We start from the raw sequence: 72,089 nt of genomic DNA on the forward strand, positions 1-72,089 counted from the left end.
GACCGGGGTCCTCAAGGGTATCAGAAGTAGTTTTCCTTCGTAGCTGTTATCACAGTTGTTCATAATACATTTACTTGTGTGATCATGTTTTAATGGTTTTCCCATCCAGATTGGCCTGGCTCTCAGTAAATACTTGTCAAAGGAAGGGGTTAGGTTAGAGGGAGAGAGAAGGGGGAAGGCAAGGAGGAAGAAGAAAGGGGAATTTGAAATATGGATCATGCAGCTGGGAGCTGAAATGGCTTACCTGATGAATCTGTCCAGTTTCACACCTGCTTTTGGCCAAGAGGATTTGCCCACTTCTTCAGGTCACCGTAACCAGAAGGCCTCAAGGTCCTTTGAAGGAGACAAATAGACTGGTTATTCATAGTTCTGTTGACTCTGTGTGCGTGTGTGTGTGTGTGTGTGTGCACGTGTGCGTGTGTGTGTATGTGTGCGTGTGTGTGTGCATGTGCGTGCGTGTGTGCATGTGTGTGTGTGCGTGTGCGTGTGTGTGCGTGTGCTATTGTTTTAACCATCAGTTAACAACACAGTTTATTCCATAGCATCAACCAATTCTTACAGTGCCTATTGAAGTCCAGAGTTTGGAATAGAGTCAGGATTGTGATGGAGAAAGCTAGGACCATGGCCAGTGTTTACTTCTGAGAGTCTGCTGTCCATCCAAGTGTCACTGTTGAGCAAACATCTGCGGGGCCCACAAATGAAGTGGGAATGAACTGGTCTGAGTGCTCTGCTTGAGGGTCTTCAGTCCCTGAATGTTGAGTTTGCACCTCTCTCCACTGTGTTCTACTGGCCGGTGCTTCAAAAGCTCCCTGATGGCCTGTGTTTCTTTATATATCCTTGGAGCTGGGTCACTACACCCAAGATTCATCCATTCATTCATTTAACAAATAACTATTGACTCCGTGCTAAGTTTTAAGAATGCAGAGGGGGAAAAAATTTCACAGTCTTTATCCTCCCCAAACCTACACCATTAGCAGAAAAGGCAAGTAATTATAATGAAATGCATTGAATGTCACAGTGAAAGAAGTGAAAGATCCAAAGCTATTTTCTGAAAGGAAGGAAGGAAGGAAGGAAGAAAGAAAGAAGGAACACACAGGAGGGGAAGGAAGAAAGCTAGCCTCCTCCATGCTTGGGCTACTGTTAGGTATTTAGAGCTGGGATTAGTCATCCTTGCCATATTTGCCATGTAGCATTTACGTAATCTTGATGTTCTACCACTTCTTTTGATGCTGGATATTTCAAGGATGCTGTATCTCTCTGAGCAGCACGGGGACACTAAGAAATGAGAAACACCCTGGTCCAGCTTTCAAGTTCTGACTCTCCAAGTCCTGTGGAAATCACCAAATTCGATCCATGGCCGCAAACACCTCTGACCTGAAGAATGGATTATGCTGGCTCGTTTCCCTGGTGTCTCCTGCCAAGGTGCCATCGACCTATAAAGAGATGTGGGTTGTTTGGGTGATATTGGCAGGAAGTGGAGGGGAGGGAAGACGTTGCCATCTGGAGGGGACTTTGTTTCCGTGAGATTTTGTGACGGTTGGTACACTGGAGGGCAGCCAAGCCCACCTGGAGATGCATTGCCTCTGAGCATCATGAAGTCAAGAAAATACCCCAAGATCTTGAAAAGCAGACTGGTTTTCTGTCCTGTATTATGCTGGGATGCCCAGGAAGACCTCAAATAATAGAACAGGGAGTGGAAGATTGTGGAGGGTGACCCTGGGTCCAGGACTCCTATCACCTAACAGCAACTTATTCTAGGTCATGTGTTTTAAACTATCGGTGCCTAGTGGGTTTGTAAATCAAGCAAGTATTTTTTTAAGAAACTGAATGGAGGGCATTTGCTCGTGGTCCAGTGGTTAGGACTCTGTGTTTCCACTGCAGGGGGCACCGGTTCGATCCCTGGTCAGGGAACTAAGATCCTGCATGCCGCGTAGTGCGGCAAAAAGAAAAAAGAAATTGAATGGACGTATAAAAGGCAGTGAACAGGGCTTCCCTGGTGGCGCAGTGGTTGGGAGTCTGCCTGCCAATGCAGGGGGCACGGGTTCGAGCCCTGGTCTGGGAGGATCCCACATGCCGCGGAGCGGCTGGGCCCGTGAGCCACAGCTACTGAGCCTGCGCGTCTGGAGCCTGTGCTCCGCAACAGGGGAGGCCGCGATGGTGAGAGGCCCGCGCACCGCAATGAGGAGTGGCCCCCGCTTGCCACAACTGGAGAAAGCCCTCGTACGGAAACGAAGACCCAACACAGCCAAAAATAAATAAATAAATATATAATAAAAAAAATAAGAAAAAAAAAAGGCAGTGAACATAGCAAAGACAGCTATAATTTTATGAAACTTTTGTTTGAGTCACATATGCACATATATACAATGTGAGTATTACAGGATGACGATGTAATATCTATTTCTATCTGTGCATAGCAGTTTAGATTTTTTAAAACCAGTGCTTTAGGTTGTAGGATTATATATTTATGTCCTTCATTTTTTTCTTTACCAAGTTTTTAATGAAACTATAGAACTAACAAACTAAGAACTAACAAAGCATTGATCTAGCGTTGTATATTCTTAGACATGATCAATATTCTTCATTCCACGGGACCAGAAAAAAAGCTAAAAGTCAGTCCCACAGGCACAGAGATAGAGACTCTGGGTCAGTCCCCTCAAGTCACTGACTCTTTCCTTGTTAGTTCTTCCCAACAGCACCCCAACCATGTTCAAAGTCAAACACACAAAGAAAACAGTCCAGAATTTTTCATTGATTTTCATATATTTTCCAAATAGTTTGGACTCTGAATATGAATTTGTAGATCCTGAAGTATTTCAATTAACTTAACAACCATAAATCCCCTTGACAAGATTTTATCTTTCTATCCTTCCACACTTGATCAACCCCATCCAGGCTGCAGCCCATCAGCAGTGACTCTGGACCAGACAAAAGAAAAGCGATCCGTACCGCGGGCTCCTTTTCATGCAGGAGCACACTCTATTTCTTATGTTGCAAATACGGTGGGCAATTTTAAACCATCGACTCCACCATTATGTTATCTGTCGTTGTCTGTCGGAAAATCTCAGCAGAAAAATTTATTAACAACCACCAACAGGGAGGACAGAGTCAATCAATTCTTCCTACTCCAGGGCAGAGGGCCATTTTGATAGTTACCTGTGATGGAGAAAGTATTAGTGTAGCTAAGATTTACTAAGTGATTACTACTTGCCAAGTACTATGCTGATGCTTATGATGGAATCCCATCTCTCTGGATGTGTGTCTTCCTCATCCAGAAGATGCAGGACAGCGTCGCAGTCTGAGAGCTTACAGAGTGACTGAGTCAGTAACATAAAACCCGACAGAGCACCAGCATGGACCTGGGTTCCGCTTGACAGCATCAGCGGTAGATGACACATGCTTTACGTAACTTACTTCTGCTCCCTGAACTTGCTCAAGCCTGATCCCACTCTCACTTTGTGATGATTTTTCCTGGGCCTGCTCAACCTTATGACTGGATGGGTCTGGCAGAACCCAGTTCATGATAGGAAGCTCTGGCCACAGGATAGGGGGATAGAGAGGCACTGTACAATTTAACAAATAAAATAATTATCCATTGATATCACTACTGTCTATTTAGGAGAAAAAGCGACTGGCTGGGGAAATTTCAAGCGTTTGGGGGGGTAGGGCTGTTCATGTTATGAGTCACTAATCAAGGAATTGAAAAGAACAAAAGTTCTTATGTCTTAAGGAGGTTCTGCTTTTAAAATGGTGATTAGGGAAAACCTCTATAGTAAGACGATTTAGGCTGAGACCCAAAGGATAAGAAGGAGGGAATTAGAGAGGGAGCATTGCAGGTGCAGAAACAAGCTAAATGGAAACCAATATGGCTGGAGCTCAGTCAACAAAGAGGAGACAAGAGATGCATTTGAAGATGTGAGTACAAGACCATGCTCTGAAGTCCTAAGTAAGGAATGAGATTTCACCCCGTGTAATGGAAATCTGCTTTTGATGAAATGTCAACATCTGATTTTAAGAGAACCACTCTGGCTACCATATGGAGAAAGGCTTGGAGGGGAATAGAGTGGAAGCAGGAGACTGACTGGAAGGTTACTGCAATAGTCCGTGTGAGTATGAAGTTCATCTTTGTTACTTACCCTCATACCTCTCTCATATTAGAGCACACCAAACACCTAAAAAACCTGCAACGGCCCACCTGTTTCTAAATCCAGGGCAAGGGTATGCAAAAGAAAAGCCTCATAACCCAAGTGAGCTATTTCCTTCAACATCAAAACTTCTCTTTTCAAAGCCTTGGATAGTGACTAATAAAATGAATAAGTCCAACACGCCCCCCCACCCAAATACTCTAAATTAAGAACTTAACACTCCATTTTTAGTGTTCTTTACCTGGAATAATTAACACCAGATGCAGAAGAATGGCAGTGATTAGTAATTTTCTCCCATGAGAGCCATTTTTAGGAAGGACACAGAATGCGTTCGTATTCCGCCACCTCCATTCCACCCCCTCCCAGCTGTTTCCTCAAGCTGGGTTCCCACTCACCTGACTGACAGCAGTGCTCATGGGGACAGAGCATCTTGATAAAGAGAGGGAAGAAAACCAAAAACATCCAATATGCAAAATTGTAGCTAAACAAAAATAGTAATAATAGCATAATGGCAATCATTTGTTGAGAGCTGACTATGGGTCAGGCACTATATTAAGAACTTAATATGCCTCTTAAAAGTCCTGAGATGCCAAGTTATTATTTAGGATCACACTGGAACCTTAGCAGGTGTCCCCAGCACAGCAAAATGCTACAAGTCACATAGAGGAAAAACAATATGGTGGTTACTTGGTATTCACAAGAATCCAGACTTCGACCTATTCAAATGTCATCTTACCTAATTATCTAGTTTCCAACCCTGAGTCTGAATCTCTGGGTCCTCTCCTGCCCTGCTGTCTCAGCTTGCTGACTACTTAAAAGAGTTTCACATCTCCCAACTAGCCTGCACTAGTCCCCAGACTTCCATGAGCACCTGTGTCCTGGAGGCTAATCCCCTCATCACAGGCGTCCTGTAAAGTCCATCATGCAAGCTTGGGTGGGTGAAACCTGACTGTATGTCTCACTGTCCTTCCCAGATTGGTTCCAGGGAGTTAGAGAAGACTGTAGGAGAAGCATTGATAACACTTTCAGCAAATTAACTTTTATTTAATGAGGTGTTGTACAACCTTAATTTTTTTCAATTATCTAGCTTTTCTTCCTGCCCCATGTTCCCTACATAGACAGCCAACTTCAACCACACACATATGCATGAGTCATCGCAGTCAACTGCAAAAATAGCCACCCCAGTTCTTCACTCCTCCCTGAATCTGGCTACTTTCCGGCATCACTTTAAGGCTCTTCCCATCAAAAGAAGGGAATCTGTTTCACTGTGCTTTTTATCTGGACCAGCCTCATGACTTGCTCAGGCCAATGGCATGTGGTGAGAGCAATGGCTTACCAGTTCCGAGTCAAGACCTCAGGAGCCCTTGCACACCTGTGCTCTCCCTTGGGAAACCCGTGACTGCTATGTGAACAAGCCCAGGCTAGCCTGCTGGAGGATGGGAGACCATGTGGAAGAAAACCCAGGAACACCAGCCAACCTCTGCCTAGTGACCTTCAGCTGATTGCGGGCAGGTGAGGAAGACTGCTGAAACCAGAACTACCCAGCTGAAGCATAGAGTCGGGAGCAATAGTAATTGATGGCTACTTTAGGTCACAAAGTTTGGGGAAGTTTGTTATACATCAATGGATAACTGATACAGTCAGGAACCTGAACAGCTATTTGAGAAAATCCAAATCACCATCCTCTTCTACTTGCCCATCAATCTCAGCTCTTACTTGTTCTGAACTCTTATGTCTTACACCTCTGACTTCTCCATCTATATCCTGTATCTATGACTTGTAACTATGACTTCTACCTTAATAGCTCCTTGGCCCTGCTGAAATTAAAATTTGTTAACTCTGATGTTTGAAACTCAGCACTACCCAACAGACTTTGTTTTGGAATATGATATACCAAAGTCTTTCTTATTAAAAAAAAAAAAATGTAAACCTTAATCACGTATCTGTGTGGCAGACACACATTAAGGTGACCCTCAATTAGTCGTGTCTTAGTATAACCCCCTCTTCTTGAGTACAAGTGGAATCTGTGACCTGCATACAGCCAAGAGAATATGGCAAGGGTGATGGGATAGTCACTCCATGATCACATTACATTATATAAGACTCCATCTTAGCAGATTGGATCAAGAAGTTCCCCTGCTGGGTTTCAAGAAATGAGCTGCCATGTTGTGAGAGGGTCAGATGGCAAGAAATTGTAGTGGCTTCTAGGACTTGAGATCAGCCCCAGGCTGACAGACAGCAGGAAAGCAGGGACTTCAGTCCTACAACTTCAAGGAACTGGATTCAGCCAATAACCACATGATCTTGGGAGAGGATCCTGCAATGCCCCACCCACAAATTCACATGCTATAATCTTAATCCCCAATGGTATGGTATTGGTGGGGTGGAGCCTTTAGGAGGTAATTAGCTCATGAGGGTGGAGCCCTCATGAATGGGATTAGTGCCCTTATAAAAGAGACCCCGGAGAGCTCCCTCACCCCCTTTCACCATGTGAGGACACAGCGGTAATACAGCATCTATGAACCAGGAAGAGGGATCTCATGAGACACTGAATCTGCTGGCACCTTGATATTGGACTTCCAGCCTCCAGAACTGTGAGAAATCAATTTCTGTTGTTTATAAGCCACCCAGTCTATGGTATGCTGTTATAGCAGCCTGAATTGACTAAAATAAACCCCAAGCTCCAGAAAGGAATGTTAAGTGCAGCCTTGAGAGATTCTCATCAGGACCCAACTAAGCCATGGACTGGGCTGCCTTTATGAGCAGGGAGTTCTCATCCGAACAGCTGGCAACTTTCTGGCCAGCTTCCTTCACGGAACGGAGGTCTGAACTGAGGGTCCTTAATGTCCCTTCCACCCCAAGGATTCTAAGATTCTTTGATTTCTACCTTTCTTAGCGAGCACAGCTGCTGTGCTCCCAAGAGCACCAAAGAAAGAGGCTCTCTCTCAAATCACTGTCTCCGCTAGCCTGATTTCAGCACTGAGTCAGTTAAAACACCTCCAGCTTCTCTTCCTGGTGAGCCAACGTGGCTGTTGGAATGTGGAGGGTAGTGTCGAGGGCCAGACTTGAACAGAGTGTTTTCAGCACGGTGTATTTCACTGGGATCCATGTCCTGCTTCCAAAGCACCGCAAGTAACTCCAAGCAGAGAGAGGAGGATCTTCTGGCGGCTCATCTGAAAAAAACTAATAAGAGAACCCAGCCCAGTGAGAAGAACATGGCACAGGGAGGTCACAGGAAAACCATTTATTGAGGCTTAAAATAGACACAATGCGCTGCACACTTCTGTCATACGTTGTCCCAGCAGACCTCGGGGGTAGTCATCTTTGTCCTCCTTTTACTTGCTCAAGTTCCCAGAGCTAGTGTCAAGGCAGAGATTCAAATACTTACACAGAGAGAGCTGCCTGCTCTGCCTTGCAACACGCTGAGGTGACCTTTTAAATCATGTCCTGGCTTGTTTCTGAAGTTAGATTCTGGATGTTAGAAAGAGGCCCCAGAGGGGAAGTGTTTGTCTGTGTCCCCCCAGCATTGTCCTCAGAGAGAATGCTCTGCTTCCCGAGGAGAGTCCCAGGTCTTTAGAGAGAGATCACCAAAGCACAAATGCCAATGGTCATCCTATGGTATCACCCCAGGTGTTAATGGGGGGCACCTTTCTAGGGCGGGGTCCCCTCCTGTCTTCCTGAATGGGGTTCATACTTCCATCTCAGCACATGTCACATGCTAAGGTAAGAACCCCGTGTCCTCAATACTAAGATGCACATATTTTTCCATACTGAAATGTCTGTGAAATTGAGATGTGTCTTAAAAGCGCTTGTACATTTCAGTAAGCCCCCTACATACGAACCTTCCAAGTTGCAAACTTTCAAAGATGAGATCGTGCATTCTCATGTCCAATCACGTAAGTTAGTTCACGTATCTGGTGTACACTGTCACGTGCATGCATCCTCTACAAGTGGTTGTGCTTTTGTGTACTTTACTGTACAGTACTGTATAGAGTACAGTAGTACAGTATCTTTATTTCAAGCCCAGGATGTCTGGGATCAAGCATAAAAGCAGTGGTGATGTAGCTGGTACAGTGTAGCCAATTGTGTTAGTTGGGTACCTAGGCTAACTTTGTTGGACTTACGAACAAATTAGACTTATGAACGCACTCTTGGAATGGAACTTGTTCGTATGTAGGGGACTTACTGTAGAGTGTTTCTTTTGTCCTCATAAACTGTAACTCAGTTAACTGTGCATCTTAAGTTCAATAGCATCTTAGGATAAAGGTGATCCGAATGTGCTAGTTTTCTCTTTCTCCATCTTCTCCACTAAACTGAAACCCGCTTACGAACAGAGATGGAAATATATTCATTCCGGTATTCCCAGTTCCTAACACAGGGCAGGTTCAAGAGGCGTGGAATGAATAAATAAATGAACAAATGAACAAAAATGTCTCTAAATCAGGAAAGGAAATATATTTTCCAATGCCCCAGTGCACATAGCCTTTATAAAGAATCGCTCTATGTACAATTCTGTGCTCCCTAAACATCCTTCAGATCAGTGGTTTGCTCTCTGTAGGTGACATTTCTCCCAAGAGGAAGTGTTCTATGAACACTCGCTGTTCCGGTGCTCAAGTCATGTAAATGTCACAGAGGAAATTATTAATTTGGTATGTCAGTCCACTCATCAGGCTCTTGGCAGTTCAGGTGGCAGGCAGCAGGCCCTGCGACTGGTTCCACCTGGATGCGCTGACAGAATTGAGTTCTCAGGCTTACAAAGGTGCCACTGTGACCCTGGATAGCCAAGGACAATAGCTTCTGCTATTTCTTCCCCCTCCTCAGCTCTCTGACTAAACACACGAAATTAAAAATCAAAGGCCTCATCCCAGTGCTCTGATAGAGGTCTCTGGACGTGAGAGAATTTCAGAAAAAGAAAAAAAAAGTGATACCCCAAGACGACTGAAAAAGTTCATTTCTGGACATCCCTGCAAAATAAAGGTGTATAACTGCATCCTTTTGGATGGTTAATCGAGCATTTCTGAGCATCTACTCTGTGTGAGGTGTTATGATAGGTGCTATGAACTGGGCTTCATAGAACAATGATGCAGGAGGGAATTCAAAGGCACCAAGATTCGGTAGTTATGACTATGTGACATCTTTTGTATTCACTGCCTAACAGTAGCAATGATTAGTACAGAGAATTTGAGAGTTTACAACGTACTTGATTCAAAAATCAAAGCAATTCACATGAAAAGACGCTCAACATCACTAATCATTAGAGAAATGCAAATCAAAACTACAATGAGATATCATCTCACACCAGTCAGAATGGCCATCATCAAAAAATCTACAAACAATAAATGCTGGAGAGGGCGTGGAGGAAAGGGAACCCTCGTGCACTGATGGTGGGAATGTAAACTGGTGCAGCCACTACAGTAGACAGTATGGAGGTTCCTCAAAAAATTAAAAATAGAACTGCCATATGATCCAGCAATTTCACTACTGGCTATTTACCCAAAGAAAACAAAAACACTAATTTGAAAAGATACATGCACTCCAATGTTCACCACAGCATTATTTACAATAGCGAAGATACAGAAGCAACCTAAGTGTCCATCAATAGACGAATGGATAAAGAAGATGTGGTATATACAGACAATGGAATACTACTCAGCCATTAAAAAAAATCTTCCCATTGCTAACAACATGGATGGATCTAGAGGGTATTATGCTAAGTGAAATAAATCAGAGAAAACAACTCATGATCTCACTTATATGTGGAACCTAAAAAACAAAACAACACAAAAACAGACTCACAGGTACAAAGAATAAATGGGTGGTTGTCAGAAGGGAGGGGGCTGGGGATGGGTGAAATATGTGTAGGGGATTAAGAGGTACAAACATCCTGTTATATAATAAATAAGTCACAGGTATATAATATTCAGCATAAGAAATATGGTCAATAATATTGTAATAACTTTGTATGGAAATAGATGGTTACTAAACTTCTCATGATCATTTCATAATGTATGCAAATGTCAAATCATTATGTAGTACACCTGAAACTAACATAATAATATTGTATGTCAACTCTATTTCAATTAAAATTGAAGAACAAACCTGAAATAGATCAGCCCTAACAGCCCAAAACCCAGTCTCACATGGAACAAGGTGATGTGTTCATACTCGTCTGCCTACAGAAAATTAAATCCTATCTGGAGAAAGACCACTTCACCAAGAGCCTCTACATTTTTTTAGACACAATATCTGACATTCAATCAAAAACGTACAGGCACGCCAGGAAGTAGAAAAAAGTGAACAAAAACCAAGAGGGGGCAGAAATGACATAAGTGAATCTCCAGGTTATCTACATATTGGGCTTATCAGATGTAGAATTTACTATCATCAAGATTAAAGTTATCTATTCAAGGAAGTATATGGGAAGGTGGAATAGATTATCAGAAAATTGAAATCCCTTTTTAAAAGCATCAAATGGGAATTCTAGAAAGTTTTTAAAAGAGAAAAACGGAGGATACAGTAAATGTCTTTAACGGCACATTAGAAGCAGCTAAAGTGCAGATTTGTGACTCAGAGTCACAAAAATATTCAAATTAAAGAACATGCACACACACACAAAATTATGGTAGAAAAATACAGAAAAAATCATAAGAGGCATTTGGGACATACTGAAAACATCTAATATATGTGTAATTGAAATCCCAAAAATGAGAAGAGGAAAAGGCAAAATTTCAAATATTTATTTGAAGAGATACGGACTGAAAAGTTTCTAAAACTACTGGAAGATATCAAGCTACAGAACAAAGAAATTTTTAACCCACATATGGGATAAATATAAAGAAAACTACATCTAAGCATGTCATAGTAAAACTGCTAAAAATCAAAGGAAAAGTCTTAAAAGCATCCAGATAAAAAAAGATACCTTACGTTCAAAGTAATAGCAACAAGTCTGATAACTGACTTTTCAACAGAAATTATAGATGCAAGTCAATGGAATAAAATTTCTAAAGTGCTGGTCTTCCCTGGTGGCGCAGTGGTTGAGAGTCTGCCTGCCAATGCAGGGGACACGGGTTCGAGCCCTGGTCTGGGAGGATCCCACGTGCGGAGCGGCTGGGCCCGTGAGCCATGATTGCTGGGCCTGCGCGTCTGGAGCCTGTGCTCCGCAGCAAGGGAGGCCGCGATGGTGAGGGGCCCGCGCACCGCAGTGAGGAGTGGCCCCCGCTTGTCGCAACTGGAGGGGGCCCTCACACAGAAGCGGGGACCCAGCACAGCCATAAATAAATAAAAATAAATAAATTTTTTAAAAAAATTTCTAAAGTGCTGAAATAAAATAACAACCAATAAAAATTCTCATACCCAGTCCCTATCCCGCCCCCAAGATTCTTCATAAATGAAGGCAAATGACCAAATGGCATTTATGCCAAGAATGCAGTTGATTTCATAATAGGAATTACATTAATATAGCCCAAAAAATTAATAGATCAAATGAAAAATGTGATTATCTCCAGAGATGCCTGAAAAGCATCAAAATTCAATATGCATTTCCAACTTAACCACTTAAGAAAATAAGAACTGCTGAATACTTTCTGAACATCTCCCTTAGTGGGAAAACACTAGGGGCTTTTCCACTAAGATCAAGAACAAGGAAAGCATGTTCATTATCTCCTCTACTATCCAACACTGTACTGGAAGTAGTAGCCAATGCAATTTGATAAGGAAAATCAACTAAAGGCATGAGAATTTATAAAGAATATGTAAAGTCTCTATTTTCAGGTAATATAACTCAATGATAAAACTAACTCAAACAAGTAAAGGAATACAATACCGTAGCAGGTTATAAAAGTAACCTACAGAAATTAATAGCCTTCATGTGTACAAACAATAACTAGTTACAATGTAAAATGGTAGAGAAAACCACATATTTTGTTATAAAAGCAACAAAGAAGAATAAATATCTGAGAATAAACTTAAAAAGAATGTACAAAACCTATTGAGAAAAGCAGTAAAACACTCCTGATGAAAACATTTTGGCAGTTTCTTAAAAAGTTAAATGTGTACCTACCATATGATCATCTAGTTATTTACCCAAAAGAAATGAAAGTATGTCCATATAAAGACATGTATACAAGTGTTCTTGGCAGCTTTATTTGTAATAACAACAACAACAAAAAAATGGAGACAACCCAAAAGTCCATTAATAGGTTAATGGATTGAAAATCTTTGGTACATTCAAAGCAGCGGCATAGCACAGGGAGGTCAGCTCGGTGCTTTGTGACCACCTAGAGGGGTGGGATAGGGAGGGTGGGAGGGAGGCTCAAGGAGGGGATATGGGGATATATGTATACATATAGCCAATTCACTTTGTTATACAGCAGAAACTAACACAACATTGTTAGTATAAAGCAATTATACTTCAATAAAGATGTAAAAAAGAAAATCTTTGGTACATCCATACAAAGAAATACTAACCAGCAGTTCAAAGGAATAAACCATTGATATCATACAAGCAACAACATAGATGAATCTCAAAATCATGTATGCTAAATGAAAAAGCTGGAAAAAATTAGTACATACTGTATTATTCCACCCATATAAAATTCTAGAATATAAAAACATCTGTAGTGACCAGAAGGATATTAGTGGTTGCCTGGGGACATGAGGGAGGGGCTGGAAGGAGGGATTACAGAGGGGTATATGGAAACTTTTAGAGATGATGAATATGTTGAATATGTTGAATGATGAATATCATTATCTTGATTGTGGTGAGAGTTTCATGGGTATAAGAAAAAAATACTTCTGAGTGTAGCACTTTTCATGAAGGCTCAGGCAGCACCTTGAAATTAGCACCAAGCTCCAAATTCATGACCTCCTCTTTGCAAATTTTGGGGAAGAAAGAGTATGTGAAAGGTAAGAAGCTCACAGCCCGCTTCTTGGGCATCAGCAGACAGGTGGGTGTTCTCTGCCTAGAGCCTCTTCAACAACTTCCCACCCCAGATCCCAGGAACTTCCACTGTCTAACCTAGTGGTGTCACAAAGAGGCGATGCTTTAGATTAAACCCCTACACTTACGGTCTCCAATTCTCAGAACCACCTTGCAAGGAACATGTTATCTACAGTCCACTGCTGAGGGAATTGAGGCTCAGTCATTTTTAATCACGCAGCCAGTAAGAAAAGGGAAAGTCCTAAATGTGTACCCAGCTCTGCTGTCCCTGCAGCCTGGATCTCTGTTCCCCACTACGCAGTGGTTAAGAGCATGCGCTATGAGTCAGTCAGGCCTGAATTAGAAATCCTCACTTGTTAACTATTTGCTTGTGGGCAGCTTATTAACCTCTCCAAGCCCCAGTGTTCTTCTCTGCAAAATGAGGATAATAATGATACCTTCCACACAGTCTTATTCCAAGGATTAGAAGAGAGACTATACCTAAAATATTTCCTGAAACATGAAATAGCTCAAATAATGTTAGCTAGTATTACGTAACATTGGCCTCCACTCCAATACTGAAGCTACTCAGTGAGTCATCTAAGTTAAGAGTAGACCCTAGAGTCTAGTTTACAAACCTCCCCATCTCAAAGATCATATTTTTTCCTTTAAATCCAGTTATTTTGAAATTTTCCTTCAACAAGTTCTCCTAGGCAAGAACATTCCTTCTTTCCTGAAATTTTCTTGTATCACAAAATATATTGCTTTTAGATTCTGCAGACCGATCAGAATGGGAAATTATCATGCTGCCTTTTCTTCTCAAATACTGTCTGTGACCTCCTGCCTGGCTCACTAATGTCTGTTCCAGCCCAGGACTGGAAATAGCAGCCCTCAGTTAACAGCAGGAGCCAAAAATATCATATTCCCTCAGTGGAATAATTTAGTCACTTTAGACCAGCCCCTTCTCCTACTGTCCTTATTTTCAAAAGCAATGTTGAATGTAGGCTGTTTTAGTCCTTATACACAGATGAAGCATCCATGTACAGATAAAGGACGTATAACCCCTAATACCCATTTTTTCCATTCATATATTCAAATAATATGTATTCAATCCCTGCCTATCAGTGCCAGGGAAATACTAGGTGCTGGGAACAACAGTGAACAGCAGGGATATGGTTCCTGCCCCACAGACCTCTGGTCTAGCAGAGAGACAGATAGTAAATTAATATCTTTTTAAATAATTGTATAATTGCAACTGTGATAAGAGCTGAGAGGACAAATCAGGGAGGGCTCTGAGAGTGTTAGCAGCTTGCCGATGTCGTCCCTGAAAGATGCTGACTTCTCCCTCTTTCACTGAGCTGAATGCAGAGAAAAAGAGCCTGGAAGTGGGTAGGGACAGCTTCAAGGGAAGATACTGGTCCAACCAAAATCACCAAGCAAGGGAACTGGAAGGGAGCTTCACTAGGTCAGATATAGGGGGCAGATACAGTAACTCCAGCTGGCGCAACAACTGTGTCAACCTTCCAAGGTCTATCCTGTTAATGCAGAGGCTGAAGATCTGAAAACCACATTTCCCAGACTCCCTTGCAGTTAGGATTCTGGATGCAATTCAGGGCCCCCCTACTGGTTTTGCTCATGTAGGACACGAGTTCATAACTGAGTCAATGGGAAAGAAAGGAGGCAGTGGGCAAGCTGTCATTTTGCTGGAGTTGACCTAGAGGGACTGGCATAGCTCTGAGGCAACAGTTGCAGCAGCACCTTATCGATCCCCAGATCAAGGCCATAGTGTGAGTTTGGAACCAGTTGCTGGGAAGAGCTACTGAATCCCCAAAGCAGCAGATACTGCCCCATGCTACATCCCCCCTCAGCCCACCTGGTTTTTAGTGTAGCTGTGCAAGCTGCCCACATCCCATCTCAAGCCCCCCAAGCTTGAGCTTTCTGTTTCTCTGCATTGGGGCTTTCTCCAAAGTCATGGAAAGTTGTTCAGCCCTTAGAGATGCAACCCACAAGTTCTAAGGTGTTAACACCCCCAGGGCCAACCCTCAACCAACAGGGAACAGATGCCACGCATAAATGCCCCAGAGGGATCATACTGAGGTACATTCTACCTGGTTCCTTTCAGAGCCCCCAGAGGAATAGCCAGTGGGCCACAGTGGTAACCTGCCCATCAGTGCACACTCTACTGGCTTTCCCCTCTTCCCTGTTTCACTCTCCTCGGTCCCTTATCCTGGCTTTCTGGGATAACCTTCCAAGTGAACTCTCTCCAGTTCTGCTTTTGGGGGAAGCCAACATAAGACACCCAGCTTACAGACGGAATTGGATATAATTGTTCCTTCATCAGGCCACTTCTGCAGTATTTTTTCTGAGAGTTGCTCTGGAGGTCCAGCCTAAAGCTGGCTCCTCTAGCACCAGTGACACTTCTGTAAGCAGTAATTCCCTGCATCAAATCTCTTTCTAATCAAAATCACTAAAGTGATTTTGTAGCCTGCACTTGAACCCTGACTGCTACAACATGGTTTCCATATTCGGAAAGTCCTCCCTCTGCCTGGCACTTGGAGAGGCAGAGTGGAGAGCTTCTAGTCTGACTTGCTTGCTTCCACTGCCAATGGAGCCATTTCTTCCCAGCAGATCAAGAAAACTGCAGCTATGGCTTCACCCTTCTTCAGGTCTAACGTATATCACTATCATTCTAATTTGGGGTTTTTCTTTTGCCCAGATAGCACCCATTTACTTGTTAAAACATCCTTTAATTCTCTACTCTTGTCTTCTTTGGTCAGGATAAGACCTTTGGACAATATTTACCAACAGGATAATTTTTAAGACATGAGTATACAGTGGTGCATGAACACACCCAGTTTATGCTTTTCTCAAAGAGATGCAGGGATTCCAGTGGTTAAGACCAAATAATAGTAGTGGTGAGGCATATGGTAAATGGGGGTGAGGCGAGGATAGCTTTTTGCAAGTTAAAGTGTTGAAAATACATAAAAATACAATGACTATTATAATAAGCACCCAAAATTAACAAATGATATAATACTTCCTTCCAGTTTCAATTACTTTTGTAAAAAAAAAAAAGATACGAAAATGTACAAATAAGTTTGAAACCCGTTATGTCGCCCTCCCTACTCTAATTTATCTTCTTTCTCCAAAAGCACCCTCTGTCATGAACTTTATGTGGAACCTCCCAGCCTATATATACATAATTTTGTTATAAGATCAATGCATAAATAGATAAAATAGCTTGTTTTTCTAATTTATGTAAATGATACATTATATTAATTCCTCTGTAACTTTCTTATTTTTACTCAACATTAAAAGTTTTAAATCTATTCATATTGGAACAGATAGATATATTTTATTTTTTCTAACTGCTATGAATGATTATATTCATTTATCCATTGATGCGCAAGTAGACTGTTCTAGATGTACACTATCAAAAATTTTGCTTCAGTGACTACCCTTATATGACCCTCCCTTGAAAACATGTGTGAACATTTCATTAAGGAATATACTTATAATTGGATGTGCAAAGCATATTCTTTAGGGTCTGCACATATTCAGTTTTTCTAGATGTTGCCAACCTGTTTACAATCATACATTGTAGCAATGTAAAATCCCATCAACAAGATATGAAAGTTTTTGCTTCTGCCTACATTTGGGAACACTTGGTATTTTCAGAATTTTTAAATTTTGCCAAGCTTATGGGTATAAAATGGTATCTTATTTTGTTGTTTAATTTGCATCTCTGTGATTTACTGGTAAGGCTGAACATCTTGTCTTAATTTATATGTGAATATAAATTTTGGAATGCCTGTGCAACAATTACATGCGTGTTTCTATTGTGTTGCCTGTTTTCTCTCGACTCATAGAATGTGTGTGTATGTGTGTATCCTGCATACGGTTTATCATTATATATAGTATATCCATTATCCTTTTGCTATTTAACAAACTAGCTAAGAACTCAATAGCTTAAAAGAATAAGTATTTATTACTGTTCACAAGACTGTGGGTCAGCTGGGCAGTTTTGTTGATCTGGGCCAGGCTCTGCTAATCTCAGCGGGGTGTGCTCACGCATCTTGGTTGAATGGGGGATTGACTGGGAGATGGCTGCTCTAGGTGACTCAGTCACACACCAGGTTGTTGTGTGGCTATCAGCAGTGGCAACAGATGTAAATGGGCCACAGGTCTCGTCACCCAGTAGATTAACCCCCCTTGTTCACGTAGTACTGTCAGGCTTCCAGAATCACACAAGGCCTCTTAAGACCGATGCTCAAAGTTGGCGTAGTGTCACTTCCAGAACATTCTCTTGGTCAAAGAGTGTCACAAACTAGCTCCAATTCAAGGGGTAAGGACTCCTCTGATGGGAGGACAATGGGAGGGGTAAAGAATTGAGCACACTATTTAAATCAATCTGTCACATGCAATGTCCCTCTTTACCTCTAATAATGTTTAAATATTTAACACACTTGTTAATAGTGGCCTACCTATTTAATATTACTTAATATTTTCCCTACAAAGCTCAAATTTATTGAATATCTCTCTCTTCCAAATAGGACAAGAAAGTCGGCATGTTTTAAATCATTGGAACCGCCCCATGCCTATCTTTCATGGTATTACTGTCCAAAATTTTACTTCCATCATTTTAGTTAAACACAAAAAAGTGTGTGTATGTACATGTGGAGATTCTACTCTACATAATTAGTTATTTACATATTTCACCAGTTTCTCTGTTCACGGTTTCTTCTTGCACCTTACGTCTTCCTGCCATGTTCATTTTTCTTCTTGATGAATGTCATCATTTTGTAGCTCTTTCAGCACATATGTGAGTCATAACTTCCTTTAATCTTTGTATGCCTGAAAATATCTTTAACTTTGCTTTTACGCTTGAGCAACTGTTTGATTTTCTATATAATTCTGGGGTGATAGCTATTTTATCTCTGCATTTTGGCAGGGGATGAAACCCAAGTTTTATATATATATATATATATATATATATATATATATATATATATATATATATAATTTCAAACTACAATATATATTACTTCAAAGCCAGAACAAATATATTATTCTCATGAAAAGGGTAAGTTTAATAATGAATTGATTAAAGGAAAATAATCAGTAAGGCAAAAATTATATGACATTACTGGAAAAACTTAAGTATGAGAAACACCTTGTAAGCTATCCTAAATTCTCTCCTCCCTCACTCCCCCACGAGCCAGCTGCAGCCACAAATCCTCTGAGTGGATAAGCTAGCTGTACTCAAAATTATAAATCTGGGGACTTTCCTGGCGGTCCAGTGGTTAAGACTTTACCTCCCAATGCAGGGGGTGCGGGTTTGATCCCTGGTCAGGGAGCTAAGATCCCACATGCCTTGCAGCCAAAAAACCAAAACAGAAAACAGAAACAATATTGTAACAAATTCAATAAAGACTTTAAAAATGGTCCACATCACAAAAAAAAAAAATCTTAAATAAATAAATTACAAATCTGAAAAAGGCAAAAGTTTAGATCTTCTCTTTCTACAGCCTTTTGCAGAATTCCCTGACACTTTGCAAAAGTGCTACCTTTATCACTTTCAGTTTAGGGAAGTGGTAAATGCAGGATCCATTTTAAAAGGAAGAAACTAGAATAGTTGGGCATGGAGGCATGAGGAAACGTCTGAGATGTCTTCAAAATTCCTAAGGGGAGAATTCCCATTGGCAGGGACACCTGAACCTTTGCTCCATCGATTTCGATTTTTAGAACTCCATTCCTCTCCCTTGCATCTGCTCTTCCAAAGAGCCTGCAGTTCAGATGCAACTCACTAGCCCCTCCACCCTTAATGCTATTAAGTGAAGCAGTCAGTGAAAATCTAATACCACATCTCCCCTGACACAGCACTACGCTAAACTCGATACCCAAACTTAAGCATTTCCTGTCAAATGTCCATATGCTCCCATTACCAGACCGCATTTGTTTTGAGGCAAAGTCTAACTAATGCTCAGAACATTGTACAGAGTCAGCGTTCAGTGGGCAACTGTGCTGGGGAGTGAACTGGAGGCTCCATTCTTTCTGGGCTGGTTTTCCGGCTGTAAAGTCAGAAGGGAGGGGAATTTGTCTTCCAGTTCCCAGACCTTGGGACTCCAAGGGAATGATGACTTCTCTTTAACCTCATCAACAAACAGCAGGAGATTGGAAAACATTTTTTAAAACTAGAACATCCATTCTTAGGATAGAGGAAAATGGACGCATTCATACATTGCTGAAAGGTGTGTAAATTCCCTTTCTAGAAAATCGTCTGGTACTATTTAAAAATACCATGCTTTCTCTCCCAGCATTTGCAATATTTGAGAGAGTCCAGTGTATAAGTATAAATTTAGTTAAGGATATTTACAGTATAGTTATTTGTAATAGCAAAACACTGGAAACAACTTCATTCATCGATAGGGAATTGGTTGAAGAACGATGGTATCCATGCTATGAAATATTATGTAGCTGTTAAAGAGATGTGTATGTGTTGAACTGGACGAATGTCCATGATATGTTATTTACTGGAGAAAAAGTATTCAGTGGAAAAAAAGCAAGTTATAGAGTAGTGTGTAAAATATCCAATTTTCATTTAAAAAAGAAAAACTGCATATACAAATACATAAAGATTCACACACACCTATGAAGGGAGAAACACATATGCATATATGTAAAAATGCGGAAGAATACCTCCCCACACACAAAAACTATTAACGCTGGTTAGTCTGAAGGAAAGGGATTGTAGAGAGAATAAGGAAAATTATTAACTTTTAAAATATCTTTCTTGTTTTGTTTGCCTTGTAATGAGCATGCATTATTTTTACAATGTAAAAGTATAGCAAGGCTATTTTAGTTGAGCACAAAACATTCTGATCCTATAATATAAATAGCTTAAATAATACTATCAACACCATCATTCTTAAATTGAGATTAAATCTTCAATTTAGTCATTCACCACTTCACCTACTGGGCACTGCATCCAGTCAATCTATATACGGTAGCACCTGACTTGCACCAGGCACTATGCTACATTCTAGGATACAGCAGGGAACAAAACAGACAGACACTGCTTTCATGGACCTTACAGTCTACAAGGTGGAACAGACATTAGGCTAGTAAAGTATATAAACAAATTGTGACCAGGGCTACAAAATAAAAATATGGGATACCGTGAGAGAATCATAGGGTGGGTAAGGGGCTGCTTGGACTGTGTGACCAAGGAAAGTCACTCTGAGGACATACAGAGACTGAGAGCCAAAGGTTGGGATATAAACTAAAAGTTTGCCAAGAGCCGGGATGGGCATCCGACCAACTCCATGGCAGTGGGGTGGGAAAGGAGGTTGTTTGCGAGAAGTATCTGCAGCTGGAAGGGTTTGACATACAAGGAACCAGAAGACCAGAGGGTCTGGAGCCCCCTGAACAAGGGAAGGTGGAATGGCATGAGGTCGTAGAGAAGGGCTAGATACCACAGAGCTATACATGCCACGAGAAGGCATTTGACTTTTGTTGTAAAGTGCACAGGAAAAGTTCATGCAGAAGACTGCCATGATGGGATTTATGTTATGAGGCAGACACTGGAGAGCCAGTGATACAACCCCCAACTCTGAGGATCCCAGTCAAATGGTGGAGACATTTAAACAAGGAACTATGGTGTGTGGTGCTATGACAGAGGTCTATGGAAGCACAGGGGAGGGAAGAACTACCTCTGCCTGGGAGAACCCCGGAAGGCTCCACCAAAGAGGTGGCATTTGATATGGGTTTTAAAGAATGATTAAGAGTTCACCAGGCTGGGGCCAAGATGAATAGGGATGGGAGTCAGGCAGAATATTGCAGGCAGATAAAATAGTGCGCAAAGATATGGATGCTTACGTAAGAACTTTGGGGGAAAAGATCTACATTTCATATAGCTAGAGAATATGGTACAGAGGAAAAGGGAAACAGGAGGGAGGAGGCGGGCAGGGCCTTTGTATATAATCCTACTTTAGGGAATTTATCCTATAGGACACGTGGCTTTTGAAACACACATGTGTAATGATCGATTTTCATAACCACAAACTACGTTTCAATCCATCACTTTATGAACCTTTAATTGTGCCAAAAGAGAAGATGTCATAATTTTTGAATTGGATTTGCTGTCATATGGTAAATGTATGTTTAACTCTATGAGAAGCTGCCAAACAATTTTTCAGAGTATTTGTACCATTTTAAACTCCCACCAGCAAAGCAGGAGAGTTCCATTGACTCCACTTCCTTGCCAACACTTGATATTGTCACTCTTTGTAATTTTAGCCCTTCTCATGGTGTATAGACATATCTCATTATGATCAATATTGAGCATCATTTCATGCGCTTTTTGCCCACTCAGATATATTCTTTTGTAAAGTGCCTGTTCAAGACTTTTACCAATTTTTTTAACTAATTTTTTTTAATTTATTTTTTTTTGGCTGCATTGGGTCTTCACTGCTGCAGGCGGGCTTTCTCTAGTTGCGGTGAGCAGGGGCTACTCTTCATTGTGATGCGTGGGCTTCACATTGCGGTGGCTTCTCTTGTTGCGGAGCACAGGCTCTAGGCTCGAGGGCTTCAGTAGTTGCGGTGCGTGGGCTCAGCAGTTGTGGCTCGCAGGCTCTAGAGTGCAGGCTCAGTAGTTGTGGCGCACGGGCTTAGCTGCTCCACAGCATGTAGGATCTTCCCGGACCAGAGACTGAACCCGTACCCCCTGCATTGGCAGGCGAATTCTTAACCACTGCACCACCAGAGAAGTCCATTTTACCCATTTTTAATAGGAGTGTTTGTCTTTTTATTATTAACGTGTAGGAGTTCTTAATATATTCTGGATTCTTTTGTTTCACATCCAGTCTAATTCCATACAGAAGAATGAAAAGCAAAACGAAATTGACAGAAAATGGAGAAGTAAAAGAGAATGCAGGGAATTCCCTGGCAGTCCAGTGGTTAGGGCTCCACACTTCCACTGCAGGGGACATGGGTTCAATCCCTTGTCAGGGAACTAAGATCCCACAAGCCATGTGGTGTAGCCAAAAAAAAGAAAAAGAGAGAGAGAGAGAATGCATGTGTCTAGATTATCTAGCCTCTGTCTGCCAATTTGCTGGGTAGACTTCATGTGTTATTTAATTTTGTTCTCATAGTAGATCTTGTAAATTGGGTGTCATCGATCTCATTGAATAAATGGGGAAACTGGATCTCACAGGGGTTGAGAGACTGGGCCAAGATTACCCAGCTAGGATGTCGCAGAATCCAAGCCAACTAGAATCCATACATCGACCCTTCGGGTGTTAAGAGGCTGCATCTCCAGTTGAACCTCGGTTCTCTCAAGATCCTGGGGTCAACGGGGTTAACATAACCTCTTTGGGCCCCTCCCTAAAGAAAGCCATTTATTCCCAAGTCCCAGCTTTAACTAGGAGATATTAATCTACTAATGGCGCTTTCAAATGAGGCACATGTCCAGCATCTTTCACCAAGGGACCACATCTCTGTCTGTACGGGCTTTCAAGGAGCTGCAAATCAATGCCTGTTACTCCATCTGTGAATTCTCTACCCTGAGGCGGTGGTCTCCAGTAGAGAAACTAGTTTCTCCCCTTGCCATTAGCAGTAATAGGTGTCTGCAATCATATCCACGGAGGGAATCGGCCAGTCTTGTCCAACGCTTGAGCCTCCTGAGTGCTGTGTGGGAGCTGGAAGGGAAAGACTCCAACCAGATGAGGAACTGATGATAAAGTCCTTTTCTAAAGACACAAATCCAACAACCTTCATCCTCATGTTTACTGGCTGCTCATCAGCTACAGAATGATCATAATAACAACAACAGCAACATATATTGTATCTAATACAACCTGCCATCAATTAGAAATTGTACCATTACTTGTTTACCTCTAAGCAAGAAAAAATATCTGCCAATTAAATAATGGCACAAATTCCCTAGGATTAATTGGTCTCACCAGCATCTTGTTACTTTGAAATCTTTTTCATCTAGTTTGAGGAATTTGTCAATTTCCATTACCATCAGTTGCAATGTTTGGTGTTTGACAGGCAATCCTTTTGCATACATCATGGTAAAAAAATATAACACAGTATTATCTCTTGTAGGTGTCTCTCTTTTTAGAGACTGTAAAGGCACTTGGTCCTTGCTTTGCAAATAAGTATAGAATTGTTGTTATCCCGCCAATGAATATTTGCTTCACTAATTTAAAATCTACCTCCTAGGGTAAGCTGGGACAAAGTGAGAGAGTGGCATGAACATATATACACTACCAAACGTAAAATAGATAGCTAGTGGGAAGCAGCCGCATAGCACAGGGAGATCAGCTCGGTGCTTTGTGACCACCTAGAGGGGTGGGATAGGGAGGGTGGGAGGGAGGGAGACACAAGAGGGAAGAGATATGGGGATATGTGTATATGTATAACTGATTCACTTTGTTATAAAGCAGAAACTAATACACTATTGTGAAGCAATGATACTCCAAAAAAGATGTTTAAAAAAATAAATAAATAAAATAAAATCTACCTCCTACTGTTCTGTATCCATGCCTTTCTGTAGATATAACAACTTTTTAATCCAATACCAAATCTTAGTGTATTCTTTTAGTTATATTCTAAATGGCAACTAAATCCAACACCCATTATTTCAACAACGCATATCATGCAGTTGAAGTCAGAACAACATGGACATATACCCAAGTTCACACGTGCACAAAGATAACCCTGTCATGGACTCACAGATATAGAGAACAAACTAGTGGTTACTGGTAGGGAGAAGGAAAAGGGAGGGGCAAAATAAGAATAGAGAATTAAGAGGTACAAACTACTATGTGAAAAAAAACTAAGTAACAAGGATATACTGTACAACACAGGGAAATATAGCCATTATTTTATAAGAACTTTAATGGAGTATAACCTATAAAAATATTGAATCACTATGTTATACACCTGAAACTAATATACTTTAATAATAAAAAAAAGAAGATAACCCTGTCACATCTGCTGCCTGGTTGGCAGTGGTTGTAAAGTCACATCCACCATAAGTCACATCCAAAGTTTAGAGATGTGAGACTACAGAAGAAGAAAAATGTGCATCTTGGAATCAATGAAATATAAGAATAAGCGCCAGCATTTATTGAGCACTTACCTATGCCAGGCATTTTTCTAAGTCTTTTTCAAGTCTAATAAATTTAATCTTCACCATAACCCTAGAAGTAAGGTACTATATGCCCATTTTATAGATGAAGAACTAAAGCCCAGAGGGACTGACAAACTTTCCCAAGATCACATGGCTAGAAAATAGCAGCACTAGTCCTCAAACGCAAGCAGTATTGCTCTCAAGATCACCTAACCGTGTGCTATATTGACTCTCTAATCTAAATTTCATATCAGTCCAGTTCAAGGACCTGTGCACTTGGATCCTATCTATTCTCTGCAGCCTCATCTCACAGTTTCCATCCTTGAACTCTGCACTCCAGCAGCGCCTTGATCCCCCTCCCCACCCTATGTCTTACCCTTCTTGCCTTTGTTCACGATCTTTCTTCTCTGGACTCCTTCCCTTCTCTTACCTCCCCTGTCCAACCCTCTCGCATCCTTCAAGACTCAACTCAGATGTTCTCTCCCTCTAGAAGCTCGCCACGATGGCTCCTCTCAAAACTTGAGTTTGCTGCCTGCTCTGTGCTTCTAGGATACTTGAACTTCCCTCTGGAAGAGCATTTATCACATCGCCTTTTCAGTGTCCCTTCACTGGGCTGGCAGTCAATCAGCATGCACTGGTCCAGTGTCCTGGCCAGCAGCAGATCTGCCTGGATGGACCTTGGCACTGGTGAGTCAGGGCCTCATGGCTGCCACTCACCAAATGGCACGGAGGCCCCACTGCATGCCCGTCTCTGCTCCCTGGCAAACACTCTGCGTCCTCATCACAGAGCCCTGCAGCTGGCACATATGAGGCACTCAATAAATGATTAGAGAAGTAAATTCAGTTGAAATTTGCCCATGGTCCACGGCAAGAAATCACAGAATGGGTCTGTTCACCACCCATGCCTTGGGTGTTCGGGGAACAGTCTTTGGAGAATCCATCCCACGCCCGTTAGAGGGATTAGCATGAGGCAGGAAGAACAACGTCTGAGAATCAGTAGGCTTCACTGGTGTCAGCCACAGAGGGGAACCTGGGAGAGGCAATTGGCAGCCACGGCTCATTCAGTGCCAGAGCTGGGAGTGCCTTCAGAGACTTGACCTACCGATGTTAGGAGGGAGGAAACCAAGGTCCAGGGGAGGTAGTTCCCGGCCTAAGGCCCCTCAGGCAGTTGAGGCAGAGCTGGGACCACTAGATGCCATCACTTGCATCATCCACTCCACCCCACAGACCAAGAGGGCTGGTTGCTGAGCCTTTTCAGATTCAAAGATAAGAATAACAGCAGGTGGGTTCCTATAAGTAGACTAGGACTTATAAAAAGACCACTTTCCTCTTGGAAGACTGTTCCTTTGGCCAGGAGCTTACTTGCTACATTTAGGAAGAAGACAAATGAATCAGACAGAGTTAAAAATGACTTTGAGAGATGCGCATAAAGAAAGTTCTGATGGAGTCTCTCAGGACAAGGTCACCAGCTAATAACCATAAAATCTGGCAGAAATCAATCATCCTTGTCATGAAAGACAGGTGATAAACCTGTGCTCAAAAACGTAGAACATTGGGACTGGAGGCAGCACCAAGTATAATCAAAATGGCAGGCAGCAGGAGTTCACCCAAAGGCACCTAGATTTGTAATCAATTAATGAAAATAAAGGAAGAATCCTGGACCTAAAAGAAGATAGTCAAGAAATCTCTAAAGGCAGGAGGGGTAGGACAGACTATGAAAACAAAATACTAACATTACTGTGCCCCTACTTTGCGTTGGAAACTTTACATGCATTATTTGTTTACCCTTGGAGTGGTTCTATCAGTCATTATGCCCATTTCACAGATGAGGAAACTGAGGTTCAAAGAGGTAAAGCATCTTGCTCCAGGTCTCAAAGCAGGTCAGTGGTGATATCAGTCAGAGGTTGGTCAGGCAAACTGAAAACAGTCTAGGTGTTTTAAGCTGAAAAAGATTAGTCGTGTTAATCCTAATTAGACATCAGAAGCTTACAAAACTGTTGGAGGAAACCGAGAAGTGAAAGCCAGGAGAGTGGCGGATGGATCTGCCCATCATTAGCTTTCAGGTTTGCCATTGCAGCTGGGTATAAAGATTGCCACCCAAAGATGAGGATAACGCAGGAGGACACGGTCAAGGTCATGCCTCCGCCAAAGCTTCAAATTTGTTAGGGAAATACAGAAGTCACGGCAGAGAATTTCACATCTACCAAAACTGCTGCCAGCAAATGCAAAATGGTTTCTATTCCCTTCTTCCTTCGTCTCAGGGACACGCATTTCATTGGAAGAACCTAAGCCACATCTGGAACCATGCCAACAAGCAAATAAAGGAAATATAGCTCCCAGTTTTCCAACCCCTACAATACAGGGAAGAGCATGGAAAGGCGTGGGAATAGTGCTGGGGGCTCACAGATAAAATCCAGCACAGCACAGAAAGAGAAAAACAAATATCATATAGTATCGCTTATATGTGGAATCTGCGAAAATGGTACAGATGAACTTATTTGTAAAGCAGAAATAGAGACACAGATGTAGAGAACAAACATATGGATACCAAGGGGGGAAGGGAGGGTGGGATGAACTGGGAGATTGGGATTGACATATATACACTACTATGTATATAACAGAAAACTAATGAGAAACTACTGTATAGCACAGGGAACTCTACTCAGTGCTCTGTGGTGACCTAAATGGGAAGGAAATCCAAAAAAGAGTGGATATATGTATACGTATAGCTGATTCACTTTACTGTACAGCAGAAACTAACACAACACTGTAAAGCAACTATACTCCAATAAAAATTAATTTTAAAAATACCAAATACCAATCCATAACATCCAAAAATAAATAAATAAATAAATCCAGTACAGCAGAGGTGCTGGAAACCACTCCGGTCTGTCTGATTCCAAAACTTATACTTTTTCAACCAACTATCCTTCTAACTTGAGGAAGAACAAGTTTTTAAAAAGTTAAAGTTTATTACAGGATGATAAGCAGCATTTGCATATTGCTTTCAAAAGAACAAACAGGAGTAAAGAGTTAAGTACTTGCTTCAATATTTACAGTAAATCGTAGTAGAACTACTTATTGCCAAGACAGTTGATCTATACTCAAGCTGGCTGAAAAGAGTTTATGGATCATTACAATTTACTGACATATGTGCAGGTATCTGTTCAGAAATCACTGAATCCTGAACTCCTGTACGTGGAGAAACAACTAAAAAATATTCCAATCTACTAACAACAACAAACTTGAACGGCATCCAAGCTTATAAAGTGATTTTTTTTAGCTGAACTGAATGTATTAAAGTGCTAGAAAAGCAGGTATCAACAGTGCATGCAAAACTCAAGGCTCAAAACACATCATGTCTACGAGAAAAGAAGACAAGATCTATATGTTTTACTAGCCAACTTTTAAAAATACATAGCATTGCAGACCTACTAGAGAATGGACTTGAGGATATGGGGAGGGGGAAGGGTAAGCTGGGACGAAGTGAGAGAATGGCATGGACATATATACACTACCAAACGTAAAACAGCTAGCTAGTGGGAAGCAGCCGCATAGCACAGGGAGATCAGCTCGGTGCTTTGTGACCACCTAGAGGGGTGGGATAGGGAGGGTGGGAGGGAGGGAGACACAAGAGGGAAGAGATATGGGGATATATATATATGTATAACTGATTCACTTTGTTATAAAGCAGAAACTAACACACCATTGTAAAGCAATTATACTCTAATAAAGATGTTTAAAAAATAAAATACATAGCGTTGGGAATTCCCTGGTGGTCCAGTGGTTAGGACTCGGCACTTTCACCGCCAGGGCCCACGTTCAATAGCTGGTCAAGGTAATAAGATCCCACAGCCATGCAGTGCAACCAAAAAATAATAATAATAATAAATAAAAATATATAGCATTGACAAAAATGTATGCTTTTGAATTGCTGGTGAATTGGGGGAAATATTTAAGCAGGTTAAACCAAGGAAATAAATGGTGAAGAAGGTACAGTGTTTTATGAAACTAGAAATTTGATCGAGCTCCATGAAAGACAGGGGACTTGAGACTAGCCAGTGAGAGATTGCTGGGACGCTGACCTTGTGGTCTTTCTCTGTGACACAGACCACAGTTGGAAAATGTAGGTGTTATTTTGGAAAGTGGTTCCTGATCAAAGTTTAGGATGTGATTTTATGGGCATTATCCCATTTGAAATTCACGACCACCCTGCAAAGGATAAGACTACCTATTATCCCTGCTCCATGTCACAGGAGGTATGAGCGAGGAGTTTGGTCCTTGAGACAGTTGAACTGGCCCTTGGCACTACCGTGTGCTGATATCAGGCCCTCCGGAATCTCATCCCAGCTTTTCTACTTCCTTGCTGTGTGACCTTGGCCCAAAGTGTCACCTTTCTGGAACATTACCACTGACCTATTTATTTATCCGACAGAATTGTCGTGAGGACCATCCGTGTCAACCCACTAATGAATCATCTATTCTGCACTATATGCTGAATTACATTAAAATCATGCCTGTGAGGAATAAACTTGGATAAAGTGAAGACAGCTACACAAGGGCAAACTATTAGCATATCAACGTATTTTCTTGGTATTTGCCTCTTTTTAATAAAAGCCAAATGTAGAGGGAAATTTGGCTCCGTGTTCCAATTGACTTCATTCTTGTTGACTAAAACTATAGAAAAAGAGAGAAGGCTATGCCATGAAGAAACTTCAAATACGATGAGGACGAAACATGAGCAGACAGGTCACATCTGGCCCTCTTTCCTCTCAACCTTTCCAGGGCCTATCATGGATGTATTAGTCAGGGTTTTCCAGAGAAACAGAACCAATAATACACACACACACACACACACACACACACACACACACACAGAGAGAGAGAGAGAGAGAGAGAGGAAGATATTTATCATAAGGAATTGGCTCATGGATTATGAAAGCTGAGAAGTCCCCCGCATCTGCATCTGCAAGCTGGAGACCCAGGAAAGCCAGGGGTGTAATCAGTCCAAGTCTGAAGGCCTGAGAACCACGAACACCAAGGGCAGGAGAAGACTGATGTCCCAGTTCAAGCAATCAGGCAAAAAAGGCCAAACTCTTCCTTCCTCTGCTTTTTTGCTTTTGTCCAGCCCTCAACAGACTCAGGCCCTCAACAGATTGGATGATATCCACTCACATTGGGGAGGGCAACTTGCAATGAGTCCACCGATTCACATGCTAATCTCATCCAGAAACTCCCTCAAAGACACACCCAGAAATAATGTTTAATCAAATATCTGGGCACCAGTCAGGTTGATACTTAAAATTAACCATCACAGTGGCGTTCATGGAATGTAGAATATAATGAAATACTGTCTTATTTTTTTTTTTTGCTACTATTTCATGATAGCTAGACTGGTCTCTACAACTAGGCTGCAGACATCTTGAGGGCATAGACCTATGGAGGGCAATAGTTTTACCTTGAGCACCAACTCTTCTGATGGGAAGGCCTTACTACTCGAAGTGTGGTCCATGGGTGGGCATCAGCTGTGAGCATTTTAGAAATGCAGAAACTAGCACCCAACCCCATATCTGCTTATTGGAATCAGCATTGTAACATAATGCCCAGGTAACTAATGTGCCCTTTAAAATGTGATAAGTGCTGACCTTGAGAATGGTGTTAAGACTGTATGGTTCTCAGCTACAAAAAGTACTTCAATACTTTTGTGACATCTTTCATGGCAAAAGGGAGCAAGAAGCAATGGGGGTCCCAACCTTGGCAAACACCAGGTCTTATACTTCAGTATCTCCAACATCACCTAACATATTTATGGACAGAATCTAAGTACAGTAGATTCTTGATACTCATATAATAACTCCATCTGAACCCTTTACCAAATTTAGACATATCATTAAGTCACATAGATATCACAAAGGCATATGATTTCTTCTATAGTATAAATGTAAGGGAGTTGCTGTGGAATTCTTGGAGACAGAAAGTAGATTAAAGGTGATCAGGGGTTGCAGGGGAGGGAGAGGGTGAGAGTTATTGCTTAGTTGTAAAGGTTTTGCTTGAAGTCATGAAAAGGTTTTGGAAACAGTAGTGATGATTGAATAACATTGTGAATGTAATTTAATTATGCCACTGAATTGCAGACTTAAAATGCTTTACCTGGAAATTTATATATGCATAAATATAATAAAAGTTAATTTCAGAAAAGAGAGAAAGTTGCTCTGGGCCAGGGACATTGAAGGGAGGACAATATTAGGCTGGGATCTGTAGGCTGGTATTGAGTAAGGCTCAAAGGCTGCCTCCTACCCATTCCTGTGAGATGTCTAAGGCGAAGGGTGCAGAAAGGATAAGCAAGGCAAAGGAATATTTATTACCAGCCAATTGGATGCTTAGAATTCACAGAAGATTTTAAAAGTGTCATAGGTCTTCATAGGTCTCCCAAGGGAAGTGAAGAGTGACAACGTGGAGAGGAACCAGGAGGCTGGAGACTGATGGAGCCTGCCAAAAGCTGCAAAGAATAAGAGACACGATCTGGCCGAGGGCGGGGGATGCTCCAGGTGGACACAAGGGAACAGGGCCGAGGAAGCGCAAAGCACGCTGGGCTTGGCAAAGGTTGCAGAAGTTACATCACAGGGCAATCTCACAAAAGGATCTTATGGTCACGATAAGAAACAGAGTTCCCATATGATCCTGCAATCCCACTCCTGGACATATATCCAGAGAAAACCATAATTCAAAGAGATACATGCACCCCAATGTTCACCGCAGCACTATTTACCATAGCCAGGACATGGAAGCAACCTAAGCGTCCATCAACAGAGGAATGGATAAAGATGTGGCACATATATACAATGGAATATTACTCAGCCATAAAAAAGAATGAAATAATGCCATTTGCAGCAACATGGATGGACCTAGACATTATCACACTAAGTGAAGCAAGTCAGACAGAGGAAGACAACTATCATATGATATCATTTATATGTGGAATCTAAAAAAAAGGAATCATAATTTTTGACCATGATAAATCTCCATACATTGGCACTAGTCTAAAAATGATCTATTCCTTTCCCTTTTGCAGGTGAGAAACTTTAGTCATGGCCTCAAAGCCTCTAAAGTGAGGCTTCCCAAGTGGTTAGTGGTACAACCCGGACGAGATCTCTTGTCTCCTGATTCCAGTCCCTTGCCCTCCATTGTTCTGAGGCAAGAACCATGGCAAGGATGTCCACCTACTGCAAATTATTCATGAGAATCCCTCATTCCTGTGTCCCGGGATTTCTCGCAAGAGGCAATGACTTGCAGTTCGAAACCATCAATACAAGACACAGATTTTATTAAAGAGTAAATCTATTTACTAAATAGATTATTTATCACAAATAAATATTATTATTAAAGACCTTAAAAGAGTTTACTTTTATACTGCAGCCAACTATTTCTCTAGTCCTTTGAAAGCTAGCAATTATTATGGCCAAAGACCAAAGGGCCAGAACAAACAATTAGCCAATGCATGAATCTGGGCTCTGTTTAGTCTTCTTTTGTGAGGGATAATCATGTGTTCATTGAAGTGAGACCGTATGAGTCAATTATGTGTTGGCTGAGCAAAACCACTGTTTAGAAATTCAGAAGTTATAGTTAAAACATGTGTGGACCTTTTTTTTTTTTTTTTTTTTTCTAGTGGGAAGCAGCTGCACAGCACAGGGAGATCAGCTCTGTGCTTTGTGACCACCTAGAGGGGTGGGATAGGGAGGATGGGAGGGAGACGCAAGAGGGAGGACATATGGGGATATGTGTATATGTATAGCTGATTCACTTTGTTATAAAGCAGAAACTAACACACCACTGTAAAGCAATTATACTCCAATAAAGATGTTAAAAAAAAATATGTGGAAATTCTGACATGTTATCATTTACTTCTGAGGCTAATGATTACTATGGGGATAATCATTTCATACCAAGAAAATCACCATCTTACCTTCAGCAATAAATAATGGATTGTGTACATAGGGGTGACCCTCAGTTTGCCTGGTCTGCAAAGGACTGAGAGGTTCCCTGGACATGGGACTTTTGGTGGTAAAAGTCCCAACTAACTGGGACAAGTTGGTCACCCCTTGTGTGCACCATGAGAATGTGTAGAGAGAAGTGAAATATGATCCTTTTCCTTAAAAACATTAAAATAATGGCAGAGGTATTTTTAATCTTTTTTTTATATTGTTCTTTTTATTTTCCTTTTTTTTTTTTGGCCATACTGTGCAGCACGTGGGATCTTAGTTCCCCGAGCAGGGATCAAACCCATGCCCCTTGCAGTGGAAGCTCGGAGTCCTAACCACTGGACCGCCAGGGAATTCTCAGTATTTTTAACCTTAATGTATATGACCTTCTCTCTCATCATCCAAAGGCATCCATCTGCCTTGGCAAGGAAGTAGAGGGTTGTGTGTGATTAGGACTCTTACAGCAGAAATGCAAAGAAAGGGAAAGCACATTTGGTATTCAGTTTTTGAATACTAAAATAGAACTTCCAAGACAATATTTTTAAAGCCATACTTTATAAAGATATAGTATATATTCCTTAAGCGCCAATGAACATATCAAGAACCAGACCTGGCTGACGTGAACACTGGGCTTTTTTCTAAGCAAGGCACAGACAGTGCTCAGGATGTGACATGATGGATGTCCCACCTGACAGACGGGGAAGTTGGTCATCTTTCTGACCCAGTGGAGAAAGGAAACTGAAGCAGGGGAGCAAGCAATCAGAAACACAGGCAATGGACATTCAGGTTGTTTCCATGTCCTGGCTACTGTAAATAGTGCTGTAATGAACTTTGGGGTACATGTGTCCTTTTGAGTTATGGTTTTCTCAGGGTATATGCCCAGAGGTGGGATTGCTGGGTCATATGGTAATTCTATTACTAGTTTTTTAAAGAACCTCCATACTGTTCTCCACAGTGGCTGTGGAATCTAGAAAAATGATACAGATGAACCTACTTCCAGGGCAGGAATAGAGACGCAGATGCAGAGAACGGACATGTGAACACGGGGGGAAGGGGAGGGTGGCACGAATTGGGAGATCGGGACTGACATAAATACACTACCATGTGTAAAGCAGATAGCTAGTGGGAACCTGCTATAAAGCACAGGAAGCTCAGCTTGGTGCTCTGTGATGACCTAGATGGGTGGGATGGGGGAGGGGGTGGGAGGAGGGAGGTCCAAGAGGGAGGAGATATATGTATACATACAACTGATTCACTTCATTGTACAGCAGAAACTAACACAACATTGTAAAGCAATTATATTCCAATTAAAAATAATAAATAAATAATTTTAAAAGAAGAAAGAAACATATGCAATGGATTCCACATCTAGAATTTCAAAATGGAGGACTCAATAGTTTGAAGGCTTTGCCAGACACCCCTGGTGTCCCAGCCAGCCCCGCAAAGCGGAGCAATCGCATCGATTAGATTGGTGATTCAGCACAGTTAGGCAGAGAAAAAGCCAAAATTGGGATTCCTGAGCTTCCCTCAGCCCTGCCCCACCCTCAGTATGGAATGGACACAGGAGTCTCCGCATTCTTGGCAGGGACGTTGGAAGGTAACTGCACTGACAGCCCCAGGTGGCCTCACAAGGTCAAGAGGTAAAGTGGCAGAGCCGTATGGGCCACGGGGCTGGGCAGCCACACTGGGGGCAGGAAAGAGGGCACGCAGCACGAGAGGCAGAGAAAGACAGTAATCCCCAATTCAACCCCTGCACCTCAAGGTCACCAGTGCAAGTGACCTGGAAACCATTCCAAAACATTCAGAGGGAACCAAAGGTGACCTTTGCCCACAGAGCCAAGATCTCCTTTCCCATGGCCACAAAGACACAGGAGTCCCTGTTCCTTACTGGATGCCATCTTTGGGAGGGAAGGGGGTGCACAGTGAATAATTGAGCATTTACCAAAATGGACTGCTTGGAAGTGAAAGAGATTGTTTTAACCAGAGGAGACTTAGATACAGTTTACTGGCAAATAAAATTCTTTCTACCCCATCTCACCCTCTCCTCTCTCTCCCAACCTTCTATCCTATGCAGTAGGGGCTCACGAAGATTTCATCAATGATCGGAAACAAGGAAGCTCCTTTTCTTACACATGTAAGAAACGGTGTGAAATTTTTTCTGACCTCACCTCACAATGTATAGGTCAAAAAAGGATCACAAAGGGAATATGAACAAATCGCAAAGGAGGAATTATTTAAAGACAGATTATTTCATTCCCTGTTGGGTGTGCCTTGAAAATAAAGGTGCAGGACAGGGACGTTTTAAGTTGAGGAAGATTCCTGAAGACCTCATCGTATCACTTCAGAGGTTAGGTTGTGCTGCAGTGACAAACAACCCCAAAATTTCAGAACCACAGACGTTTATTTCTTGCTCTTGCCACTTGACTGTTGTGGGTTGGTGGGTCTGCGTTCACCATACTGCTTCAGGGACCCAGGATAATGCAACAGCCACCATCTGGAACTTTGACAGTCACCGCAAAGACAAAAAAAGCTCAAAGGGGTCTCAAGCTTGCAATTTAATGCTTCAGCCCCAAGTGCTAGTATCCACTTGCCCTCACAACTCATTGGTTGGTGCTAACCCCATGGGTCCATCCAACCCCAAGGGGGCCAGGAAGCTTAACACTACCACATGCCTGGGAATATCTGGCAAACCCAAGTAAGGTGAGACTTTGTTATTTCCTTATATGATGCTCTTTCAACATCACATGATTCAAAGTCAAACTGGCCGTGTGTATAAGCCTATTAATTGGCTAAAGTTTAATCAGCAGATTAAGTTTTAATCCGTAGTTTTAAGTTTTAATCAGTAGTCTTCCTCCTTCATTCTGTCTCTGCTTCCAGTAGAATGAGTTTATCCTCCAGGAAGCTCCTCGGGCAGTACCCACCCCCTCCCACCCCTGTCAGCCTGACCTGCCCAAACACGTCAGAATTCCCACCAGTGGACGCTGCTTAGGCTCAAGCTAGGATTCCCTTTATCTTAGTTCTTAGTAATTTGTATTGTTCCACTTGATAATAGTAATACAAATACATGCTTTTTTTTCTAAAGTACTATATAAATTGCATCATGCCCAGACAGGAAAAAGACACATAAAAACAACATTCCAGAAGATGCTTCTATGATTTTCCACAGCTGAACACAGGAATCTTCACTGAAAATTTCAGAGAAGGTCTATCCAGTCTGTAACTTGGAGGGTATCTGTAACTTAAGATGTTATTATTAACCCAGATAGTAGTTGGGTGCTCAGAGATTTATGTAAAATGAATTCAGATCCCCTCTCTAAGGTCTGTGGAGGCCCAGAGCCCTTTTTGTTATTTCTCTGCCTTCCCAGAACTTTCTCTCTTGAGCCCCTCTAGTCAGTGCCTATGTCTGCATTTGCTGTCACTGTATCAACCCATGTCACTCAGATTCAAGCCCTTGTCCGGTCTCCATAAGATACCTACTCCCAGCAGACACTTGTGAGTTTATTTAAATTATGTTAAATATCACTAACTTTTTCAAATTAATTTTTATTGGAGTATAGTTGATTTACAATGTTGTGTTAGTTTCTGCTATGCAGCAAAATGAATCCATTATACATATACATATATCCACTCTTTTTTAGATTCTACTCCCATATAGGTCATTACAGAGTATTGGGTAGAGTTAAATGTCATTAACTTTTAAATAAATTTGATATTAACTTCAATAGTAAATAAAGATTATTTAAACCCACTGAATATTTGTGAGTCACAGGATAAGACAGGATCAGAATACACTGTTATTAGTCTTCCTGGGCTGCCATAGCAAAATGCCACAGGCTGGATGGCTCAAACAACAGAAATGTATTACTCACAGTTTTGTTGGCTGGTTAAGTCCAAGGTCAGGGCGCCAGCATGGTCAGTTTCTGGTGAAAGCTCTCTTCCTGGCTTGCAGGCAACCACCTCCTTGCTGTGTCCTCATATGGCCTTTCCTCTGTGCACACATCAGGGGAAAACATGGGTTAATACAGACAGACAACCCACCTTCCCTGAAGCCCTGGTTATCATCCCACTTTGCCACAAGGTGGCAGTATTGGAGACCATTGGTGCTTCCTTTCGGCCCTTAAAGCAATAGTGGGAAAACAATGCAACATTGAAACACAGCTAGTACGTGATAACCAGCTTCCAGAGCGCAAACATAATAAATATCTTCTCAGAAAGCAGAACCTGCCAGGAGTACTTGATGTGCTTTATAGCCGGGTATTACATGATAAAGCGACTGAGCCACTCGCTAGTTCCAGAGCAGCACTCTCGAGAAGGAGGGAAGAAACGATTTGATTTAAGTAGCAAAGGAGAAGCAATGGTAGGAGTAAAGAAGAAACTGTATGGGATGTAAACATTAAAATAAAAGATCTGACATTAAAATTGTGGCCAATAAAAAGGAATGAGAGTCAGAAATCTAATCCCATTAGACATAGAGAATAGACTGGTGGTTGCCAATGGGGAGGGGGGTGGGAGAGGGTTGGACTGGGAGTTTGGGATTAGCAGATGTAAATTAGTATATAAGGAATGGATAAACAACGAGGTCCTACCGTATAGCACAGGGAATTATATTCAATATCTTGTGATAAACCATAACGGAAAAGAATATGAAAAAGAATGTATATGTACGTATAACTGAGTCACTTGGCTGTACAGCAGTAATTAACACAACACTGTAATTCAACTATACTTCAATTAAAAAAAAATTTTTTTTAAAGACATCTAATCCCATTACGTTTGGGAATCAACCTGTAATAAAGCCCAGCATAAAAATACCTCTTTAGTATACGGAGTCAGATATGTTGCAGATTGTATCATTTGTGAATTAAGCCCACAAGTATTTACTGAGTTTCTTCCGTGCACCAGGCGCAGGGTTGGAAACATCATGGGATAAGGTAAAAGAACAGCAGGATTGTCCACAGAACCATGGAAGCATCCAGGGAGGACCAGGAAGGCTTCTCCAGGGAGGTGACATTTTAGTTGAGCCCAGGGAGGTTGGCCTGTCCTGATGAGTGGAAGGTGGTGGGTCACAGGAAAGGGGCCTTGGAGAGGTGTGAGAGAGGCAGGAAAATAATCCAGATGGAAAGAGCAAATGCCCAGGGGTGTGAATACTGTATTTGAATAACAACAACCTATTTAGAAGACAGGAGAGAAGCTGACAGGGAAAGTGGCCAGAAAACCAAGCAGAGTTGCATTTGCCAAGAGAGTCTGAACGTTGTGGCCGGTGATAGAAATCACCAAGGTCTTTCAGACCCAGCTGGTGCTCTTTAGAGAGGTCCCTCTAAACACTCCAGAGGACTGACTGGGGTAGACGGAGAGTTGGAGAGGCCAGTCAGGGGGTGTTTGTCCTGGCCCAAGTGGCCCACAGTGACCTTGACAGTGAGGACGGAAAGAAGGTACAGATTCAAGGATATTCAGGAGGGCAGTAGAATGCAAAAGAGAGCAGATGCCAGAGAAGGTCTGTTTTCTAGCTTGGGAAGACGAGGAAGAAGAAGGCAGAGGTTGTGGTTTACTACAGTGAAAGAGTCCAGGAGAGCTCCAGGCATGACATCTCCGTAGTCCTCTCCCTGTGGACTCCTGCAAACTCCTGCACTGACTTTACCAGTAATGATGTGGTAACACTCATGGAGTATTTGGAACCAAGGGAGCTCCCCTGAGGAGCTTGAGGGTTAAGTCACCTAGACATGGTTGACAGCCCATGTCGCTGACCTGAGTCTCCTTCTCTTGGCCGATTCTGACCGGTATCCTTTCACTGTAATAAACCACAACCGTGAGTATACCAGCTTTTCTGAGTTCTGTGAGTCCTTCTAACAAATCACTGGACCTGGGGGTGGTCTTGGGACCTCCCCAACTGCACAAGTAGAGAACACAACACTAATCACAAACTGGAGACCCAGTCAGAATGAGGATAACCATGAAAGTGACCCGGCACTGTACCAAGAGCTTAATAGGCATTATCTTTTATAATCCTCAAAATAATCCATCAAATAGGAATAATTACTTCCATGTTATAGATGATACTGAGTCTCATATGTGTGTCCTAATGGATAAATCAAGCACCTTGCAGTTAGGAGTCTAACCAGATCTGATTTCAAACAGATGTTCCCAACATTAGGCATATAATGAAGTAGAAGGATAAATATTTTTAATATTTAAAAAATAATTAATATTTTAATAAGATTTTGTTTTGTTTTGTTTTCTGGTCCCAAACTTCCTTGCACCTTGTGGTTCTTTCCCTGCATTTAAGCAGCAGGTAAACATTCAGTGTTTAGGGGCTCAGGGAAGAGATGATCAAGGAGAATGCAGACAGAACGAAAGAAGCAATTTTCAGTGTTTAGGTTTTAAAGCCCAAACCCCAGCAAAAACATCAGAAGAATTCATGGTAAGGACAGATTATGCTTTGGTTTCACTGACACCTCATGAAGCTCGCCTGGGCTGGGGTAAGGACAGAGTTGGGGTGCAGGGACCTTGGGTCCTGCCACCACCCCTGCCAAGCTCGGGGGGGTGGTGTGATTAAGCCCCCAGGAGTTTAGAGAACCCAAGAGCAGGTGGCGCCTGGGGAGCCCAAGCTGGGATGGTGTGGAAGCAGAAGAGACGTCTGCATATGCCCGTGAGGCAGAGCACTGGGTCCCCGAAGCCTCGGTGGGGCAGCTCTCTGCTGTAGCTGTTCCCATTTCACAGAGAGCCAGAGGGCAAAAGGAGACTCGCAGTCAGGGAGGAGAGGGGACAATGGAGTAAGGACCGAAGGCCAGACAGGGACGTCACGTGCAGGGGTGGCAGTGCTGAGCTCCACTGATCCCTCCGCGCAGTTCCCGGGAAGTCAGCAGCCCTCCAGAGCCTAGATGCATCACCCAAGATGCCCAAATGCACGGAGATGACGTTTCCAACGCCTGAACCTAACAGAGGCTTGAAATCCTAAGCAGATTCCGTTGTAGAGAAGCAAAGAAAGCTACGTTTCTGGCCCATCTGAGGTTTGAACCTAGATTCTCGCCTGCTGCCTCGGGGTCTCCATGCTTGAGGAGTGGGTGGTCCGCCCCGAGGTTTCAGCACAAACTGGTAATAAGCACTACACCGCGTGAAACTCTTTCTCGGCTGCTCTGTGAAAGCAGATGGTTTCTTTGTGGGTGATACCCCGTTGGTAACACTCTTTATTTAGTCTGCCAGGTCCCGGAGAGCATTCCTTTCTGCTTCCTCAGAAGAGGTTCACGGTGACTTCTCTGGTGGGACACCTAGGAGAAGGTCTGCCCAGCCCCGTCCGTGATGGCAGTGTTCAAAGTTAGGAAGGATGGAGAGGGCTTCCCTGTCGAGGACTCTGGGGGTTTCAGAAGAGCCCTGGACTGGGGGTCAGGAGGCCTGGGGCTCCCACCCGAGCTCTGCCATAATCAGCCGTGACCTTGGGCAAGCCGGTCAATCTCTCTTCGCCTCAGCGTCCTGTCTTAAAATAGAGGCAGTTATTTCTTCACTGCTTAGTCACAGAGTGAAGTGAGGCAATGAGGTCAGGAACTGAAACGTTGGTCTAAGGCCCAGAGAGCAGCTTGACATGGTCCCATCGTCCTTGCCCATCTTTCTTCTCAACTTCTTCTATCAGAGGTGTCAGGGCTGCATCTTCCTTCTTGGAATATGCAATAACCTCAGCTGTGGGAGAATGTAACAAGACAGTCCCTGCCCTAAAGGAGCCCTCCACCTTACAACTTCCCTGCTAGACTCAGAGCAAGTTCCAAACTCTACCAGGGTCTACACCATGTGCCACAGAGCCTGACCCTGTGGTCTCTCTCCAACCTCATCCCCTGGGATGTCACTTTGCTCATTCAGCTCCCCTACAGTGGCGTCCACACCGCCCTCAAACGTTCACGTCTGTTCCAGCCTCATTCTTGCTGTTCTCTCTGCCCCAAACGATCTTCCCTCAGATCTTCCCACACTCCCTCACTCACTTTCAACATCAGTGCCAAAAGTTTCCTCCATTCCCTTCCCTCGGTTGGCAAACAATAGCGCATCTTCCAGCTCTCAGATTGAACACTGATCATATTCGTACTGGACCATCCTGTCTCCCCTCCCCCGGACCATCCTGTCTCCCCTCCCCCCCAGCGCACACACTCCACCCCACCCACCTCCCGTATTAGAAACCCAGTCTTTCCAATTGAACCCCTTCAGGCAGCAGAAGGACCTTGAATTTTAGGAAACAACGTTCAGATCTTCTCTCCACCCCACTGTCCGCCAAGTCTCTCTTTACCTTAGTCCTCCCTCTAATTGTTCCCAGCTCACAGCTTTCCCTGGGGACTTAAATACATTTAAGGGGGAGGTTTAAAAGAGCAACAGCAACTAGTAGGCTGCCAGGTGACTCAGAAAAGACTCGGGCATCCCTAGTTCCCATCCCAGCCCTATAACCAGCTCTGTAAGTCACATTCATTCACTGGGCTACCAACCTCTCACTCATAGAAACAGAGGGCTTCAACTGTAAGATCCCTAAAGACTCCTCCAGTTCTGGCAATTCCTTTACAATCTGAACACAACCAACCATCCGGCTTCCTCAGATACAATATTTCCTTGTCCCTCCATGCCACTCAGGATTCATCAAATCTGAAGTCAGTTGTACTTTTTATACAATCAAGACCTAGAAAAGAAGATGGACAAGTTATTGAGGAGGGGAAAACCTGCCCTAATTTACTCAATCATGTCTGCCTGATACGACTTTTCCAACCTTGTGACCAAAGGCTGTTTCTCTAGACCAGCAATTTTCTTCGTCTCCAGGTTCAACGAAACAAAAGAATTTTCCTTAGGCTAACTAAATTATGGAAGGAGTTGGATTCCAGGCAGATCTTCTGCACACACATGGCTCCATTTGAAAGACTTTGCCTATTGTTTTTGGAAGCCCTAAGAAAACGAAGCATATGTTCAACTTTTTTTTAATAGTCTCGTGAATATGAGTCAGTTTATAGTGTGTTTTGAACGGAGTTCTACATTCCTGTGGGCTTATAGGAATTGAAATTGGTTAAAACCTACCTCCAGAGGAGCTGAGTAACTCAAAAACCTCTGATGCTGACTTCTAAAAGCCACAACTAGAGTCTCCTGGTCCTGAGGTGGTTCCACCCTGACTTACCACGGGGACCTTCCCAAAATCAGTGCTGAACTCTTCACGCGCTCTGTATCCGTTAGTGCTGGAACAGCTGGGAATGCAATAGCTGGGGCTCCTCACACATCGCTCTCTCTGTGTGGTCTACCTGCCCTAACATACGGCTCCCCAACTCCAGGTCATGGGCTCCCAAGGTGCATGTCCCAAGAGATAGTGTCAGGCAGAAGCTATATCGCCTTTTAGGACCCAGCCTCCGACGCCATGCGGATGCAGTTCTGCCACGATCTTACGAATGAAAAACGTTGCCTGCCCTATCAGCAAACAAAGGATGCTGCAGCCATCAAGCCGTCAGCCACCGTAGCCACGCTGACAGTGAACAGGCGAAAACTCAGAATGGAAACAAAAGGGCTGCCCCCCCCCCCCCCCCCCCCCCCCCCCGCCAAGCATCAGCCACTACAGCCATCCCCAGAGGTGCACCCAGAGGGGACTCAGGATGGGAAAGAATAGGTTACTGACCCTAGAGAGCTGAGGTGCATATCAAAGGAATGATTTCAATGAGTCCAGACTCTCGCATCTTCCCATACATAGAAAAGCGCTGAATTCATTAACTTGAGATTTCTGGGTTTTTTTAATTAACAGTAATCTTTTGATGTTCCAGCTACCTGGTTTTTGTTGCAATACTCCTATATATCCTGGCTCCCCCCTTTACCCCTTGGGAACAGTCCCTTAGAGCTATCTGAGAGGCTGCCTCCCGGGCTTAAGTCCTCGGAAAGTCTGCCAAATAAAACATAATTCTCAACTTTTAGGTTGTGCGTTTTTTTTTTTCAGTCGACAGTCTGTTGGTCAAGGCAGTCCCAAAGGTCTGGCTAAGTTCAAGGGAAGGAAACATAGACCCCACCTCTCAGTGGAGAAACATCAAATCCACATTGTAGGAAGAGCGTATGGGATTGGATACATAGTGGTGTCGCCATCTTTGAAAAATTTATCCTGTACCACCCCCCTACCTGTCGGGGATATCAATGCCCCCAATTACGGACGAAGAGACTGAGCCTGACAAACGTGAAGTGACTTATCCCAGGGCCCCATGGTGAATAAGTGACAAGGCCAGGATTTAGGGGAAAGGGAGCCTGGAGGATGGAAGGTCTGGGGATTAGAGGTGAGAAGCTCCCCAAGCATCCCAGAGTCCCCGCAAAGGTAAAAGGCAGGACAGGAAATGCCAGGAGGCAGGGGCTTCAGCTAGCGTCGCAGCACGAGAATGAGATCCACAGAGACAGGAATTATCCTGGAGCTCATCTTTTTACCCCAGCAGAGTTCAGCACAGCGGGGACAGGTAGGGAAGCTCAGGTATTGGAATTTGCTCCAGCTTGAAGCTGAGGGATCTTGGTCAAGGCTCCTAATCTTTTTGAGCTTCAATGTCCTCATCTGTTAAGTGGTAAGAATAATTCCCTCCTAATAAGGCTTATGGGGGTTTCAAAATGCATGTGTGTGAAGTTCTTGATATATAGTAGGAAATCAGTTAAAGGTCACTATCATTATTACACAGACATTTACGTAACTGAGATCAATCAATAGGTTCTGGGAGTTAATGCTTGTGTTAATGCTTGGGCAGCCTTAGGTGAAAGGTGGGCTGGGACCTCTAATATTTGGGTTGATAAGAAGAACAGAGCTGAGTCTGAGTTGAAATGGTGTGAGGGAGAGAGTGGGCAAGTTTAGGAGAGTCGAAACAGGCACCAGTTACATGGGTGTGGACACCAGAACCAGACAACTCTATTAAAACTTGGTCGAATTGCTTACTCTTTCAAAGCATTAGTTTCCTCAACTGTAAAAATAAGATAATGGTACTGACCTGATGATATTGGTATAGAAATGAAATAATCAATATAAACACCTAGCAAACTGCCTGACAGATAGCAAACTTTTAATAGGTGTTTGTTCTTTCTCCCTCTTTCCTTGATATCTGAGGAAGAATGCTGTTATACTGATCATTATATGAACTATTCGTATTCAATAAATGTGTTGAGTTGGATTTACACCATCCCTCCCAATGAATTGGTTTGGGCCATACAGCCTTCACGCCACACGCATTAATTGAGCACCTACTATATGCCAGGCACCATGGTGGCTGCCCAAGGTACAACAGAGAAACCAAAACACAGCCATTGCCCTTGAGTTGGTTAGTGTGGAAGGAAAGGCTTAGCAGGAACTTTCCAGTTACAGAATAGAAACAAGCCTTTCATTTCTTCCTTGTCATCTGCGTTAAAGTCTGGCTCTTACATGGTGAGTCTGTGATCTCCGTGCATGTGATGACAGGTGGTAGAGAAGGCACTGCTCAGCCAGATCAGACCTCAGGGTGGTTGTGGGCAACATCTTGTTGTGCTTCCCTGGCCTCCCCATCAACCCTCTGGGTTTCCACGACACCTGGTAGCAGGACCAGCTGAAGGAGAATGGAAAAGTGCATTGAGACCTGCCTCCTCACCCTGCTTTCCCCAACTTTTCTGCAGTGTCCCTCTCTCTGCCACCTTCTACTTCATGGCACAAACACCCTTGCGTTTTCACTTCTACTTTACACCAAAAACCATCTCTCCACAAGAGACATGTTCACAATTTTACACATAAACTTCTCTAACTGGCATGACAACTCTGCAGGTTAGATTTCATTATCTCTTCTTTACATGAGGCTCAGAGAGGTTAGGTGTCTTAAGGGGTCAAGCCAGCAAGTGGTGGAGCTGGATTTGGATGCAGCACTGCCCAGTTTCAAGTTCAGCTTGGTATTAGTTCATTCCTGTTCATCTAGCATTTAACGCACACCTGCCTCATGCCAAGCACCAGGCAAAGAGTGATGAGCAAGACATGCTTGCTGCTCCCCAGGGCTCACAGACTAGCAGGGAAGGTGAGCACACCAGGAGGAATTTTAAATTTAGGATAAATGAGATAACACACATAAACTTCTTGTTGTGGTACCTGGAACATAGAAAGCTCTCGATTAACATCCTCTATTGTTACTATGAATATCTGTGCAAGGGAATGTGAAAGGAAGGATGCCACGTAGCACAGACTAGGATAGGCAGCACAATCTTGGGTGCAGCACATTGTTCTTCATCCTCGGTTATTTGTACTTTAATGCATTTTGCATTCAGTTTACAGCATCATTTGGAGAGACTCAGGGGCAGACTGGGACAGCCCCAGGTAGAATGTCTAGGAGTGATAAAACTTGAACCCTACCAAGGAGAACTCCTAAGAGAACTAGGGATGTTGAGCCTGATGCAGAGAAATTGAGGGTCTGTTAGGAATTGCATGCCTGCTTATAAAAATGACCTGAACTAATACTGTTTTTGTTCTGATTTGGGCTGGGCTTGAGGAATGCTAAGATTCTCTTTCTAATTGTGAAATGGACGATGTGTCCCTTGTTAAAAGAATTTCAAGCATCCTCAGCTGGGGAAGAAGTATTTCAGGAAGTCGGAGTGCCCTCCTGAAGTGTCTGGAAGTCCCTAAGTAGGAAGGTCCATACTCTGCTTATGGGTCTCAGTGACAGGGGCAGCCATGTGAATCATAAATTTTAAAGATATAAAATTTACCAAAGAAGAATTAGGAAGTTATAATAAGGAGAAACAAGAAAAAAAACACCTATAATCCCTTTAATAAATAAGTACACTTTACACCCAATACCAGCTCAACAAGCCTGGAGAAGTTATTCAACTTCTCCGAACTGCAGTTTCCTTATCTGTAAAACGGTCATGATAGTAACTACCTTGAAGAGTCATTGTGACAATCGAATTTTTAAAATGCGTTTAAGGGATGTAATACATATGTATTTAATACATAACCCATCATCAAAAAATTCTAATTTCCTTTCTTTTTCCCATTGTCTTTCCAAAACACCATAAACATTGAGTATTTTATTCTAATCTTTATTTTGTTATTTAAGCTTAATACTAGTGCATATATATTTTTGTATTCTGTATTTTATTTCGTACATAATTATTTTATTATAAACATAATTTATAACATATTCTTCATAAACATAAGTTTCATGGTTGTGTAATGCTCTAGCTAGTGGATATATCATAACTAATTTGCTGTTGGTAATTAATACATTTCACCTATACTTATATAGAGAGAAGAACATTTTGTGAATAAGACCTTTTTTCATTTTGGATAATTTCTTTATGATGTATTTTCAGATGAGAAATCACTGTACCAAAGAGTAAAAATAATTTAAAGCCTTTGATACATATTGCCAAATTCCTTTCCAATATTTCATTTTTATATATGAGCCAGTTTCACAATCAAGGTTTTGTCTGTTACTTCTAAAAAATTGTGGGCTGCTTGAAGACAGAAGTTGTATGTATCCTGTATCCCCACCTCCTATTACAGGGTACTTTTTAAAAAAAAAATTTTTTTTTAATTAATTAATTTATTTATTTATGGCTGTGTTGGGTCTTTGTTTCTGTGCAAGGGCTTTCTCTAGTTGCGGCAAGCGGGGGCCACTCTTCATCGCGGCGCGCGGGCCTCTCACTGTCGCGGCCTCTCTTGTTGCGGAGCACAGTCTCCAGACACGCAGGCTCAGTAATTGTGGCTCACGGGCCCAGTTGCTCCACGGCATGTGGGCTCTTCCCAGACCAGGGCTCGAACCCGTGTCCCCTGCATTGGCAGGCAGATTCTCAACCACTGCACCACCAGGGAAGCCCTACAGGGTACTTTCAATAAATATTTATGTAATGAATAAAAATGATCATGTCTATTCACATTCCCATCAGCATGAGGATGCCTGTTTGTTTCATTACATCTTTATTATAACTGAATATACGGAACATACTGAAACTAGGGGGAGAGGAGGTGGTGGATCCAGAGGACAAATTTCTAAATATATGTCATGACCTTTCTAGAAACTCCTGTGCTATTTCAAAACTTATAAGAGCTGGCAGAACCCAAGTTTCTGACTTCTCTTTCAATATCTATCCTTCCCAACTTGTATGCACATTGGCAAAAGCACATACTTAGAAACAGTCTTTGACTATTAACAAAAGCAATGAGTGTTTTGCAAAATGTTTGTATCTGTCTGTACTGCTCTGTAACAAACCACCTCAAAACTTAGTAACTTTAAAAAGTAACCGTTTATTAAATTCAGGATGTTTCAAGTCAGTAATGATTAGCCTGGGCTGAGTTGGGCAGCTCATCTGGTCTAGACCATGCTCACTCACATATCTGCAGTTACCTGGTCAGCTCCTGGCTTGGCTGGAGGCTGGCTGATGGAGGATGGCTCCTCTCACTCTCCAGCAAGACAGCCCAAGCTTGCTCACCCTGGCATCTAGAAGGGTTCCAAGAAACAGAGAGTGGAAGCCTGCATCGCTTCTTGAGGCCTCAGCTCAGTCCTGGTACACCATCTCTTCCATGGCTTTCTATCGGCCAAACCATGTCACAAGGCCAGGCCAGATTCAAGGGGTTAGGGAATAGACTCCACCTCTTAGACAAAGGAGCTGCAAAGCCACAATGGACAGGAAGTGGGTGCAGGAAAGGATGGAATGAAGAATTTAGCCATTTTGTAACTGGTCATTGTTTCCCTAAGTGGTAGAATAAATCAGTCTGCTGGGTGGATTACTTAATCTTCTGCAATTAGAACTTGAAGATTATTGACCTCCAATAATTTATATAGTGTCCTAGAGATTTAAAATATTTAAAACAGTGTTGTCGGGACTTCCCTGGTGACGCAGTGGTTAAGAATCCGCCTGCCAATGCAGGGGACATGGGTTCAAGCCCTGGTCCGGGAGGATCCCACATGCCACGGAGCAACTAAGCCCGTGCACCACAACTACTGAGCCTGCGCTCTAGAGCCCGCGAGCCACAACTACTGAGCCCACGGGCCACAACTACTGAAGCCCATGCCCCTAGAGCCCGTGCTCCACAAGAGAAGCCACCGCAATGAGAAGCCCACGCACCGCCACAAAAAGTGGCCCCCACTCGCCACAACCAGAGAAAAGCCCGCGTGCAGCAACGAAGACCCAACGCAGCCAAAAAAATAATAATAAAATAAAATAAAATAATTAAATAAATAAATTTATAAAACTGTTGCCTTGGCCAATTTTTGTATAATCAGCGCTTTAGGTTTGATGAGCAAGGACCATCAATTTTCAGGTGGAAGATGAGTCTCAAGGAAGCTTAGTTGACAGGGAAGCTGGTAGAGCCAACCATCCTCTAAATCTCTCCAGCTCTGTGTCCTTAGCACAGGGGACGTTGCTCATCTCTTGGCTTTCAATAAATAGAAGCCACAGTTCCATTCATTTCTAAATTGTGCCGCATCGCACACGTGTTCAGGGTTGGTGGGGGGAGGGGGATAAAATTAGAACAGATGCCATCGTCAGTTCATTTTCACCTACCCTGGTTCAGTCAGGCTCTGCAACAACATTAGCAGCCTGGACTCATGCCGAGAGCTCGCAGCATCCTCCGATGGGCTCAGCTTTGCTCACGATTACTTGGGATCTATGAGATGTACTTACAGGAAGCAAAGGGAGACAAATCCCTCACCCCACCCTGCGAACTCTACTTGCTTGAAATTCCCCTATTGGGAAACCAAGCCATTCCCTTCACAGTGGTAAATCGATTTTAAAGTGCGGGCCACTAGAACCTTAATTATTATCAAAACAATTATATAATACACTATATAATTATGCATGTGTACATAATACATATATTCCTTTATTAGGAGACCAAGCCATTTCTTTCACAGTAAGAAATCTGCTTTAAAATATAAACCACCAGGACTTTAATTATTGTTAATTTATTATAATTATCATTATACTAATTATACAATATATTATAGAATTATGTATCTCTGTATATAATTTATATTCCTGTATGTAATATGTATATATTACAACTAACCCTTGAAAAACATGGAGGTTAGGAGCGCCAACCCCCATGCAGTTGAAGATCCACGTATAACTTTTGACTCCCCCAAAACTTAACTAATAGCCTGCTGTTGGCCAGAAGCCTTACCAATAACATAAACAGTCCATTAACACATATTTTGTGTGTTATATGTATTATATACTGTATTCTTACAATATAGTAAGCTAGAGAAAAGAAAATGGTATCAAGAAAATCATAAGGAAGAGAAAATACATTTACAGTGCTGTACTATATTTATTGACACCATAAGTTTACGTTATCTGTTTACAAGATGATGTAAATATTCATCATCAATATTATCTATTATCAATATTATCTTATATGATACAAAACACTGTAGATGTTATATGTATTACTAACACTAGACATCAAAAATGAAAAGATAATGTGAAAAAGAAACTCACATTTATCTACAAGTATAACGATTCATGCATTGATAACAAAAAAGCAGCAATGTGATTGCTTTATGGTAGTCTAGGGTAATCGATATAATGCTTCACAGGAGCCTAGCCTATACACTAATGAATGCATCATTATAAACATTTTATGGCATACAGTATTAGAGTCATATTCATAGTACAGTATTGGAAACTTTGTTGCATTTTTTTTAGAGACCACTTACTTGTGATATTAGGATGATAACACAGTTTCTCCAGTTGAGAGAGAGAGAGGCATACTGTATGGTAATGTAATTCTTTGAAAGCAAATTTGTAAAACAACGTAATAATTATAAGTAATGTGTTACTACCACATTATTAATTTTATATTAAATATCACTCACCTTATACTTATGTAAGTATAGGCTAGCATCTACATATATTTTATGCATTCATGACACACCTTTTTCTTAAATTTTTTGATATTTCTAGGCTATGCAGTTTGCGAGTTTTTTCAAATTGTTTCCAATCTCAAAAAATTTTTCAAAAAAAACCGTCTCAAATCTCAAAAAAAAATCCTCATATAAGTGGACGCTCACAGTTCAAACCCATGTTGTTCAAGGGTCAACTGTATATAATTGTTATAGAACATTAAGTAGTATATTACATAATTATAAAACATAATTCTATCATATAATAATTTGATAATAATGAATTTTTTAATGGACAAAATATATGAAGCATTGAACATCAGGCAACAAAAAACAGTGCCACCTGAGAGATGGGAAACAAATGAGGTGAGCCCCCCGATTGCCCCAGGACATTGACTTGGCTATGGCAGGGGTTCTGTGCTTGATTGGTGATGTCTGACCTGGGCTCGGGGAGGCCAGCAACAGCCCTCAACCATATATTTCCCATTCCTGTGTGATTGTTAAAATCTCTGACCTTTCCTACCTTCTTTCAGACCCTGACTTTCAGGACTCCTCATTTTATATTAATACTACTTTATCTTGGACATTGCACAAAACATTTTACATGCACTGTATCATTTGCTCCTCATAATTATCCAGTACATCAGCTACACGCTTTCAACTCCAGGTAACAGAAACGCAGATTCAAAATGGCTTAAACAATAAAGGGACTTATTTTCCCAGATGCCAAAACATCTGGAAGTAAGGCAGTTTTACAAATGGATAATTCAGTTCCTCGACATCCTCAAGGACCTAGGACCTTCCCATTTTCTTCTCTGTCACCCTTTGCGGGTCAACCTTGGACCTCATGGTCCAAGCTGGCTGCCACATGTCCAGACACTACATGTGAATACACAATGTTCCTCCAAAGGAACACCGTTCCCGAGCCCTTTTCTAGATCCCTGTGGCTGCAAAATACCGGAGCAGCCCCTCAAACCTACATCTGACTCCAGAGCTAGTGCTGTTTTCACTATTCCAAGCAGACTTTCAGATGACCCTGCCTTGGTGAAGGCTACTGATTTGTTGACTTCCTTTCAGCAGGGAATTTAACATAGTAATTACTGGGTTTGACTTCTTCCCTCCCCACACCCCCCCACTGTAGAGGAAGTTTAAATTTAGCTTCTACCTGCATTTCTCCTCTGTGACTGTGACTTTGGAGCAAATCTACTGAACATTACATGGAAAACACTAATTGCGTCACCTAGTTTGGGATTAAACTAATTATCTGTTATTGCTGCTGCAGATGCTAGAACATACCTAACTATCGGGCTTGAGGAATACGTACTTTGTTTAGACTGTGACAGGGAGCCCAGCAAGGTGGGGCAGGTCTTCAAGCTGGCTGTCCCTGAAAAAGGAGAAACAGTCATCCTTGTTCAAGCTGGCGATTTATTCTGATGACAGAGCAGTATTCTTGTGCCCTGCTATAATGTAAAACCAAGCAAAAAACAAAAGCAAAAAAATGGATTAAATAATTAAATGCCTATCATAACCCGTGTCACAGCCAACACTTGGGAGATGATATACATGATAGAGCTTAGTGGTCAAGAACACAGACTCGGGCACCTCCCTGGCTCTGGTCCTTGTTAGTTGTAAGATCTTGGCCAAGTTGATTAACTTCTCCATGCCTCACTTTCCTCATCTGTGAAATGGGACCAACAAAAATAACATTATCTGTCTGACAGAGCATGGAAAGCACTTAGAACTGTCCACACAGAGTAAGTGCTAGACATTATTATTACATTATGTTATCTCATTGATTTGAATGTTACTAACGCCTCTGTAGGATGGCTGGAATTGGCATACAAGTAGCCACGCCCTAGAGCTGTTACAAGGGTGACAGGAGATGACTTGTGGGGAGCATTCAATCAATGGCTGCAAAAACCAGACCCCCAGGAGGAGACAGAAGCCAAATGAGTAAGTGACCTAGCAGGTCATCCACGCAAGCTGGCCCTCCTGCCTCACAGCCCTGGACACGGTTTCTTCCCCTCATCACCTCTGTTTTGAGCCCATCATTCCTCTGCTCACATCCACCAGTGGTTCCCATTACACAGAGGATAAAGTGCAGCCTCCAGGCACTTTACAAATGACCTGGCCGTGGTCACCACTCTCGCCTCGTCTCCGGCTGCCGCTCCCCTCACTCCCGCTGGTCCAGGGCCTGTGGCCTTTTTTCTCTTCTTTCTACTGGTCAAGTTCATTCCCATCTTAGGACTTTTGCCCTGGCTGTTCCCTCTTTCCACAATCTTTTCATGACTGACTCCCTCACTGTTCAGAACTCACCTCTTTAAAGACTCTTTTCCTGGCCACACACCCTTGAGTAACCATTAGTCACTAGTTTAATGGACAGCTTTGTTTTAATTAAGTACAATGCGAATGTACTTAATACCACTGAACTGTATATTTAAAAATAGTTATGATGATGAATATTATGTTATGTGTACTTTACCACAATTTAAAAAAAATGTTTTAATAAGACTACGACTCCCATCTTCTTTGCACCCTCTATTTTTTTTTTCTGCGCCATATGTGGGATCATAGTTCCCCAACCAGGGATCAAACCCATGCCCCCTGCACTGGGAGCACAGTCTTAACCACTGGACCGCCAGGGAAGTCCCACACCCCCTCCCTCTTTCCCTCTCACTTGCTGGCTCTGATGAAGCCAGCTGCCATGTTGTGAGCTGCCCTACGGAGAGGTCAGCATGGTAAGAAACTGAGGGCCTCCGTCCAACAGCCTGGGAGGAATTGATTCTTGCCAACCACTACGTGAGTGAGCTTGGAAGTAGGTCCACGCTTATTTAAGAGACACCTTAATTGCAGCCTATAAGAGACCCTGAGGCTGTGGACCCAGTTACGCCATATACAAATTCCCGACCACGGAAAGTGAGATCCTGAACGTGGTTGTTTTATGCCACTGAGTTGTATGAATGAAGAATGTTGCCTGCCATATCAGCAAACAAAGGATGCCGTGGCCACCTAGCCATAAGTCACTACCTGCAGCCCCTACAGTAAGCCTGAGGGGACTCAGAACAGGATACTGTCCCTAAAGAGATAAGGTGCATATCAGAAGAATGATTTCAGTGAGCCCAGACTCTTGCATCTTTTTAGACTTAGAAGAGTGCTAAATTCATTAACTTGAGATGTCTGGTTTTTCTATAATTAACAGTATTCTTTTGATGTTCTGACCACCTGGTTTTTGTTGCAAGAAGTCTTACCTATCCTGGCTCCTCCCTTACCCCCCTCACCTCTTTGGAACAGTCCCTCAGAGCAATCTAAGAGGCTGTCTCCCAGGCTTAAGACCTCAGTATGTCCGCCGAATAAAACACAACTCAACTTTTAGGTTGTGCGCTTTTTTTTTTCAGTCAACATCAGGAAGTGAGAAGATGGGGGCAATTCCTGAGTTCCTTGGGAGATGAAAATAAGCTGCTTTACCTTCAAGTTGTTACTTATTCAGCAACTATTTTTTTGAGAAAGTATGGCAGAAGGGATAAGTTATTATCTCTTTTCTGTCCAATGAGTGTGAGAAAGATCTAATCTTGAGTACTGGGCTTTGCTGCTCACTACCTGTTGGGCAAGTTATGTTAGTCTGTCTAAGCCTCGATGACTTCATTTGTAAAATGAGGGTTAAAAATAGTTTCAATTGCACAAGGCTGTGTAAGGAATAAAAGAGATAATCACGAGTAGTGCTTAGACAGCTCAGGTTCCTCACCTGCAAATGGGATTAAAATCCTCATCCTTAGGGATGAAGTTAGGTCAGGTATCCTTGGTCTAGCACCTGCCACAGAGAAGGGTTTTGCAGTGGACTGAATGGCGGCCTCACAAAATATAGGTCCACCCAGAATGTATGAATATGGCATTATTTGGAAAAAGGGGTTTTGCAAATATAATTAAGTTAAGGATTTCAAGATGAGATCATCCAGGATTAGGGAGGGCCCTAAATCCAATGACAGGTGTCTTTTTAAGAAAAGAGAAGGGGAGAAGATGCACAGAGGAGAAGGCCGTGTGAAGACAAAAGCAAAGATTGAAGGTATGCAGCCCCAAGCCAAGGAACGCCTGGAACCACCAGCAGCTGGAAGATACAAAGAGGGATTCTCCCCTAGAAACTTTAGAGGGAACTTTGGCCCTGCCAACACCTTGATTTCTGACTTCTGGCCTCCAAAACCACGAGAGAATACATTTCTGTTGTTTTAAGCCATCAAGTTTGGGGTAATTTGTTACAGCATCCTTAGAAAAATAATAAAGGGTTTAATAAATGTACACTATTGCTACAATCCCTTGCCTTTCTTTGCCCCACAAGCGTTGGACAACCTTCTCTTGCCTAAGGAGGGCAAACTTCTGTGTGGAGCCCAGGCTGGGACACAAAGACAAAGGTCCATCTGGAATGACCTAGGTCCCTGCTCCTGCCCTGCCTCCAACCCCTCTTGCCAGGCAGGGCTCCATCCTCTGCTGCCTTTGTGCCAGGGTCTCTGAGGCTGGCAGCACACCCCAAGCCAAGAGATTCCGAGCCGCGGCATGAAGCAAAGAATTGTCAGCGAGATCCCAGATTGTTTTGTCACATACACTTTGCAATATGACAAGTAGGCGTCCAAAATATGTTCCAGGAGGGGGGAGCAAGAAATTTTCCAAAAGCCTACTTGGCAGCCTGAGTCACTCTGCTGAATCAAGTGCCAGTCTAGTCCTTGGCTTTGCTCCTCCTGCCATGTGATGCTGTGTCACTCAGGATGGGGAGTGCCAACTGAGTGTCACCAGGAAAAGAAAAACCTGCTCTCGGTGGGGTTGGTCTTGACTCCATTGGCTGCTTTGGGATTTTTCTAGATGACATCATAATAATAGCTCTATTCCTATAATCATAAAAATTACAACAATCAGTAGCTCTTAGGTACATCCCTGTGTGAGGCATGGCATGGCACTAAGACATTTATGTGCTCTTCCTTCTTTAATCTTCACAACAATTGTATGAGGTGGGAATTATTATTAGCATCTCTCTGCTGCAGAGAAGCAAACTGAGGAAGAAGGACTTTAAACAATTTGCCCAGGATTCCATTTCTGGGAAGTGGTAGAGGTAAGGTTCCGACTCTCATCAGTCTGTCTATAAAGCTGGAAATGTGGGCACTGTGCAGCCACTTTGTTCAGCCACTTTCCATCATATTTTACAGTTTGTTAGAATAAGGACCAGGGCACCCTCATTCCCATAGAGCGTGATTGCTTTTATGTGGGGCACCCTCCCTCAGACTGGCTATTCCAGATAGGAGGTGAGCCAGTAAGATTGCTAAAATGAGGAAGACATAGGTAGCTTGAACAGAATTATTAAAGTCGGGCAGACTGAGTTTTCTCCCTCTCCCACCCCTTTTCCTAGAGCCTGGCATGTACAGATGCTAAAGTAACAGAAAGCCTTTTGTCATGTAACTCAGGGCTAGGAAGGAGATTAAGAATCTTTTAGCACAATATGGTACAAAAGAAATCTTAGCAATAGGTTAATACGTGTAGTTGAAAAGGTTTAACTGAGGCAAGATTATTCCAAAGGGGTCTTCCCTTTCCCTTTGTACTCTTAAGGTCTTACTATAGATTGTCCACCCAGCATTCATTCCTCCCTTCTTCCTTCCTAACCAAACTCAGGTTTTGTTCTCTCTCTCCTACATCAGACTAAGGGGGTAGTTGACCTGGCTCCAAGCTCCAAGGATGGGCTTGATTGACCTAAGGGTAATCCTGCTCTCTCTGCCATTGATTGGTTTAGGAACAGTCATTCCCCCAATTCCAGCCAAGGAAACACAAAGAGAAGTCTTTCCAGGGTGAGTGGTGGCTTAGTGGCTTCTGGGGAAAATGTGTTTGCTTCTAGGAAAGAGCCAAGGAAAGAAATGGACCCCTTTTTCCTCTAGATCTTGTCACGTCTGGATATGATGCTCAGAACCAATGCCACCAGCTTGTCACCAGTGCGAGAATGAGGACCACTGATCATGGCAGAACAGAGAGCTAGAGAGGAAGGACTCATAAATACCATTGTTGAATGAGTGATTCAACCGGCTTTGGATCCGCCCTGCCCCCTGGAATTCCTGACATGTGAGATAATAAATTCCCTATTGTTTAAGCCAGCTTGAGTCAGGGTTTTGTTTCTGCCACCAAGCACCCTGACTAATACAGGATTCAAAGCAGGCTCTCCACCCCTCCTCCCCCATCCAGCCACTTAACTGAATGCCACTGAGGATTATCAACAACCCATTCCAGAGGCTGCACATAAGAGGATGACCCTGGGACAGGAGGTCATGGAACACAAGAGGAGTCTAGGACGAAGCCTCCATATCCACAGGCAAGTTGAATAAGCTAGAGCACCACTGCTGAATTCCCCCATCCTATTTACTCTGAATGTGTGGGGACATAATGTTTGATTGATTGAATATTCTCCATAGTTCCATATGGTGCATCCCTGGCCAACAGTTAACCATCCTTTTGCAGGTCATATCACCCTTTCTTCCACGAAATACAGTACACTGTACACTGTTGGAATTACAGATTGTTGACCCCAGTAGAGTCTTAAAAGGCCCACTAATCCCACCCCTCTCATTTTGTGAATGTGGACCCAAGGGCCAAGAGGAGGAAGCGATTTCCCTGAGGCAGTGCAGAGGAAGTCTGTGGCAGAGCCAAGATTGACATGTAGGTCTCCTATCTCCCAAGCCAGTGCTTTCCCCACTCTACCACCATTCCCCCCAGGGGTTTGCCTAGAAGTTGTCCATAGATTTTAACAGCCAGAACAGTCTTCCATGGTCAAATAGACTTAGAAAGTGTGGCATTAAATAAATCATGTTACAGATTTTTCTGTACTAGGGGAACTTCTCATAGTTTTTTGTTTTGATTTGTATGTTGATTTGTTTGTTTGCCAGTAATGCTTTGTGACACTTTAAAACTGAAATGTAGTATACACTCTTTCTCAAATCCGTTGGACCATGGAAACTTTCCCAGAGCATCTTATTGGAACTGTATTCTTCAACTTACACCTCAGCAAATGCATAACATGGACCTGCCTCCATAAGGAGAAGATGAAGTCAAAATACAAAAAGCAGCAGAGACAGGCAGGGGTGAAAAAAATGGATAGATGAATTGTCAGATAGAGGGATGGATGGATGGAAGGATGGTTGGGTGGATGGGTGGAGAAAGGCAATAACTTGAGCCTCTGATCTAAAGAAGACCTGTTATGTGAACCAATACATTTTTTTTTCTTTTTAGGTTAGCTCGAATTATACATTAGTCAGGTTGTTGTTGTCGTCATTGTGATAATAATGCATAACAAACAACCCCCAACTTTCAATGATTTACCACAACAGGTGTTCATATCATACTCTTGAATCAGCTGGGCCAGGCTGCACCCCAGACTCCTGGTTATGCTCAGGTCTTCTTCATTTGTCTTCATTCCAGGACCCAGACTAAGGGAACAAAGGTCCCCTGGTGCATGTTCTTCTCATGATGATAGGAGGAAGTTCCAGAGAGTTGCTGGCACTCCCAGCCACACTCCATTGGCCAAAGCAAGTCTAACCGTCAAAGCCCAAAGTCAATAGGGAACGAAAACTATACTCTACTCACAGGGAAGCCAAGACAAGAGCAGGGAGGAAAAGAAGAATTGTAGACAAATTCTAAAGACCCACCAGAAATTCGGTCTTCTATTGTTTACAACCTGAAGAGTTCTGAAAAATTCAATCAACTGGTTAACTTGTGGGTTCCTACTTGGTAAAGTGCCTTTAAGCTACAGAACCCTTTATAACCAGACAAAGTCAGGTGCTGGACCCTCCTTGGCTGTTCCTCACTCCCACGACGTTCCTGTCTTTTCCATTCACTATTATTTCACCCTTCTCTTCAGATTTGACATAAGCAATTGTTTCCCTTTTGTGTGTTTAATACAGATGTTTATCATCGTGTTATGGATGAACAATTCAAGCCTGAGGACCAACGGCTCAGTGTCAGCAGAGTTGCTGTATTTGTACAGCAGTGGTTGTTTGTTCAATTATTTGAATGTTTCTATTCCATCCACTCTTTTCTAAAAATGAACTGCATTAGAGAAAATGTCAGTACCGATTTTAGCCATAAGAAGTATAGATCTCATAAACTTAAGACATTTGCAACAGAGATGGAAGTCACACTTTGAGGAGCAAATTTTGAGTCTCAAGAGGATCAGACAGTATATTCAATTTTGAAAGAAACAAGCAAAATCAAAGAACATGGCCGTGGTTCTGAAACTGTATTGTTGAAGACAACACTGTAAAAGTGAGATATAATTGGGGATTTAATCATATTTTCAGTCCTCTGGGGATGCAGACCATTTGGTGATACATAAGGATAGGATTTGAACCTGGACAAAACGATAATTCAAAAAAATACACGCGCCCTTATGTTCATAGCAGCACTGTTCACGACAGCCAAAACATGGAAACAACCTAAACGTCCATTGACAGATGAATGGATAAAGAAGATGTGGTATATATATACAATGGAATATTACTCAGCCATAAAAAAGAACGAAATAATGCCATTTGCAGCAACATGGATACAATTAGAAATTATCATACTAAGTGAAGTAAGTCAGAAAGAGAAAGACAAATACCACATGATATCACTTATATGTGGAATCTAAAATATGACACAAATGAACCTAGTTACAAAACAGAAACAGACTCATGGAATAGACTTGTGGTTGCCAAGCAGGGGGGAGGAGAGGGATGGACTGGGAGTTTGGGGTTGGTAGATGCAAACTATTACATGTAGAATGGATAAGCACCAAGGTCCTACTGTAGAGCACAGGGAACTATATATCCAGTCTCCTGGGATAAACCATAATGGAAAAGAATATTAAAAAAGGAATGTATACATGTTTATAACTGAGTCACTTTGCTGTACAACAGAAATTAGCACAACATTATAAATCAACTATACTTCAATTAAAAAAATAGAGAATAAAAAAAGGATAGGATTTGACTTGCAAACATGGACTTTCAGATATATTTCCTGAGGAACACCATTAAGGAAAAGAAGGAATTCATTGCCTATATTTACAACATATTAACAGGAACATGGCCACCTGCCAAATCTGTGAGCACAATTGGAGAGAGCACATTAGTCAAGAGCATGGTGTACTGCTGCATACAGAGACCTAGTTCAAAGTCTCAGTTCTAGGACTTTGGGAAAATTACTTAACCTCGGTTTCCCCATCTGTAATATGGGGGACAAGACCACAGACATCTCAGGGTTGTTGAGAAGTTAAAATGAAATAATAATAATTAGCTAAATCTTATGATAGACCAGGCACTGTTCATATACTTTACACAGTAACACTTACTTACAACACTGTATTAGGGATTATCCATCTTTTACAGAGGAGGAAAGTGAGGCATAAAGAAGGTAAGTGACTTGCCCAAGGTCACACAGCTAGCTAGCGGTAGGGCTGGGAGGCAAGCCCAGGTCATCTGGCCTCACAGTCTGTGTTCCTGACCACCTGCTATAGACTGAATGCTTGTGTCCCCTCAAAATTCATATGTTGAGGGCTTCCCTGGTGGCGCAGTGGTTGAGAATCTGCCTGCTAATGCAGGGGACACGGGTTCGAGCCCTGGTCTGGGAAGATCCCACATGCCGCGGAGCGGCTGGGCCCGTGAGCCACAATTGCTGAGCCTGCGCGTCTGGAGCCTGTGCCCCGCGACGGGAGGGGCCGCGATAGAGAAAGGCCCGCGCACCGCGATGAAGAGCGGTCCCCGCACCGCGATGAAGAGCGGTCCCCGCACCGCGATGAAGAGCGGTCCCCGCACCGCGATGAAGAGCGGTCCCCGCACCGCGATGAAGAGTGGCCCCCGCTTGCCGCAACTGGAGAAAGCCCTCGCACGAACCGAAGACCCAACACAGCCAAAAATAAATAAATAAATAAATAAATAAGAAAATCCTTTAAAAAAAAAAAAAAAAAAATTCATATGTTGAAACTAATCCCCAATGTGATGGTATTTGGAGGTGATTAGATCATGAGGGCATGAGACTAGTGCCCTTATAAAAGAGACCCCAGAGAGCTCCCTCACCCCTTTCTCCAGGTGAGGACACAGCAAGAAAATGAACATTTATGAACCAAGAAAAGAGGCTTCACCAGACACAGAATCTGCTGGCACCTTGATCTTAGATTCCCCAACCTCCAGAATTATGAGAAATAAACGTGTGTGGTTTAAGCTACTCAGTCTATGGGGGTTTTTTTAAATAAATTTATTTATTTATTTAATTTATTTATTTTTGTCTGCGTTGGGTCTTCGTTGCTGCACGCAGGCTTCCTCTAGTTGCGGTGAGCGGGGGCTACTCGTCGTTGCGGTGCGCGGGCTTCTCATTGCGGTGGCTTCTCTTGCTGTGGAGCACAGGGTCTAGGCGGGCGGGCTTCAGTAGTTGTGGCTCACGGGCTCCAGTAGTTGTGGCTTGTGGGCTCTAGAGCACAGGCTCAGTAGCTGTGGCGCACGGGCTTAGTTGCTCCACGGCCTGTGGGATCTTCCCAGACAAGGGCTCGAACCCATGTCCCCTGCATTGGCAGGCGGATTCTTAACAACTGTGCCACCAGGGAAGCCCCAGTCTATGGTATTTTGATAAAGCCACCCAAACTAAGACACTTCTACACCATCATGTCTCTCAAACAAGGTAAGTACGTGAAGTTTAACACACAACAGATTCTTAGAAAGTGTGTTTCCCTTTTTTCTCCTCAGCGAGGACTATTAAGAGGCTCTGAAACGATCACTTGGGATCCCATGGTATGCCTGACATGTGCTGGATGTCTCTTTGATGACACACAAGCGTATGGGCAGGTGTGGGGTGGCTCTGCCTCTTCTAGCTCTGTGACCTTGAGCAAGTCATCAGCTCCCTGACCCTCTACTTCCTCACCTGGATGTACAATGGGGCTGAAAATGCTTGCCCCTAATAATTTCACACAAGTGTTTTGGGGCTTAAAGAGATAACAAATGCAAACCTCCCTTGAAATTTTAAATCCTCTGCAAATGCTAGATTTGTTTTATAAGAGAATGAGGCTGATAGCAGACCTTACCCTCCAGATGAGATCTGGCCTTCCAAAGCATCCCACTCCTCCTTTCCTACCAAGTCATAGGCTTATTCTAACGGTGCCATTTTTGCTCAAGGCGTGTTTGGAATGTTTCTTCAGAAACTACCTTTATAGCTGGTTTAGAAGCCAAACGGGCAAATCAGTTTTATTACCTCACCTACAGGCTTCCGTTTCATTTTGGAGAGCCAAAAATAGAGTTTCTGAGCTCTTCTCCCATCGTATTCATAAGAAGCAGTTCTCAATGATTTATGTCTATTTTTTAAAAATCTCATCCACCCACAGAGGGGGCAGACTTGCCTCATGGACACCATCAAAGGAACCTGCCGTGGGAGTCTGAAAGCAGAATCATGATTTCACAGTCACATTTCACACTCATCCAACTTGAACGACTGTGCCCCAGGGTACCAGCTGGGTCTGTGAACTAGGGGCTTAGCCTGTCCAATTATCAGGAAATCCATCCTTAGAATCACCTTAGAAGTCATGTTATCTAAATCATTCCCTTCATTTATCCAACTCATGCATTCTCTCAAAAAAGCATTTATCACACACTTTCCCAGCATATGTGAAGATGTAGAAGAGACAGAGGAGGATGCAGCCCTCAGAGCACTCACACTCCAGTGAGAGAAGCACACAAGTGCAAGAGCTGTGTAATGCACACTCTGATTAGAGGCCTGCGATCACGTGAGAGGGAGAGTCCCGGGAAGGCTAGGTCCAGAGCCCTGATTAGGGAGCTTTCTGGAGGAGGGGCCCTGGAAGGACCAGTTAGAGTTAGCCAGGTGAAGAAGGGGTAAGGTATCTGGGAAGAAAGATGCATGCATACTCAGGCCTCCAGAGGTGAAAGAACATGGCGCCTTTGGAAAACAGCACCACTGGGGAGCCAGGTGGCCCAAAGATGCAACTGGCCCAAGACAAGTAGGTTTGGTCCCGCAATGTAGATCTATACACCAAATACTAAACCACTTGACAATATTTCAAACTCAGAGTGGGAGAAAGGGATCCTTAACAAAGACCTAGCTTCCCAAGAAGAGGCTGGCAAATGCACGTACATCTCTCCAGGGAACCGTCTGTCGGGCTGAGAAGTACCTGTCCTGTTGGGTTGGAGCCTACTCAGCCTCTCTGGCTGGGGCTTTTCTTACAGCTGCCCCACTTCCTTCATTCATGTTCCCTTCTTGGCTCCTGTTGGTACTGATTCGACCACCAGGCTTCTTAGCTGCTTGATCCCATTTACTATGCCTGAAATTCTTAAATTGGGGTGCAAGAATTCAAGATTCAAGAACTCAAGAGGAATCCATGAACTTAAAGAACAGACTTTACTTCTTTTTTCACTCACCTCCAGCTGAAATTTATTTATTTATTTATTTATTTGGCTGCCCTGGGTCTTCGTTGCTGCGCGCGGGCTTTTCTCTAGTTGCGGTGAGTGGGGGCTACTCTTTGTTGCGGTGCATGGGCTTCTCATTGCGGTGGCTTCTCTTGTTGCAGAGCATGGGCTCTAGGCACACGGGCTTCAGTAGTTGTGGCATGTGGGCTCAGTAGTTGTGGTGCACGGGCTTAGTTGCTCATCGGCATGTGGAATCTTCCCGGCCCAGGGCTCGAACCCGTGTCCCCTGCACTGGCAGGCGGATTCTTAACCACTGCGCCACCAAGGAAGTCCTCCAGCTTAAATTTAGATCTTCATTCATCAATGTGGACAACAAACCCCAGGAGTAACTGTAGCCCCTCCCCCTACAGCTTCATCACCAACAGGAACAACTGATATTCCCATTTCATAGCAGGACTTTTGCAGAATCTCAAAATAGTGTTTGTATTCATCGCTGCTTTGCAATTGCAGTACATATTAGACCCACCACTGGATCACATCATAAATGTGGTGGGGGTTTTTTTTTTCACATTTTGCCCAACATTTTTCAGTAGATTTGGTTTCCTTTCTAATCCTATATATTTCATTTTATGCACGTAATCCATCTAAGAAGGCGTCTATAGCACACAAAAAATTTTTGTACAATCTTGATGATCTCCCACTTAAGCACTGTTCTATGTGCTTATAAACACAAATTAGCACATTTAATTTTTGCTATCACTGACATCATTAATGATGTGACTTTTACAGGTGAAGAAACCAAGGCACAGAAAGCTTAACTGAACTACTCAACACCACACAGCCTGTGAGTGGTGGTGGGGGGGTGGGAATCCAAAGAGCCTGGTTCCAGAGGCCATGCTCTCAACCTCTGGGCTGTCCTGCCTGGAAAAGCCTGGAAGGGGTGCAGGCCCAGAGTCCCAAGGCCTCAATTTGGTCCTGGAGGTGATGGGAAGCCTCACAAGGGTCTGCAGCAGAAGAGAAGATAGTCACATCTGTGCTGGGGATGGATATTTCTCTGGCAATGGAAGGAGGAGTGAATGGAGTGGGGAAACTGGAGTCAGGGAGGCGGGTAGAAACCCGACAGGCATGGAAAAGGCCCGACCACGGCTGTAGCAGTGGGCAGGATGGTGGTGCCCAACTCCTATAGTATTTAGGCTGTGGAATCAACACATCTTGGCACCCAGAGAATGGAGCGGCTCGAACCAGGTTCTTTTTTCCACCAACTCTGCTAGCCCAAATCAAGAAAATGAAAAGACTATATTATAATCCATATTATAATATAGTCTTTTTATATATATAAAAAAACTATAATCCATAGGGAGAAAAATGCCAGTTATAATAATAGGGAGAAAAATGCCAATTTTTAAGAACATTTTAATTGATTTGGATGGTCGGGAGGGAGTCTTTGGATTTCCAACAATGGCCAGTTCAATCCCACACACTTCGGTGGATGTAATACGTGCCTGGCACAGTGACAGGCTTGAGACTAGAGGAGGGTTACACAGTGTGGCCCAAAGAAGGGGCCCTGGCATTTTGGGCAGGCCAGTTCTTCATTGTGTGGGTCTGTCCTGCACACTGTGGGACATTTAACATCCCTGCACTCTGGGCATCATATGTCAGCAGTACCTCACCTCATCATGGCGACAGCCAAAAAGCGATCCCTGCATTTGCAAAGGTACTCTGGGGAAGAACTACCACCCTGCTTGAGAGCCATTAGGCTACAGACGAAAGTAAGAATAAGAGGCACCACTGGACCCATCTGCGTAAGAGTCCTTCCCACAGTCTCACAGCAATGTTCTGTTATTAATGATCTAATACTAACCGCAAATTCTTCCCTGAACGTGCTCTCCTTAATGCCTCTGTGCCTTTATCCATGCTGTTCCTTCTTTGGACACACTCTCCTCCTGTGCTTATTTGCCTGGAAAATTCTTAGTGTCTGGCAAGTAGTCAGAACTCAATAAACATTACCCGTTATGTACGTGTTTATCTACTCGGTGAAGGCTATTCAGCATCCCTGGGGAGAATAAGGCACACTTTCTGCGACCACTCTGCTTTATGCTTACGTCCACTAAAAAAATGACCAAACTGAACTGTAATCATTTCTTTCCAAATAGAACATAAAAGTCTAGTAGACACTCAAAAATATGTGTGGAATGAATGAATAAATAACATCTTAGTTTGCCCAGTGATCTGCAGCAGCTCTCAACAACCCCAAGAGGAGACGGGTCACGTAATATTTCCATTTTTCTGAGAGAAAAACCACAAGCCCCACTCTCCCTAAAATATTATCATGTGTGCGTTGAATGCTTAATCAGTGTTCAGCAGTGTTCTGTCATTTTAAATGCACTATATCATTAACTAGTAAGTCTAAGAAGTTCAATGGCTCTCCCAAGGTCAAGGGCAAACAGCCAGTGAGCTACACATGGAGGTCATCTGCCTCCTAATCTGTGGGGCTCATTGGGGACAAGGGAATAGGGCACAAAGCAAATCCAAAATGCACACATCAGGATTTATAAAGAGCGCGTATTAGGGCTAGAACTCTCTACAGAAGGATTTTTGGTCATACCTTAAAAAGCATATGCTCACATCATCATTTAAAATTTTTTCTGACGTGCAAGATTTCACTCTCTCACCCACTTCTGCAGAAAGGCACCAGGTACATGAAGCCCGGCCCACCTGGGCTCCTGGGAACCCAGACACCCCTGTCAGTGCCAGGAGGGTGGTGAGTGTCCTTAGCCTGTGGGAGCCACCGCCTTCTGGGTCCTCTCCAGCCCCTAAAATCCCTCCCTTAGCATGTTCTGGGTTCTACTTTCTTGGAGCTCACCTGGGAGGAAAACCAGCTCCAGGAGGCCACAGGGCGTGCTTGGCTCCAAGACACACCCGCCATGGGCTGAGGTCGTGGGCTGCATTTTGCATTTGCCTCAACGCGTGGGTGGTCTTCGGGGCTGGTGCAAGGAGTGCATATTGTAGCAATTTAGCTGGGAGACCACAGAAGTGGGTAAAGCAGCAAAGCCTGGAGTGGGCTTGGAGGTGCGCTCCACACCCCGACTCCTGCCAAACACCTCTTGCCACCCACAGGACGAAAATGTGTTTCCAGAGGCTTCTTGCGCTGGACAACCAATTACCCAACCCTCCCTTCCTTCAGCCTCTGTTTACTCAGATATAAAATAAGGGGTAAGATTGTCCACCCCTTAGATTCAGCGTGCGGACGAGACGGTGCGCTGTTTAAATGCTCACGGTGGCAAGGGGAATGGTAGAGAGAGAGGAAAACCTGTGTGACCCACGAGGCAGAAAGGGTGCACAATTCAGTTCTGCAGCGATTTGTATCGAATAGATGCCCCATTCCAGACCCTTATGGAGAAACAGAGACGAAAAAGATAAAGCCCCAGCTGTCATAGCCCTGACATGAGGCCTGGCTTGCATTTTCTTTCAGCTTGGAATGACGGAGGGAAGGCAGTCAGGATGTGAGACGGGAGCGAGCGCCCCGGTGGGTGGGACAGAGGCTGGGGAGCTGGACCCCACGGGGCTTCCCCCACTGAGCCCAGGGCCCAGGGCCAGATTAAACCTGGAGCAACTTTTCGTAAGAACATGGCATAACGAGGGCCTGCTGCGGGCTGGCCCCGGGCGGAACACGTCAGAGGCATCATCAGACTGGCTTAGAAGTTTTCTAGGAGTGAATGAAGCTTGTCTTCAGCCCTACAAAGGAAGCATCGTTAGCCCTTGTTTCAGAGACAAGGAGGTGGTTCTGTACACAAGCCAAGGATGGGCGCTTCAGAGCCAAGCAACTATGTGACTTTGGCAAGTTTTTTAACCTGCGCCTCAGTTTCTTTATCTGTAAAATGGAAAACACGACTAGCTCCCTCCCACTTTCGTTGATGAAGGTTAAAAGCCACACACATTTAGCATGGCATCTGGTACATCCGTTATGAAGGGACAATACGTAGACAGTAAGGTAATTCCAGATATATAGTCTAGATACTCAAAAGAACACGGATTGAGTGTGCAAAACACCGCCGACGTTTGACAAATGTTAGCTTTTTTGCCGTTACCCCTCCCCAGCCCAGGCATACCTAAGTTCTGTGTTCCCAGAACTTAGCACAAACTAAGTCCTCCAGGCACACTGGCTGGAATACACAAAATGGTAGAACGAGAATGTCAAGCTGGGTCTCCTCTAGATCTGTGATTCTTTCGCCATTTCATGCTTTAGCATCCCTCAAGGGACATGAGCATACTCTCCCCCAGGACAGACAGACACACAGACACACAGACACTGACACAGACACAGACACAGACACACACACACACACACAGACACACACACAGACACACACACACACCACACACATACACACACACCACACACACACACACCACACACACATACACACACACCACACACATACACACACATCACACACATACACACACACATACACATACACACACACACACACACACACACACACACTCACACACACCACTTGGCATTAACAGCTCAGCAATCTGTGGCTTCCAGGAGAGGTTCAATTGTCAGATGTACTCCAGCCCGCTACCTCTCGGTACCTGTGCAATTACTTATCAGGACCACACTTCATACTTTGGAGAGAGCCGCGCGGAGACGCTGGAGTGAAGCTCTCCTGGCTGCCCCAGGGGGTCCCGCACCTCCATCTCCTTCACCTAACGATGACCCAGTGACTCGGGCCCTGCTGTCCCTGGCCAGGCTTTGCTACTTTCCCAGCCAGAGCAGTCACACTCCAGAAGGTCGAAGGGATAACAGCAAGAACTCTAATCTGAGCATAAACGCCTCCAAGAATTCTTTAAACGGATTTATGCTTTCGTACGGCAGCTGACAAAGGAAATAGCTACGCAAACCTTCTTGCTTCGAGCTCCCCCTTCCAAGGAGATGCTTATCTTCCCTGAGACCATGTGTGTTTCAGCAGAGCTGCTAGCAGCGCGGGGTCAGACAAGGTAGGGGATGCCCGCAAAGGGGACCGTGGTGCGTACATCACCAGCAGCTGTGGGAGCCGGGAGTGTGGAGGCGATGGAGAGGCCCCTCCATCCGCAGACACTCACGCGGAACCAGACGCCCCCAAACAGGAGCGAACGGTCCCCCTCTGGAAGGAGACTAGCTGTTCATTTCCTTCTTTTTATTTTCCTGTGTCAGAGACAGATTCGCTATCCTACAGGTCTGGAACCAATGTTGTTGCCAGACAGTGGGATCCTTTTCCATCACTGGATGAAATCAGGGCCTGTTTCAATACCGCACATTGAGTTTTTTGTCTGCTTTTTTTTAAATTGACGCACAACATTGAATTTTAATTAAGTTCAACAAACGTGTGCAGAAGGCCAGCTACAGGCCAGGTACCTGTGCTGGGTGCTTGGGCAGCGGGATGCAGCCTCACTGAGCCTGTGTCCTTGCTGGCAAACCTTACACAGGCCTTGCGCTGACTCAGGAGCTTCCCAACTCCTTCCCCAGTATCCTGGATTTCATTAAAGGTGCCATTTACCCAGGTACCTTCTGTTGGATCCAGGCAATCACCGTGGTTTCTTTAGCAACAGGTTCAGACAATTCTAACCGCTAAAGGACTCAAAACTCCATCCTTCTCCATGGGGTCCTGGTTGCTACCACCCTGGTCGCTTTTATGATTTTTGCCCAGACTTGTGCTAGACACCCCCACATTGGACTCCTCAGCTTCTCCACTTCCAAACCGTCTTCCCTCTGCATCTAGAACCATCTTCCCTCTAACACAGTCTGACCACATCCCAACCCAGCCTAAGTGCATTTGACGGGTGCCTGTTCCCTCTCTATGAAATTCTTACTCTTTATTTCACAAGGCCCTTCTCACAATGAGTTCAGTTTGACTCTCCTCTTGTCTGCAATTACTCCTCCGCCCCACCCACATTCCTGCAGGGCCTCAGCCGCAAGGAACCACTGGAAGCTGCCCTGACACGGCATCTGACTCATTCTCCAGGAGCGAGGTGGGTACCACTGCCCTGCTCAGGGACCACGTTACTCTCATGTCAGCATCTCTGCTCCAGGTGACCACACACTCCCTGTTAGGGTGGGAGTTGGGGGGGATTTTGTGTATCCAGGGATGTTGGAGGGGAACATTGAGTTCTCATGTTGGTGGGAACTCTTGGATTCTGAGCTGAGCTGCTAGAAGAAGGCTGAGCAGGATCTCGGAGCACAGAAGAACACCGCTGCACCCTGGCAATGGGATGATCGTTACCTACTGGGGTCCTTACAAGATGGCTCCACACACCCGGACTCTGGGGCTCGGTGCGGCTTGCTTGGGTAGAGTCTTGTGACTTGGCAATCTTGGGTCTCTGTCTGAATATGCCCTTGCCTTTTTTGTGTGGCAGACTTCAGGGCACCCTTGGATACCTCTTCTCCCTTCCCCCAGGGTGCTAGTGTTTTATCTGAGCCCATGGCTGCCCAAATTGGTCAACATTTCCCAGCCTCCCTGTAACAAAGTGGAGTTCCCCCAGCAGGGATCGAACCTGCGCCCCCTGCAAAGGACGATGAATTTCTGCCCCGTAAGAGGTGACTGCAAATGGTGTGTCCTTAAAAAGAATATGCCTGATGGATAAACAACAAGGTCCTACTGTATAGCACAGGGAACTATACTCAATATCCTGTGATAAACCATAATGGAAAAGAATATTAAAAAAGAATGTATACATGTGTATAACTGAGTCACTTTGCTGTACAGCAGAGACGGGCACAACATTGTAAATCAACTATACTTCAATTTAAAAAAAAGAAAGGCTATGCCTGGATTCCTCTAGTCCTTTTGCCCCGTCCCACTATCTGGAGATGGTGCCCGCTAGAGGGGGCACTTTGGAACTGGAGATGCAAGTTGTCATTCGAAGATGGTGACACTGCCCTGTCCCTTGGACTTCCTACCTCTGCAGTGTTTTATGGGAGAGGAATAAATGTGCATCTTCTCTAAGTCACTGTATTTTGGGGCCTTTGTTTTTATATCAGCTTAGCCTGTATCCTTACTACGCTAGGCTCTTGCAACAGCTTAAGTATCCAAGTCTTTTTCTGCCATTTATACCTGTGGCTTTGAGAGCAAAAATTCTAGGTTTTCCCTTTTTTTTTCCAGTTCCAGAGTTGGTGGATAATGTCTGGTTAGGGTGGTGGGGCAGGGAGAGGATGTCTTAGGGGATAAGTAGAAACCTGGCCAGAGACTGGGGGAGTGTGGGATTATTTGCTGCTCTCCCCCTACCGACTAGGTACATTCTCCAGAAATGGCACCTTTTCAACTATTTTATTTTTTAATTTATTTTGTTTATTTTTATTTTTGGCTGCTTTGGGTCTTCATTGCTGCACACAGGCTTTGTCTAGTTGTGGCAAGCAGCGGCTACTCTTCGTTGCAGCGCGCGGGCTTCTCATGCCGGTGGCTTCTCTTGTTGCGGAGCATGGGCTCAAGGCGCGCGGGCTTCAGTAGTTGTGGCTCACGGGCTCTAGAGCGCAGGCTCAGTAGTTGTGGCGCACGGGCTTAGTTGCTCTACGGCATGTGGGATCTTCCCAGACCAGGGCTCGAACCCATGTCCCCTGCATTGGCAGTCAGATTCTTAACCACTGCACCACCAGGGAAGCCCTTTTCAACTATTTTAACTTCATATATTTCTATGGCTGTGAGAGTCATTATAAACCTTCACGACTATTCTGGTATTTTCCCTCTGAGCACATGCTAAGCCTGCACACTTCCGCCCTCTTCAACTTAGGTGCAGACGCATGACTTTCTTTGGCCACTGGAATGTGAGCAGGGTGGCACATGTCCATCCTGGGTGGAGTGTTCGTGGTCAGCGCTGGGCCCTGCAGTGCACTGTCCCCTGCGGCGGTGATCGTGGCAGATCACATCGCATCAGAGCCTCCAGCCTCCTGAACCCCAAGTGGACAGGCAGGAGCAGCTCCCCTAGGAAGCAGCCGTGGATTTGCAGCATGAGCAAGAAAACAAACCTTTGTCATTACAAATCACTAAGGTTCGGAAGTTGTTTCTGCAGCATAACTTAGCCTGTCCTGACTAATGTGACGGTGGTTATTAAGACTACAATGAAAACCAAAGCATTCCAGGAGGTATTTCTGAGATATGCGTGATGAGACTGTAAGACACTGAGGAAAGGTACTTCAAGGGTGATGCCTTTTTTTTGGCCGCCCGGCATGCGGGATCCCAGTTCCCCCACCAGGGATCGAACCTGCGCCCCCTGCAAAGGAAGCACGGAGTCTTAACCACTGGACCGCCAGGGAAGTCCCAAGGGTGATGCCTTTTTAAAGTATTTCCTTCCCCACTAATTGGCCCATGTTCTCCCCTCCTTGGCTCTGCCCCTAAATGTAAGTACCTGGCTAACTGGCATTTCAAGGTAAAGGAGGGAGAACTGTCTGGCCCTGCAGGGAAGGGGTGATGAGAGAGCTGGGGGAGGGGACATATTTTATCACTGACGTTGTTTAAATTGACGTTGTTAAACTGCTACCAGAAAGCAGAACAACTTTTAGTCCGTTTAATTCTCTTATTTACAGACAACACACCCTTTAATGTCTGCACTGGGCAGTCACCCTCCACGACCCCAATCCGCACATCACCAACCTGGCTTCCCCTCTAGGCGCAGGTGGACGGATTCAGTGCGTGCTGGAGAGCTGGGGTCTGAAATGCACAACAACTCACCAGCTAACCCGGAACTAGCACCTGCTGCTCCTACCTGGACGGCTGCTCCTGCTTTCCTGAACTGGTAAAGTCCTTCACAGTCCAAGACCAGGTTCACACGCCACCTCCTGTGTAAATCTGGCCATGATATCCCCGGGGAGATTTCATCTCTGCCTCAGCTGTGATCCCAGGACTTATTTTCATACGGCAGTTACGAAGTGACAGTTGTTTATATTTACACGTCTTTCTTTTCCCCTAGACAGTGAGTGCTGAGGGGTCAGGTGTGTGTTTATCTCTGGGTCCCCATGCTGAGTACAATGCCTGGCACCAAGTAAGCCCTCAATACAGCTTTCTGTTGACTTTGCAAATATTCCTCTAGTTCCAACTGCACACCAGATACTGGACAAGGCCGTGTGGTTACAAAGACATGCAGGTCATTAGGTGTGAAAAGCACCCTATGACCTACCCTCATCCCTGTTCAGGAAACATCACTCTCTTTCCTTCTTGTCTGGCAAGGATGGAAAGTCGTCCTTTCATTTATAAGCCACAACATACATCAGAATGCTGTCTGCTTTATGGCCTCGATTATCTTCTTTCCTGAAGGTTGTTAAGGGATCAGAGGATGCCTAGTAGCCAAAAATCTATTTTGAGTAAAGAAGAAAAGGTCATTTCATCTTGGCCATAACTGTTTCTTTCCAGCCACTCGGCTCCCCAAAGGCTGGGCCTCCCCATTTGCTGCGTCAGCATGTACCTTTGCTCCCAACTTGTGACCGTGTCACAAGGAACCATCCAGACATCTCACCAGGCTGGGGACCTTTGATTTGTACTGCTAGTCTGTTGCAATATTTAGCAAGGAGGGGGAGAAATTATTATATTGTGTGATTTTAATATATTGTACTAGTAACTCACATTAGCTACCTTGCCTGGACTGCTTAGATATGCCAGACAAGCCTTTGAGCTATGTCCTTTGCATTCATTTGCCCGACTGCTCTTCAAATCAGCTCCACAACATGCATAATTTTATTATTCCCATCTTACAGACAAGGCCACTGTGATACATGAAGATTAAGCAATTTGCCCAAGGCCAGACAGCTAGCAAATAGATTCAGAACCTGTATCAGATTTGTGTGTCTTCAAAGCCTGGACCCACAGTCCTACATTTGCAGTGATGGCTTGAGCCAGTTCGAACTGGCTCAGAGATGACTGTGTCATCTTTTCCCAACTCTGCGTTCAGTGACATCACATGGGGAGCTTGAAATCGGCCGTGGTGGGAATATTTACACCGCAGGAATTGGCAATCACTATGAATCTGGTTTCTTTTCTTCTGAAGATACAGTTGGTAAATATTTACCAGCACATTAGATGTGTGGCTTCCTGGCTGGGAGGAAGAAAGAAAAAAAAAAAAGAAAGAGGAGGAAAGGAGGAAGAACTTCTGTTTTTCCTGGCTTAATTCTACTGGCCCATTGAACAGAGAGAGAATCCTAGAATATAGGCAGCTCAGAAAGCTTAAAAAAGAAGTTGCAAGTCTCTCTAAATTTCATCCATTCTAACACGCCATGACTCCAAAACCTGAGGTTTCTTCCCCCATGCAAATTGAGAACCCATCATGTGCCAGGCCCTGTTCTTGGGGGCCTACATCTAGGGGCTGAAATCGTTACACCAAAGTTGGTTCTCCCCGTTGGAGCAGTGGGACATGCTCCAACACGCTCCCTGGCCGGGGCTCCCAGGCAGTGCCTGGAATGTTCGGATAAGCAGGAGGAGATCTGGGGAGTAGCCAGGTCAGGGAAGCCTCCTGCCCTTACAGGTATTCTTCTTGGGTAGCTGGTATAGGTGGGGCTCCAGGAACACCTGTGAGGTCGCGTCACTCGCTATACCTCCCAGAGTCTGGGTCAGGCCGCACCTTCTGTCACCAGCCCCACAGACAGGGACGAGTGGGCTGGGCTCCAGGTAGGGCCCAAGCTGGGGCACCAGCCAGGTAAAGGTGGGAGGAG

General features: G+C 43.7%; 1 long non-coding RNA gene across 1 annotated transcript; it reads right to left on the reverse strand.

The window, feature by feature from the left end:
* Window positions 1-249: 249 nt before the first annotated feature.
* On the reverse strand, window positions 250-40,781 carry LOC130705532 (uncharacterized). The gene is made up of 4 exons (XR_009005809.1): window positions 40,641-40,781; window positions 36,051-36,169; window positions 7,033-7,328; window positions 250-333 (listed from the first exon to the last, which is right to left on the reverse strand). It is a non-coding gene; the product is annotated as an uncharacterized LOC130705532 (long non-coding RNA).
* Window positions 40,782-72,089: the final 31,308 nt, after the last annotated feature.

Source organism: Balaenoptera acutorostrata, chromosome 17 (assembly GCF_949987535.1).
Source record: "Balaenoptera acutorostrata chromosome 17, mBalAcu1.1, whole genome shotgun sequence".
NCBI classification, from domain to species: domain Eukaryota; kingdom Metazoa; phylum Chordata; class Mammalia; order Artiodactyla; family Balaenopteridae; genus Balaenoptera; species Balaenoptera acutorostrata.